The sequence below is a fragment of the Lissotriton helveticus genome, chromosome 7 (assembly GCF_964261635.1).
Source record: "Lissotriton helveticus chromosome 7, aLisHel1.1, whole genome shotgun sequence".
Lineage (NCBI taxonomy): Eukaryota > Metazoa > Chordata > Amphibia > Caudata > Salamandridae > Lissotriton > Lissotriton helveticus.
The window spans coordinates 467,282,831-467,354,919 of record NC_136068.1 but is presented as its reverse complement, the minus strand read 5'-3'; the positions used below and the strand labels follow the sequence as shown (position 1 = coordinate 467,354,919).

The following is a 72,089-nucleotide window of genomic DNA, read 5'->3' as shown; positions in this document are numbered from 1 at the left end:
ACAAATGCAGGGGGAAGCTAGACAGGAGCATAAACAGGCCCATCTTGCAACAAAGAAACTTCAAGATGCCATTAGGAAAGTGAACAAATCATGTGCTGACATTGCAGAGAGAACTACGGCTCTTGAAGAATGGCTGGTAGCATTAGAGGCTGTAACAGAGAACTCAGCTCGACAAGCCACATGAAATGAAGCGCGGATGATGGACGTGATGTGGAAGCTAGAAGCTTTTGAACATCGCCAACGGTGCAACAATTTAAGACTCTTTGGTATCCCGGATAATGCAGAGTGAGAGGATTTGTGTTGCACTTGCTGAAGAGTGGTTTTCCCAAACTCGCACAGTGGGACTGGGATACTGAGGTGCAGCGCATACATCGCTTTCCACTTATGCTTTAGAAAAAGCAGGGGCAGAATGAGGTGAATGAAAAACCCAGAGCTATACAAATTATTTTCAGGAATTTCCTCCTCCGGCAAGCAGTGTTTGACAAGGCTTGACCTGAATCAAGACGCTCGGCTGAAGGCCATACCTTCTTTGTCAGGCCAGATTTTGATCACATTACAGTGGAAAGAAGGTGGAGGATCCGCCAGCTAATTTTGCCATTTCAAAATATAGGATGCGAGGCCTATTTACTCAGCCCGGCAAGACATAAAATCACATACAAGGGAACTACTAGAGTATTCTCTTTGGAGATACAGGCTCAAGACTTTTTGCTGGAAATCTCTGAGACTAGGAGCATGAAGGGACCTGAGGGGTAACTGGAGGATAATCGAAGGTTAACTGGGATGAATTTGGCTAAAGTTTGTTTTTTCTCTATTTCCTGTAATCACTTGTTTTTTTTTTCAGGGCTGTTTCTTTTGGGGTGGAGCGGGATAAGTGGTGGCAGGGAGCAGCTTTATGCAGGAGGCATCACAAGGGTCCATGGACCTTTTTTGCCTAGGGAAAGAGGATATGGGGGTGGGTTGATGGGGGACTGGGGTGGATGGGGAAGGGGTGGGTTCAGGGGCGGTGCTGATCCAGCCGGTTAAACGTAATGAGTTAGTATCAGTAGGAAGCAGGAGCAGGTTGGACCTGATTTGCACTATAAATGGTACTGGGTAAATTGAGTATTGCCTCAGTTAACATATGTGGCCTGAATAATCCAGTGAAGAAATGTAGGATTAACAAGGTTATGCATTATTTAAAGGCAGACATAGTCTGTCTCCAAGAGACTCATATCGAAGCCAGCAGACAAAGGGCAGCTGAGCTAGCAGGATATCAATTGATCTCTGCCACAACCCAGGGAACACACACAAGAGGGGTTGCGGTTTTGGCTCGCAAAAAAGGTTCTATGGTCCCACGCTCAAAATCAGACCAATTTGGTAAATGGGTTGTAACTCAATGCTGGACCAATGATTACTCTTTTACATTGTGCTCTGTCTATGGATCATTGTTTGATGAGGCTGCCTTATTTGACTGGCTGAATGTGGAGCTGGTTGGCTGGACGCTGCCTTTGATCATATGTGGGGATTTTAATGTAAATTTAAATCATGAGAATATGAAATTAGGTGAGCGGTCATATCATGGTCGTAAGCCTAAAGTTCCGATGGCATTAATTAGTTTATGTTATACGCATGGACTTTTTGATGCAGGGGCTACAATAGAACCTCAAGATATACATTTTTTTCAGCCCCCCCACCAAACCCATGCTACGTTGGATTCTTTTTTTGTGTCCCAGGCGGTGTTAACAAGGTCCAGCATAGTTAAATTCACCCAGGTGAATCAGCTAGTATTAGAAATCTCACTTCATACATTAAAACCTTCCATATCTCATTGGACCCTCAAGAGCGCACTTCTATATGAGGAAGATTATATCCAACACATGAGGAAGTGGATTGCGAATTTTATAGAGAATAGGGGAAGCGCGCAGCTGGAGACAATATGGGATGCACTCAAAGCTGGGATAAGAGGAGAAACCCTGAGGTATGGGTGGGCTTCACAGAGAAAAGGTATCTCCAGGAACAATATCGGAATTTGAGTGAAGCAGAAACCCCATTAGTACAGGCACTTACAAATAAGGGAGAGGTAGAGCAGGCATTAATTAAGGTGGCTTTAGTTAATTCTACAATTATGGACCTCTCAGCTAATAACGCTGCAGGGAAATACTGTGCTTGGAGATCCAAAATGTACGAATGTAATCAGAGAGTGGGTCATCTTTTGGCTGTCTGGACTAGACAGCGGATAATGCATGGGGGGATACTTGGAATAGATGATCCCGGATTAGGGTTAGTTACTTAGCCTCCAGAAATAGGTACCGCCTTTCAATGGTTTTATCAGAAGCTTTATATGGATGACATTAGTAATGAGGAGGAAGCAATACAGAACTATTTAGCGGAAATTTCTTGTGATAGATTGTAAACGGAAGAGAGGGAGTTTTAGAAGCACCTATAACAGCAGACGAAATTCAGGGCGCTATTAGTTCACTGGCAAAAGGAAAGGCGGTGGGAACAGATGCATTCCTGGTGAATTCTATGAAATCTTTGCCCCTTCCTACAGGAGCTAATGAAGGATGTGTTTTTGGAAGCTCAGGCTGGGCGAGGAGCTCCTGGGTCTTGGGGATCAGGTAATATTGTTATATTGCCTAAAAAAGGTAAACCGGTAAGAGAGATGGGATCTTACCATCCTATCACTCTAATAAATAGCGACGTCAAAGTGTATGCCAAAATTCTGTCTAAACGATTGACGACTATTATTAAGAAATTGGTTTCTCCAACCCAGCATGGATGTGTACCGGGACACAGTCCAATAGATCATATTCAGATGGTTATTGCTTGATGAGGCAGGAATTACCGGGGACCCTGTTGGGCTTATCCTGATTGATGCGGAGAAGCCCTTAAATAGGGTCTCCTGGTCGTTTTTGTGGGCAACTTTAAAGAGCAGAGGGTTGGGGGAAGGCTTTATCACCGCTATTGAAATAATGTATTAAGACCCTGTGGCAAGAATATCAATAATTGGAGAGATGTCGAACCCTGTTTTGATGAGCAGGGGGACCCTTCAGGGATGCCCATACTCCCACTTATTGTTTGCACTATATATTGATCTGTTCGTCAGAAAGACTGAATATAACAACAGAATTTCAGGAGTGCAGAGCAATGGGGGGAGTACCAAGATATTGGCATATACCAACGATCTCACGATTTTCACCTCGAATCCCATGAATGCACTAAGGGAAATTGAAAATGAAGCTGATATTTTTGGGAAGCTTTCCGGCTACTGCCTAAATCCAAACAAGACTCAAGTTCTGGTTGGCAAAGGACTCCAGATGAATGATTCTCGTGTGGTACGGAGGGCAGTATATTTGGGAGTTGAAGTTACGGCAGATGTTTAAAAAATTACAGAAAATAATCTGAATCCTTTACTATCCAAATGTAAAATTGAATTCAATCAACTAGAGAACCCTAAACGTACGATGGTAAGGAGATGTAATGCTATCAAACTGCTCTTTTTACCAAAGATTCTATATTTTTTTAAGGCTATTCATTTGAGCAGTTGCAGCTCGCGGTTTACCGCTATGAATCATTTATTTTCCAGGTGCATTTGGTCTAACTGCTGCCCTCGGAGAGCGCTTACATTTTTAACATTGCCAAGAGAGAGAGGTGGGTGGACAGTACACAATCTTCAGTTTTATCATTGGGCCTCAGTTTACATAAAGCGGGGATATTACTTAATGAAAAGGAGGAGACAATGTTGATAGGGTCTTCAGCATCTATTTTTGAGCTGATACTGGGTGATGAGGCTAGGGGCTGTCTTTACACTACGTAGAATGTAATTACTATAAAAGGGTAACGTTTAAAACCCTAATCTTTGCATTTAAGGTTTGAGCTTCGGTCCAGAAAAACTAGGCCTCGGACGTATTAATGCCTATACCCCAATATTTAACAACAGTTCTCTCCCAAATATTTTTAATGATGGGCATATGAGGTATTGATATGATAAGGGAGTTCGGATAGTGGGCGATGTCACAAATGTGACTAAGGTTCACATGTTCGCTGACTGCCCCGTGTTAGATACTATGAAGCAGGATGTGAGCAATGCTTTGGCAACCATGCTGGGCAGGGAAATTGTTCTATCATCTCAGTTGATTGTATTGGGAGTGGGATGTCCTATATCTTCAAATCAGAGTCAGACCTATCGATTCATTGCCATTACAGTTTTTAGACTATGTTTGGCCACTCATTGGCTTGATCCCATTCCACCATCTGGCCAACAGTGGCTATAAAGAGTTCTAGCGGTATGTAGGCTGGAGAGAGCTGTTTACTCTAGAAGAGGTTGTAGGGTGAAAACTAAAGGGTTCACAATTTGACTCCCTCGTGAATTGGCCCCATGTAAATAATGAATAGGAATATTGATTGGAGGTATTTCGAGGTAGGATTCAAATTATCTTTTATATAATGTATTGGGTCATGGCTAAGGTGTTCACTTTTTTCCTGTTGAGTAATCTATGTTAAATGAATGTATATGCTACTAGAGCTGGATCAGCAGAAGGGAGGGTCGGGGATGGGGGAGGTGCTGTGCAGGAACCGTATAGACTAAGGGGTCCATTAGGATGTCGGGCGGTGGCATCACCGCGGTGCTGGCGGGGCGGAAAAACGCCTTTTTCCGCCCGCGAACAGCAGAACTCATGTCCACCATATTAGTATAGTAAAACATAGCTCATTTCCCGTCCAACACGGAGCGACGCGCACCGCCATCAAAGTGCGCCCGCCACCACGGCGGTGGGAGCCAATTGAGACTCACTGCCATGCGGAATGACGTCCGTACCGCTCCACAAATTAGGATGGCCCAAACAGGCAGACGCACCGCAGCGGAGACACCGCATAACCAGAGCTGGCGGAAAGGCGATAGCGGAGTGAGATAGCCGAGACCCGGCCATGAACGCTATGGACCCAGCCCTCCACATGCATCCGGTCATGTACCTGCTACTGCACTACCATCAACAGGGCCGCCGCGGACGACGACGCAGGTACGCAAATACACCAATACAACACACAACACACGGCCCGACACAGGGTCCAAGTCCACCACAGACACCCTGCTGGGGGTCACAACACATCCACAAGGGCACCCCTATATTACTCACCTGCCAACAAGTCACCCCTCTGCATCCGGGACACACATCAACCGCGAACTAGCAGCAACGTCCCGCTCCCGGTCACGTCACCACCGCGGTCAACACATGCGCACAATGCAGAAGGCAGGGCCAGTCCAAGGCATGGGCAGGGCACTGACACCACAGGGACACACCACCCCCAACTACACATCAACACACACCATCAAGTCACATGCCATGTGCCCATCCTGTACACCCCCATGCACATCAACAAGCAAGCACAATACAGACCATGCACCACACAACAGACAACCAGGGAGACAGCCACTGCAGGAGTAGCTGACAAGGAACACACTACACCAGTGCCACACACACTCAAGGCTGACAATACTTGCCAGCACATACACACAACCTGGGTGTAACCACAAACAGAACACACACACAGGGTAGCCTGAACAGATGTCTCCACAAAACTACACAAACACCACAGGACATCAGGGGATGCACATCAGGCAATGCCAAGCATTGCCTGATACACAAATAGTGTGAATGCAGACCCACAATGTCTACGCACAAGTAGCACACATAGGGGATGGCATCACACCACACACCATGCCTTACAGGAGGAGAAAAGGCACCATGTGCCTGCAGTGCTAAAGAAAGTCACACACAATGCCAGTGATGACCAGCAGGGTCACACAGTCCACACAAACACACACAACACACATTGATAATCAAACAAACACAACATTGATGTGCAAGTCACACCCTTTGCACACACATAAGTGACAAATATAACAAGGAGGAGTCACACAGATCTGCATGGACACACCAACACATTGCACAGTGCACAACAGACAACTCACACAAAAGCATCAAATCATTTACACAGGGCAGGACAATCAAAACCCCAAGGCACACACCTCCTGGCTGACACATGTGTGTCTATCACAGTCCAGGGGCACACACACATTCACAACAAGTACAAAATCACACCCTTCACACTGCACACTTCCTCACCACCCAAGAGCACACATCACATGTATACCAGGGGACCAGGACTACGGGCCAACACAGGATGTCCATACACATACACAGCTGGGCATATATACAGGAATAACACATATACATCATGGCAGTGTGCAGCCAGCATGCTAACCTGTGCACAGCATCACACCCTGTGCTGGCAGTGTACCCCAAACTGACATGGCAACCACGTAGCCAACAACAGAAAACCACATAAAACATAACAGCATGACAGCTAAAAGAGCCAACACAGGTAACATAAGTAAGTATCAGTGTCAGAATGGACTGAAGCCCCTGTCACCCCTGTCTATAAATGTAATGCGGACAAAGAGCTTTGCAATGTCGAAGTGATACATAGATCATTGTGCCCAGTCAACTAAATGCACACACAAAAAGAACTAATCAGCAAGGACACCGACAAAAGACACAACAGGAGTCACTGTATTTATTCACATATTGCAAAGATGTGAAAGTATAACAACTGTACACAACATCAAGGTACAAAAAGCAGATCAAAAGCAAGATATCCTGCACAGGCAAAGTACAACCAGGAAGGCCAGTGCCCATGGCACAGGTGAGAGCACAACACATCAGAGCAACAGGGCCAGTGTCCAGGGCAGGTGGCCCAGCAAGTGCATGAGAGGCTGCACAGGGGAGACTCCACACAGCAGAGCAAAAGGGTCAGTGTCCATGGCACAGGTGAGAGTACAACACAGCAGAGCAACAGGGCCAGTGTCCAGGGCAGAGGGCAGAGTACAACACAGCAGAGCAACAGGGTCGGTGTCCAGGGCAGGTGGCCCATCAAGTACATGAGAGGCTGCACAGGGGAGACTCCAACACAGCAGAGCAACAGGATCAGTGTCCATGGCACAGGTGAGAGTACAACACAGCAGAGCAACAGGGTCAGTGTCCATGGCAGGTGGCCCAGCAAGTACATGAGAGGCTGCACAGGGGAGACTCCAACACAGCACAGCAACAGGGTCAGTGTCCATGGCACAGGTGAGAGCACAACACAGCAGAGCAACAGGATCAGTGTCCATTGGCACAGGTGAGAGTACAACACAGCAGAGCAACAGGGTCAGTGTCCACGGCAGGTGGCCCAGCAAGTACATGAGAGGCTGCACAGGGGGGACTCCAACACAGCAGAGCAACAGGGTCAGTGTCCATGGCACAGGTGAGAGTACAACACAGCAGAGCAACAGGGCCAGTGTCAAGGGCAGGTGGCCCAGCAAGTACATGAGAGGCTGCACAGGGGAGACTCCAACACAGCAGAGCAACAGGGTCAGTGTCCATGGCACAGGTGAGACTACAACACACCAGAGCAACAGGGCCAGTGTCCAGGGCAGGTGGCCCAGCAAGTACATGAGAGGCTGCACAGGCAAGGCCAGAACAGCAGTGAACGACAAGGCCAGTGGGCAGGGACAAGTGCAGAGTCAGGGCATGAGAAGCTACACAGTGAGTGTGTATGACTGTACCCTTTCATGGCCAGCAACACAACCAGGTGGCAAAGGATGGTCAGAACTAGCATACCTTTATGAGAGACAGGTGTATGAGGGGGACTAACACTCACATCTGGCTGTCAGGTTGACTTGGAGCTGGCTGTGTATCGGGCTCAGCAGGAACACCTGACTGGGGAGACAGAGAAACAGGTGATGTAGGGCTATCAAACATCTGGCAAGCTGGAGGTCTGTTTGGACCAGGTGGTATAGTGGCACGTGGAGGTGGAGTCATGAAGACCTGGGACACAGTGTGGGTAGGAGAGTTTGGAGGGCTGCCCTTCTACTTTTTGGGAATATGAAATGGCTTCCCTGTCTTGGGGTTAATGGGAACAGTTGATGACACAACAGGTACACACACCGACAGGCCCAAAGCTGGTTCCGACACTGGCACTCCCTCTGGTGATGTGCTGGATCCTGCAGGACGCTTTGTCTGGCTACGCCTCTGGACCACCTTACCCTGCTTTCCAGGTGTTCCACTTACAGTGTCCTCCTTTGCTTGTCTGCTAGGTGTCCCACTTACAGTGCTCTCCTTTGCTTGTCTGCTAGATGTCCCACTTACAGTGCCCTCCTTTGCTTGTCTGCTAGGTGTCCCACTTACAGTGCCCTCCTTTGCTTGCCTCCTTTGCTTGTCTGCTAGGTGTCCCACTTACTGTGCCCTCCTTTGCTTGTCTGCTAGGTGTACCACTTACAGTACCCTCCTTTGCTTGTCTGCTAGGTGTCCCACTTACAGTGCCCTCTTTTGCCTCTTTGCTTGGGGTGGCACCTACAGTGCCCTCCTCCACCTGCTTCACTGGGCTTGTAATTGGAGTTGTTGTTGTCGGGGTAACTGGGATTGTGCCCTTCCTAGGTGTACCCTTGCTATGCAACACCTCCTCAGTGGACACAGACACTGCACGCCTTGCTCTACGTGAAGTTTTAGGGAAAGGAGAGTCCTTTGCTGGAGATGCTTCAGAGGTTGGTGAGGCTCATGTCTGCCTCATTGCTTTTTCAGCCTTGCTCTTCCCTCACGGGCTCTTGTCTATGCATTCTGGGCTTGCTCTGCTCTTCTGGGGGGATGGTGTCTGTGGGTGGGACCACTTGGCTTGCGTCTGCTTTTTGCTCCTTGTGCTGTATCGTCTCTGTGATGCATGTGAACCGTGGTCACTGTCCTCTGATGTGGCCACTGACTGGGGGGTGGACAAAGGCACCTGAACAGGAATGTGAGGATGTGCCTGTTGAAGGGCAGACATCACTGCGGCTGACAAACCCTGGACTGTACGGTGGAGCCTACCCACGTCAGAGTGTATGCCCTCCATGTAGGCAAACACCTGCCCCAATTTTTTGTCATGGTCGCTGAAGGCATTGAGCAGGGCGGTCTGGCCCACACAAAGCTGGCGCAGGAGCTCTACACACTCAGCATTGATGGCAGCAGGGGGGACAGGTGTAGGCCCAGCGGTGCCAGGTGTGAATGTAACACGTCCCCTCTTATGGACACGGGCAGCACCAGAGGAAGTGGATGGGAGGCTGGGCACTGGCCGTTGAGTGGCAGATGATGTAGCAGACTCCCCATCCCCTGTGCCTGACAACATGGATGCATCACCACTCGCATCAGATGATGAAGTACTCTGTGTCTCTGCCACGGATTCCTCCTGCATACTCCTGTCCCCTTCAGATGCACTGGTGAGCTCTGTGTCACTGGCCTCCAGTGCAGCTGTAGTGCTACTCTCCCCTCCACTGGTTTCCGTCTCCGGTTCCTCCGTGCACACTGGCGAATCTGCATGTGAGACAGATGCAGGGTTGTATAAATGACATCATCAGGACCAAGCTAATTAAAGCATGCATACAAGGGATGCACAAATCAACATGCTGACCACCACACCCTGCATCTGCAGCAACACACTACATACACTACAACAGTGTCTGCAACACTGACTACCTGCCATGACTGAGCCATGTTCAGGCCACACAGCACAACACCTTGCCAGTGGATGAAGTGTACCACACACAACTTCGCATGCCCACAACTATCATCCTCCAAAACTCAGTGACATTGACATGCCTCAAGGGAACCGGATGGGAGAACAAACACACCTATTAGGACATAACAGTCCACAATGCCAAGTAGGCCATACTAAGCAACATGTGCTACTCAGGGGCACCTTGTAGTCAGACGTGTGACCCTCAACAATCATGGTGCATGTAAAGTAGGAATACATGAACTCACACTCAGATAGTGGACCCTTCTGTTTACCCCCTAATACATTTCCCACACCATCACAATGCAGAATGACCATGTGTATCTCAACACACCTGGCTATGATAAAGCACAGCATGGATGATCAACCTTTTCATGAGCTGTTAGGCACAATGCCTGACACTAGCACACATCCCTGCAGCCAGTCACATGACACATCACTGCTCCACACCGCAACATTAAATGGCTCACCACTGCAACTGGCTCTGTAGACATGCATTAGCTCCCAGGCAAAAGTCACCCTCTCCAACTCCAGATTAATCACTGCCAATATGCGGTACATCAGTGGTGTTAAGTTTCGCCGTGCCAAACGCCCAGTGTGTGGTAGCAGCCCCAAGGTTATCTCGGCCACGTTTTTTGCCAGCCGGCTGATGCCGTCCCACCTCTTGTGGCAGTGGGTGCGTCGTCTGTTGGATACCCCCAGGGCCCGTACCTTAGCAGCAATGGCCCTCCACACGGCCTTACGCTGGTGTACCTTGAGCTGCAGGTATTGGAGAAAAGTAGGGTAAGTTACCAGTTGCACTGTGTCATGTTCCCACATCTATCACTACAGTAGCATTATGCAGAGTCTCGACCTATTGGAATCCCACAAATACTCAAACTGGGGGACACCGCACAAGGGCACTCTGCATGGGCCAAATAGTCATCATAGCATGCAAACATGAGGGTGTACAGGCTACATGCCAAACACACACACATGCAGGATGACTGCAATGAAAGCCCACTGTGTGTCGCACACATCACCAGTCCCATGCATGTATGACCCCCCTGCCCAACAGCACACTTAATGATAACTTACCACTACATTGGGGCCACAATACAGCCTTGGGTACTGTCCCAGCACCTCGTCCACTAGCACCTCCAGCTCCTCGCTTGTGAATGGGCTGGCACGGATCTCCTCTGTTCTTGCCATCCCTCTGGACATGTGACACTTGTGGTTGAAGTAAGTGTTGATGAGTCCCAGGCGGCAAGCACTTCAGGCAGCAGCAGGAGAGGGTACCAGGCAGCAGGCACTTCAGGCAGCAGCAGGAGAGGGTCCCAGGCAGCAGCAGGAGAGGGTCCCAGGCAGCAGGCACTTCAGGCAGCAGCAGGTGAGGGTCCCAGGCAGCAGCAGGAGAGGGTCAGAGGCAGCAGCAGGAGTGGGTCCTAGGCAGCAGGCACTTCAGGTAGCAGCAGGAGAGGGTCCCAGGCAGCAGCAGGAGAGTGTCCCAGGTAGCAGCAGGAGAGGGTCCCAGGCAGCAGCGGGAGAGGGTCCCAGGCAGCAGCGGGAGAGGGTCCCAGGCAGCAGGCACTTCAGGCAGCAGCAGGAGAGGGTCCCAGGCAGCAGCAGGAAAGGGTCTCAGGCAGCAGCAGGAGAGGTTCCCAGGCAGCATCAGGAGAGGGTACCAGGCAGCAGGCACTTCAGGTAGCAGCAGGAGAGGGTCCCAGGAAGCAGCAGGAGAGGGTCCCAGGCAGCAGCAGGAGAGGGTCCCAGGCAGAAGGCTCTGTGAGCAGTGGAAATGTTGGGCTCACTCCCACAGATTTATAGCCCCATGGTGTGAGGTGCCAAGCTGCAATTATTGGTTGTCCAGGTCTGCCTCATTCAAAAGCATCCAATGACTGGCTCCGCCGTGGCGGAGCACGCCTTCCGCGATTTTTAAACCTGCATCATGCCACCACAATCGTCGCTCCCATTGGTTGTAGGCTATGCCCCATGGAGTGTGGGACAGGGGGCATGCTGGGAGTGGTAGTGATACTGTCCTCCCACCCCCAAGCAATCCTCTAATACAAGATGGCTACCTACCTGTTAGGTAAGGGTGGACAGTGCAATGGCTGACACATGCTCCAGGGTGGGGGAGGCCTCCATACTGCTGGATTGTGGGACAGGGGGCATGCTGGGAGTAGTGATACTGTCCTCCCACCCCCAAGTAGTCCTTCAATACAAGATGGCTACCTACCTGTTAGGTGAGGAGGGTGGACAGTGCAATGGCTTACACGTGCCCCAGGGTGGGGGAGGCCTCCATGAAGCTGGAGTGTGGGACAGGGGGAATGCTGGGAGTGATAGTGATACTGTCCTCCCACCCCCAAGCAGTCCTCCAATACAATATGGCTAGCTACCTGTGAGTCTGTTTGATGAACAGTGTAATGGTTGACACATGCTCCAGGGTGGGAGACACCTCCACGCTGCTGGAGTGTGAATAAGGGGCATGCTGGGAGTGGTAGTGCAGGCCTCCCTCCCCTAAACAGGCCTCACAGTGAAGATGGCTGGCTACCTGTTAGGTGAGGGTGTACAGTGCAATGGTTTTGGGTTGTGAAAGGAAGTACTTATCAGTGTGTTGGTTGGCATTTGTTTGTACTTACCAGCCTCCGTTCCCCTGCATACTCTTGTGAGACTCTCAGGATGCAGTATGGCAAGCACCTTCTCCTCCCATGGTGTGAATGTTTTCTGTGGGATGGGAGGGCCACTGCCAGTCACGTTCGCCAGCTCCCAGTTCTTGCTCCTCTTCTCCTTGACAACCCTCTTGAGATCATGCCACCGCTTCATGATCTCCTTCATGGATCGCGGGGTGGTCCCTACTGCATTGACCCTTTGGACTATCCTTTCCCACATTTGTGTCCTTGTGGCTAATGGTGTCTGTTGGACCAGGCTACCAAACAGTTGTGGTTCCACTCGTACTATGTCTGGAAACAAGGAGCTAAGAGGGAATTAGGGTCATAGGTCGCCCTCCACTCAACAACTTTTTCAAAAAAAGAACCTATACCCAAGGCACTCATTACATTTATAACTTAATGGTGTATCCTATGTCTCAAAACATTGAAACTATCCTCCCCTCTTTCAATTAATGGGGTAGGAGATACATCCACATTGTGCCGTAATTAAAATTTGCCCAGACCCTATTCATAAAATGACAGCTGTGAGACAACAAACAACACACATCAAAGTGTCACGTTTAGACAAGAAAGAGAAAAAAAAAGTGTGTGTGAGCGAGATGGCACCTCACGGGCGAACCACCAACGGGAACCTGGCAGGTACTCACCAGGATTGCCCTGCTCTCATCATTGGTGCCATCAAGCCAGGGCGGTGTCTCCGCTATGCTTGCGGCGGGGTGTAGCTTTTCCGCTGCTTTTCCGACCACAGCGGTCGGTTTTTAGGCGTCACCGCACGCGTCAGACGGTTTTTGTTAGCCCGCTACCGCCGCGGTCGGTCTTTTTTGGCGGTTGATCCTAAGTTGACCGCCGGTTTATCCGCGGTCCTGGCGGGCGGTTGTTTTCCGCCTCCATGGCGGTCGGTGTTATTTTCTGCCCGCTATCCTAATGGGCCCATATATGTTTGGTTTTCCTTGCTTTGTTGTACGAAAGAAAATTTGAATAAAGACCTATTAAAAAAAAATATATATATATATATATATATATATATATATATATATATATATATAAAACTATATATATATATATTACCTACTGGCGGTCGCCAGTAGGTAGTTATAGTTAGGATCGTTTTCCATAGGAAATCCGCAACATTCTATTGGGAATAACTTTGGCGCTGAATGAGGGATCTGCCTGTAATTTTCCTTAAATTTGCCTCGCTGCGCTCCACTCCTTCCCTGAAAGTGTCGGGGGGATCCGTCAAGTGGGGGCCCAGATAAAAGGGGGTCCCAAAACGTGTTTTCCCCATGTTAATTTCCATAGGGCGGTTGGACTCACTTTTAGCCCGAACGGCTGAATGGATTTCCACCAAACTTGGCAAAATTGTAGGGACTGGTACCCCGATGTGCCTTTGCTATGTCTCAAGATATATGCTCCAGTGGTTTTTACGAAAATTAACTTTGAATAAATATATATTGGGCTACATTGGGCTATATATATGTTAGAGCCCAAATGTAGCCCAATGTAGCCCAATGTAGCCCAATGTAGCCCAAAGATGGCCACCAGAGACAAAAAAAACAAATGTAGCCCAAATATCAGCCAGATGTAGCCCAACTAAACCCCAATGACAGAATGTCCCAGAGTGTTCTAAAGAACAACTAGAGCGCTAACAGTCTTACTTATGACAAAAGTATGGCACACCTGAAGTCATCTTGATTGGAATAAAGTGTTAACACTTAAAAGATTTAATTTGCAAAGGAACAAAATGAGAGGGTTCATTTTGCCATAGAAATTATGATTAGTGCTGAAGAAAGAAAAATTAGGGCACACTTTGAGTGACTTCTCAAATCCTCTTATATTTCATTAAAAAAATTCTGATATGCAGTCTCCCAAGATGGCCACCAGAGACAAAAGAGCCCAAATGTAGCCCAAATATCAGCCAGATGTAGCCCAACTATAGCCCAATGACAGAATGTCCCAGAGTGTTCTAAAGAACAACTAGAACACTAACAGTCTTACTTATGACAAAAGTATGGCACACCTGAAGTCATCTTGATTGGAATAAAGTGGTAACACTTAATACATTTAATTTGAAAAGGAACAAAATGAGGGGTTTCATTTTGCCATAGGAATTTTATATATATATATATATATATATATATATATATATATATATATATACATTCACGGGAAAAAACATAGTTTTCACACCAGTTATAGTTAGGAATTAGCATTTAAAAAACCTATTAGATTCACTGAAAAAACCATAGGTTTCACACCAGTTATAGTTAGGTGGAAATTTTACTCGCATAAAACCATTGAAATTCCCACGTTATAGTTAGTTGGACTCACTATAACGTGCGCGTGCAATGCACTGCTGATGACGTCACATATTACATCACTCATGACATGGTCAGTGACATCACTCATGACATCACTGATGACATCTCAAATGACATCACTGATGACATCATCCAGTGAATGTGTATCTTTCTGAAAAATAAATCTTTTTTATATATGTATATCTAAAGGTTGATGGAAGAATAAATGGGTAAATAAATGTCTAAATGGATGGTTTTTTTTGTGTAAAATTGATTGGTTAACTGACTTATTAAATGTATCTTAGTGAATACATATATTAGCGAGTAATGTTTAAATATTCACTTTGTGTATAAGTGGCTGCATGGGTTGGTGAGTAGCTACATGAGTGTGTATATGGGTTATTAGTTGTTTTTTTGAGTATCAGTATCAGTGTCTGTATGGTTCGGTGGGGGATATTAATTAGAGCACAGATGCATGAATGAGTGACTCACTATTTGTATGTATTTTGAAGACAGCATGTGTGCAAGACTGTATGGGTGGATGATTGTGTGTATGGGTGGGTTAGTGAGTATGTGTTTTTATAATTGATTGTTTAAGAGAGTAAATATGTTTCCGTGTCTGTAGAAGTATGTGTAGTGGTGTATATATAGCAGTATAATCAAGTAAATGTTTTTTTGATAGTTTATTTGCATGTGTGAATTTGTGTGTGAGTAACTATATGGATGAGTATTAGTGTGTAACAGGATGTATAGGTGTATGAATACATATGATGAGTAAGTACATGCATGAGTGACTATATAGAACTGTTGGTGAATGAGTGGATGTGTATGTAGATGTTGGAATTACCTAATAAGTTGTTGTAATTGGTATTGGTTTCTCCTTTTTTAAGAAAATGTTAGTTTCTATTTTTTAATGTGTGTGTCAAAGGTTATTTTATGCTGATAGGAGGTCAGCCACTTTGTCACAAGGATGTTGTCATCAGTGATGTCATTTGAGATGTCATCAGTAATGTCATGAGTGATGTCACTGACCATGTCATGAGTGATGTAATATGTGACGTCATCAGCAGTGCATTCCACGCGCAAGTTATAGTGAGTCCAACTAACTATAATGTGGGAATTTCAATGGTTTTATGCGAGTAAAATTTCCACCTAACTATAACTGGTGTGAAACCTATGTTTTTTTCAGTGAATATATATATATATATATATATATATATATATATATATATATATATATATATATATATAATATATATATATATATATATCCTCTCTTTTGCAGCTCAATGACATCGGGGCTTTGGAGCATCTTTCTGCGGTGCAGATCCCTTGGCGGAGCCAAGCCGTATAATATCCTTCCACCCTCTTTTGCGAAAAGAAACGGATCGCACACATGAGCACTTTTCAAAGTATTCTCTTTTTAATTTTCAAATATCTCAGGTCATCGCTCAACCAACGCGTTTCAATGTCCTCACGGTTGATGTTATAAGCTATGTTTGTGACACATATACACTTTTCAAACAAATATCACCTGACTTTCTGTTACCTCACAGGAGGAATTGTGGGACATGTAGTTTTCTTACAATAATTCACCATTTTACTGTTTCCACACACAACAATTATTAGCGTATTCTGACCCCTATTTTCCATATTATTTTTTTATATTGAGTCCGGTTTTGAAATTATTGCCAGTTCCATATCCTTATTCATATTAACTTTAACTTCGTTTCCTGCCCTCCAGTGGGCATAGCTTGTTTCGTGGTATATTAATGTATGAACTATGGCTATCAACAAGTATGTTGTAATCTTTAACACACTTGTATATCAATTCTATACTTCTTAATAGGATGTCAACCCAGTATCATAGCTGAATACTGTTTTTATACAAAACATATGGTTTATCTACCCATAAGCAAACCAATTAATCTTTAAAATCCATTTTTTTTTTTAAACGGGGGAAAGAAGGGGAGGAAAGAAAAAGGCGTGTTAGTTTAATAAACAAAAAATGGAAGGGGGAAGGGAGGACAGAAATTTAATTAAATAGTACACTCTTCTCCTCTAGTGAACCCCTGTCACCTATGGATTTGCACATTATGTCATGCGTTGCTTTAGCTTCATTTACAATATCCATGGCTTTTGAGGAAGTCACTTGTATTTTTACTCCAGGTTAAAAAGATTTTTTGAAGGCTACTTTCATGAGTTCAGTTTAATCTAGATGTACTTACATCTCCTCTTCCTGATTCAGTGTGGGGCGTATGTTCTTAATGACAAAATCCAACGTGACTCACACTGTCGCAATCTTTTTTCTCGGTTGCCTCCTCGTATATGTTTTTCCACACTCTCCACACCGTAGAACTTTAAAGATTTCCAATTACTTTCATGTTTTTTCTCCATGTGTTTGATAACCGCGTTGCTTCTATCTTTATTCACGGTTGCCCGAACATGTTCCAGAATTCGTTTTTTTACCTCGCAGATTGTGCAGCATAATTTGCACAGTTATTTTATATCTGTTTTCATTTTAGCAGATGCAATGTTGATATTTCTTAGCATAATTAACTTTTGTTAGAGCTTAGACCTGTTGGTAATTCCTGTACAGAGCATTTATCTTTTACTATTAACAGTCGTGCCAAAGTCTGTTGTCAAGCTCTATTTTTATTCAGCCTTGTATCTAAGGTTTGTGTGCACTTTATTCACAGCTTTTCACTTTAAATTACGTCGCAAAAGATGAACGCATCATGTGACCAAGCTCCCACGAGGAACGAAACGCGTCATGAAGGGCACTAGTCCTAGTGATTTTATGCAGAATAAAACAATAAATCTTTATACTGCTTGCCACGACTACTGGTGTGGTGGTCATTGATTCTGTGGAAGAGCTAGCAGGAGGTCCGTGCCTGTTTGTTGCCGTTCCAGGGATTGGGGCGGACAGGACCCTTTTGTTATTTACTATTACTGGAGCAGACTGTTTCCGGTCTCTTGGACCCTCTGGTTGACTGAGGCACAGTTTGAGTACAGCTGTCTGCGCTACGGCGTATTTGAATTTTCATCTCTCTCTCTCTCTCTCTCTCTATATATATATATATATATATATATATATATATATATATATATATATATATATGTATATATATATATAATATAGCAAGGCACCTGAGTGCCGAAACGTTATGAGGAAGCCGGCATGCGATTAAAGAAATTTTGAGCACCGCAGAATCTGGTCCGTGCATTGTGTTCCTTGTGGGAGCTGTGACGAGCTGTTGCTGCGCAGGGATAACTTTGGACTCATTATATATATATATATATATATATATATATATATATATATATATATATATATATATATATATATATATATATGTATATATATATATCCAAATAACCCTCCTCCAAAAAAAAAGGCAGAGGCCTCAGTAGGGGAACAAAGTGAAGCTTCTTTATTGCAGATCTAAGGCAGATAGGCGGGCATATGCATTTCGACCGTGTGGCCTCTTCAGCGCCCAGCGTGTAACGGGGGGTGAGTTCAAGTGCTGCCAAAGGTTACTGCCCCAGTTAAAACAGTTCTATTAAGCTCCACCCTTGAGCAGAGATCAGTATCACCTGCTGTGGCTGTAGGATGGTGGAGCAAACTGCAAGTCCCAACATGCAATAGTTCGGCATAGTCGGCCGCAAAGTTGCGGAAACTGCAGATCCTTTGAGCGGCTCTCTCCCAATGACCCGCACTGCCCTCTACAACAGCGAAGCTCCGCGTGTCCCCAAACTACAAAACCACCGCATTCAGGTGTAATGTCCACGGGGGCAAGTGCAGCAGTGTGCCGAGCCCAATGCGGAGTTCTGTGACTCCGACACCGCTTCTCTTCTTCCTGCATGGAGTGGTGGGCCTGGTCCTTCCGTTACCACGTAACAAAGGAAAGCTTCTGCCGAGGCAGAAACGGCGCCAACGATGACCAGGCCAGCTTGAGTGTAGGGGCCTCTGTAAGCACGCTGCTGGCTCGCGGTGCAAAATGTGTCCAAATAACTCTCCTCCAAAGAAAAAGGCAGAGGCCTCAGTAGGGGAACAAAGTGAAGCTTCTTTATTGCAGATCTAAGGCAGATAGGCGGGCGTATGCATTTCGGCCGTGTGGCCTCTTCAGCGCCCAGCGTGTAACGGGGGGTGAGTTCAAGTGCTGCCAAAGGTTACTGCCCCAGTTAAAACAGTTCTATTAAGCTCCACCCTTGAGCAGAGATCAGTATCACCTGCTGTGGCTGTAGGATGGTGGAGCAAACTGCAAGTCCCAACATGCAATAGTTCGGCATAGTCGGCCGCAAAGTTGCGGAAACTGCAGATCCTTTGAGCGGCTCTCTCCCAATGACCTGCACTGCCCTCTACAACAGCGAAGCTCCTCGTGTCCCCAAACTACACAACCACCGCATTCAGGTGTAATGTCCACGGGGGCAAGTGCAACAGTGTGCCGAGCCCAATGCGGAGTTCTGTGACTCCGACACCGCTTCTCTTCTTCCTGCATGGAGTGGTGGGCCTGGTCCTTCCGTTACCACGGAACAAAGGAAAGCTTTTGCCGAGGCAGAAACGGCACCAACGATGACCAGGCCAGCTTGAGTGTAGGGGCCTCTGTAAGCACGCTGCTAGCTCGCAGTGCAAAATGTGTACAAATAACCCTCCTCCAAAGAAAAAGGCAGAGGCCTCAGTAGAGAGAGAGAGAGATGAAAATTCAAATATGCCGTAGCGCAGACAGCTGTACTCAAACTGTGCCTCAGTCAACAGGAGATTTAAAAGTGCATGTGCTTAAAATTAATTTACTTCCCACCCGATAGCCCTACAAAACCCACAACCCATATCTAAAATAAAATAAAACTTATTTGCACAATTTACATAATTAATTATGAATTAAACAAATATTAATAATTAGAAACCAAATTATAAATTATTAACCCTAATTAACTTCCCATCCTCTACCCCTATCATCCCCACAACCCGCACCCAAAATGAAACTTAAACTAAAATTAAGTACACAATTAAAATTAATTTTCAATTACATAACTAATAGTATTTAACAACTGATTATAAATTGATTAAAATAATTTACTCCCCACCCTATACCCCTACAAACCCAAAACCAACACCGAAAAAAATGTAATAAACAATGAACATAATTAATTATCAATTAATTAATTGATATGAATTATGAACTAATTAATAATTAACTAAAAATAAATACTTCCCACCCTTTACCCATATAACTCCATAACTCACACCTAAAAACAATTATGCAAATAACATAATTAATGATCAATTACTTAGTTAACATTATTTAACAACTAATAATTAATTAAAAATTACTTCCTACCCTGTAACCCTATAAACCCCCAATCAACGCATAAAAATGTACCCCAAAAAAATAAAAGCACAATAACACAATTAAATATCAATTAAATAAATATTATTCAATAAAAAATAATTATTAATTTATTATAACTAAATTACTTCTTACCCTATTCCCCTATAAACCCACAACCAACTACAGAACTAAAAAAAACTACATTTAATTAAGTTTCATTTACTAACTACAAAAAATGTAACACACATATTAAAAAACATAAACAACACTTGTACCAAAAAATGACATCACATACATTTAAAATGTATACTAGAATACATAACAATAATTAAGCAACATTTTTTTTGTAAATTATATTAACGACTTCTATATTTTAAAAATGTATATTGCTTACCTTAAAATCGATATTCTTGACATCGATATTCTTGCTGACGATATTTTCATATCACGATATTTTAGACTCAATATTTTGGCTTGGGGATATTTTTTTCGATATTATATCTCAATACCCCTTTGTACTGTCATAGAGTCTAATGAGGTGGAGTAGAGTGGATTGACGTTGCATATAGTGGAGTAAAGTGTTATATAGAGGGAGTGGCATGGTGTGTCTTATAGTGAAGTAGAGTACGGCAGAATGTAGTAGCGTAGTGTGCAGTGCAGTGACATGTTGTAGAGTACATCTGAGTGTCCTACAGTGGAGTATCGTAAACGGCAGTGTCATGGAGTTGAGCGTAGTAGAGTTGAGTGCAATGTTGTCGACTGGCATGGATTTGAGTAGCGTGTTGTAGAATGGCATAGAGTGGAGTAGAGTGATGTACGGTGCAGTGTAGAGGCACAAAGTGTAGAATGGTGTCATACACTGGCATACAGTGCAGTAGAGCGGTGTAGAGTGCTGTTTTATATAATACAGTAGAGTGTTGTAGAGTAGAGCAGGGTACATTGGGAAGTTGTACAGTGGTGTGCAGTGGGCTAAACTGTCATATAGTTTAACCGAGTGAAGTAGCATAGCGTAGAGTGTACTAAAGTGGAGCCTCGTAGAGTTGAGTACAGAGTAGTACACTGAAGTGCCACAGCATACAGTGGAGTAAAGTGTTGTAGAGTGGAGTGGAATTTCTAACACTGGAGTGTTATGCCATGTTGTAGAGTGTGTGAAACTGTTGTAGAGAGGAGTATAGTGCAGTGGCATAGAATGAAGTACTGCGCATATATTGTTGTCGAGTGTAGTGCCACAGAGTACCATTGAGAAGAGCGGCGTATATTGGAGTGGAATAGTGTAGAGTGGACTGTCGTAGAGTGTAGTGGTGTCCAATGGAGTAGCGTACAGGGGAGTGCTGTACAATGGAGTGATGCACACTGATGTGGTGTAGGGTGGTGTGGGATATAGTGGAGTTGCGCATAGAGAAGTGTTAGTGTCTGTATTGGTGCACACTGGAGTGGGGTAGAGTGGAATAGTATATAGTTGAATGGGGTACTGTGCACTGCTGTAGAGTGGAAAAGCATACTGTGGAGTAGCATACAACCGAGTTGCATACACTGTAGTGGCATATATTGGCGTGGCATTCAGTAGAGCAAGTTAGAGTGAAATTGCACAGAGTGGAGTGGCATAGATTGGAGATTTATACAGTGGAACAGCGTAGGGTAGACTGGCATACAGTGAAGTAGTGTTCAGTGGAGTGTCCTAGACTGGAGTGACAAATAGTGTATTAGCATAGAGTGGAGTGGCGTAGAGTTGTGAGGTATTCAGTGGAATAGCATAAAGTGGGATGGCGTACAGGGGATTGGAGTAGAGTGGAGTGGCATAGAGTGGAGTGGAGTGTGGTAGAGTGGAGTGGCGTACATTGGAATAGAGTATACTGAGTAGCGTTCATGGGAGGTGCATAGACTTGATTGCACACAGTATACTAACATACATTGAAATAGCATACAGTGGAGTAGAGTACAGTGGAGTAGCATTCAGTGGAATGGTGTAAATTGTAGTTTCGGATATTAGAGTGGGATACATTGAAATAGCATACAGTGAAGTGGTATACAGTGAACTATCATAGAGTAGAGTGCCGTACAGTGAAGTGAGGTAGAATGGAGTATCATACAGTTGAATACGATATAGTGAAGTGGGGTGTTGTGGAGTGGGGTGCAGTGGCGTGGCGTAGAGTTGATTGGCGAGCATTGGAGTAGAGTGGAGTAGAATGGCATATAGCGGAGTGCTGAAGAATGGAGTGGCGTAGAACGAAGTATGGTTGAGTGCATAGGAATCTAAAAAAAGAGCCTTTGATATAAAACTGCCAAAGAAGACACTGATATCATGGCAGGCAGTTTTGGACTCAGTTACACGACTGAGGATATAGATGAAATTTTGGCAAGACCACCTCTACTCATGGAAGGTGACCTCAACCAGACTCAGTCTTCCACGGCAGAATGGGACGAGTTAAGTGAAGTGAAGAAAGAACAAGTACGCACGGCTGTACACGGGATAATAATGACCGAGTATCTCCGGGTCAATGCCGCCCCAAAAGGCTTGTGGGTGACAAATGCACCACGCATCTTCCTAAAGGATCTAGCGTTTCGCAAAGATTGGTCCTCAATATCTTGGAAATGCACGAGAGACTACTTAGTGCTAATAATTAAGACTGCAACTAGACTAACGGATGAACTCGCTGTCAAGATTGAGATCTTGGAAACAAAATTGAACAACACAGTTAACATAACCATCTACAAAACCCGTCTAGACGAAATCAACAAAGAAATGAAAGACAGCCAAGAATACTTAACCCAAACAAAATTGCAGAAACTTGCGAAAGAATTGAAAAGATTCTCTTTGAAACGTATCCATCCTTACAGTAGCAAAGACTACAAACCCAATGACAACTCTGATTCCAACAGCAGGTCATCAGACAATAGCTCAGACCAGAGCGGAGATGACACCAACACCCGCGGTCGAGGAAACTTTAGAAATAGGAGAGGACAGCGGAGAGGCCGAAACAACCACTGGCGCCCTCCATATTTTCAAGATAATGGACAAGGAATGTTATTCCATCCATTTAACCCTCAGTTCCAAGGGTGGCCCAACCCCTATTTTCCAGTACCTATGAACCACCAAATGCAACCGCAAGGTGCCCAGAACTACCAACAAGGCCGTCCTTTTTTAGGGAATGGCCAGAACAACCGCAGGTCCAGGCAAAAAGGAGTAACCTGGTCCGACCAGACACAACAGGTCCAAACCAGAAGCGTCACCAAGGCCAACACAGGACAAGGTCCAACAACCTCATTGTGAATCTGACTGAACTAACACTAACAGAAGATCAAGAGAGTGTCCTGAATAAAGGATTAGGCTATGTACCAACTCCAAAAACAGACGTCTTCAAGACGAAATGTGAACTTGCAGACTTCTGCCGTACCTTGAAATTGAAAGCATTTTTCAAGGATGAACAACGACCGCCCCAAGAAGGAGATACCACCCTGAGAAACAAATCCAACTTCTGCCCACTGAACTCGCAAATACCCATTGAAATCAGCACGTTCGAACAAGCCATAATGAAAGAAGTGGACGAATTGAATCAGCAACTTCCTAAACCCTTCCAGAACCTAACTAAAGCTGAAAATCTTGCTTTGACAGAACTGAAGAACAACAAAGACATAGTCATAAAGCCAGCGGACAAGGGTGGAGGTATAGTCCTTTTAACAACAGAAGGATATGACAGACAGTCCATGGACTTACTGGCAGACACCAAATTCTACCAAGTAATGACGATTGACCCAACAGCACGTTTACAGAGAACGATAGCCCTGATGATTGAAGAGGCAGAAGCCAACAACTGGCTATCCAAAAAGGAGGCGGATTACTTGATGACAAAATCACCAGTCACACCGTACTTTTACTCTCTGCCCAAAACACATAAAGGAAGAATGCCCCCACCAGGAAGGCCCATTGTCTCTGGAATCAATTCCATCCTAGAGCCACTATCGGAATTTGCGGACCAGTATTTGAGACCATTGGTCCAAAAAACGCCTACCTACTTAAAAGACACACGTGATTTGATCAACATGCTACTCAATTTTGAGTACTCAGAGAACACTATGCTCGTGGTAGGATTAGACGTCGAGAGTCTCTATACCAGTCTGCCACAACAGAAGACTTTAGAGACTCTTGAAACAATACTTTTTAACACCGACTGGCCCTATAAAACTCCAAGACATTTTGTACTGGAATGTTGCAGACTGGCCCTTACGGAGATTTTCTTCCAGTATAAGGATGCCCTCTACCTCCAGCAACACGGCACGTCAATGGGCAGCACCTTTGCGCCAAGCGTGGCCGGTTTGTATGTGAGTACTTTTGAGCAGACCTACATACATAATGAAAACAACCCCTTCGTTCGTCATATACTCTTTTGGAAGAGATGTATCGACGATATCCTGCTAATCTGGCAAGGAGACACAACATCTTTAAAAGATTTCCATAGGTGGTTGAACAATCAAGATGAATGCTTGAAATTCACGTATACAGCCAATGCGCTAAGTCTTGATTTTTTGGACATCACCATTTTCTCGGAAGGAAACACCCTACTAACGAAAACATTTTTCAAGCCGACGGCGAAAAATAGTCTGCTATCTTTCAATAGTTTTCATCCTCGACCGTTGAGAGAAAACCTCCCCTACAGCCAGTTCCTACGATTAAGGAGAAACTGCAGCTCCTTGGCAGATTACAAAACTCAAGCTACTGATCTATGTGAAAGACTCACAGTTAGAGATTGCCCCAGGAAAGTAATTAACTCCTGCAAAAAACGTGCCAGAAACCAACCAAGAGAGTCTCTACTTGAAAGTCACCCAAAACAGATCGACAACAGGACCACCTGTGTCACCACTTACAGTCCGATCACAAACCAGGTAAAGAAGATAATCAACCGCAATTGGAAAATTATAACATCCAGTACCCTGACCTGGTCAAAACCTAGATTTGCCAACAAAAGGAGCAGAAACATTAAAGATCTACTGGTCCACACTAGACCACCACCGAAGAAAAAGAAACAACAACCAGGATTATGGAATAACCCCCCAATAACTGGACATTATCCATGTGGCACGTGTGTAGCTTGCGCAACTACAGAACCAACAAAAGAACTGCAGCTACTTCTGAATTTCCTATGGAAATTAAGAAAGCACACTAACTGCAACACAAGTCATGTCGTCTACATGATCACTTGTCCGTGTGGCATGAGGTACATAGGGATGACATGCCGCAAGGCAAAACAACGACTCTGTGAACATCGGAGCAACGTTAACTGCAAGAAAACCACAACTAAAATGTCATCCCACTACAAGGAATAAAATCACACAGTAGACGACCTACACTGGTTAATTTTAGAAACTCTAGAAACAGTAGACAGAAATGCAGCAAAAATCCTATTCGAGAAGGAACAACGTTGGGTCCATAGACTCAAAACAGATACCCTGGGTCTCAACGATTCCATTCCTTGGTTATCCCTCAATAGATGATTCAATCATGAGAGTCCACTTCCCCAAAAGTTACATGTGCCCTAACCACAGTGGTCTATAAACACGACCCCTTTGTTCCCCCTGAGGATTAGCATCGTCAAAATGGTCAACATGACTAATACAAGAATCAATAAGTCTCCTATCCAAGTTCGATACAGATTTCCTAAAGAAGCTCCAGGGACCTCACAGATTTGCACCAAAACGGTCTCCCCCCTCCCCCCTCGCCGCCTTTGTTCACACGTACCCAATGATGTGAATTAAATCCACAACCCTAAAATAAAGGGCATCCTTAATGACAATTGACCCATCCAGGGCTAACACAAGAACCAAAAATTAGTAGTTCCTCGAATTAAATTAAATTCCCCTTTTTATTTATTTATATATATTTTTCATCTTTATGCGGAACTTCCTTTTTAGTAATATTCCAAACACACTTCCCATAAAAATAGCATTACCAACAAATTATGCCCTGTAGTATTTAGTTCATTACTAACGCCATGAAGTACAAATTCACCCGGAAACGTACACATTCGTATTCCGGGTGATGAAAGGCAGAGTCAGCACAAGCTGCCAGGACAGAGCAGAAGGAACTAAGGTAACCGAAGAGACCGCGCTCTCTCAAGAAACTAGAACCGCAAGTATTAAACCCTCTGCCTTAACCCCCTTTTCCTCTTCACAACCTTGCAGTGAGACCTCTCTCGTCCAGCCTAACTCCCGAAGAAGCAATTTCTTGATTTAAATAAGGTACGCAGTTAGACCGGGCAAACCATGCTACCACGAGCACCTAGAGCGAGCGCATTACTATTTGAGCTACGCGTTATAGTATAACAAAATAGATGAAATAGGAATTTATCTGTTTTATTTATGAAACCATTTGTAAAACAAGATTGAAAGGAGCATATGTACGTTACCATTTTGCAAAATCACTACACGCACGAATAGTGAACCATCCATCTAAGCACTGAATGTATGTAGCGTTATAAACGCAATTCACGAGGCGGTTCATGTTATAGCCATCTCACCATAGACCACGCACAAGACCAAGTAAAATCTTAGAATTATGGGCACCCCACTACAGTATAAATTGAATCACTAACGCCCGCCGAAGTATGACAATGGAAGAGTCGACGCCAGAAATGAGTGTGGTTCATTGTAAAGTATTGCCATTTTTTAGTTCTTTGCCGAAATCAATTGATTTCACAAAAGTACCCTTGTACATAACTATATGTCTCCCACACCCTATCTCCTTGTCCGTTGTGTGTATGTTTGTCTATTTCCTTTACAGGTACAATGAAGCCTTAACCTCATGAAGAATCAGGTCAATAAACCTTTTATTCTTCACACTTTTTTCACTATTTCACTCCTATTGGTCCTGACGAAAGCCTATTGATCTTCTGACACCGAAGGCTGAAACATGTTGACCTCTTTTTAAATGTCTATATGAAGTGCACTTGAATTCCTTATAAATTCGCAGGTTGCACATACAATTTTATACAAAGTCCGAATCCAGATTCATTAAAAATTCTCTCTCTGGCTGTCCGGACTTTTTAAGAACCACCCACCTCCTCACTGTTCCACGATCACTACTGCCTTAAACCTAAGGTACAAACCTCCTGGTGGAGGGTGCACACACAAAAAATGACCCAATGATTACGCACGCACGTGTAAAGAAAAGCGGGGACACAGTATATACCGCTCAGAGAAGTTTCCAACATACACGTGTATGAGGGTTATATTTTGGGAGATACCAACTTCCGACCTGCAAAACCATGGTTTAAGCAGGACCAGTGATCCTTTCCCCTTCCTGATTAAGTGAGTGCAATAGCATGCAGTGGTGTACCATAGAGTGCAGTGGTGTAGAGTAGAGCGGCACACAGTGGAGTGAGATATAGTGTATTACATTACAGTAGAATACTGTAGAGAGTAGTGGCGTAGACTGCAGGCACATACAGTGGATTAGTGTACAGTGGAGTGGCAGCTAGTGAAATAGTGTATAGTGGAGTACATTAGAGTGGAGCAGCATACAGTGGAGTGGCATACACTGTAGTGGTATACACTGTAGTGACATAGATTGGAATAGTGTACAGTGGAATAAGCGCAGAGTGCAGTGGCTTACAGTGGAGTGGAGTGGAGATCCATACAGTGAAATAGCATACATTGGATTGGTGTACAGTTTAGTGGGGTGGAGTGGAGTGGCATGAAGTTGTGTCACAAAATGGAGCAGGATAGATTGGCGTGGCGTAGAGTGGAGTGGCATACAGTGCAGTGGTGAAGAATAGCCTACAGTGGAGTTTTGTTGAGTGTAGCGGCATTATGTAAAGTGGTGCACAGTAGAATAGCAGACAAAGGAGTGGTGAAGAGTGGAGTGGCATATAATGGAGTGTTGTGCAGTTTAATAGCAAACAGTGGAGTGGCATAGAATGCAGTGGTATAGAGTGGTCCGGTGTGCAGTGGAGTAAGATGTATTATAGTGGCATACAGTAGAATAGCATAGAGTGGAGTGTCGTAGAGTGGAATAACTTACGTGGCTAGGCTTAGAGTTGATAGCATAGTGGAGTGCCTAGAGTGGATTTGGGCACAATGGTATAGTGTAGAGTGGAGTTGCATAGGGTGTAGTAGCGTACAATGGAGTGACGCTGACTGGAGTGTCATAGAGTACAGTGGCATAGAGTAGGTGGCACAGAGTGGAGGGGCATAGAGTGGAGTAGAGGAGAGTAGAGTGGCGTAGAGTGGAGTGGCATACAATGGAGTGGCATGCCAAGGAATAGAGTATAGTAATGTGATATACAGTGTTGTGGTATAGAGTGGAGTGGCATAGAGTGGGGTAGCACATGTCATATAGTGGAGTTGTGTAGAGTGTAATAGTGTACAGTAGATTGGTGTACAGTATAGTGGTGTACAGTGTAGTGGCGTAGACTTGAGTGTCGTACAGTAGAGTAGCATTCAGTGGAATACCGTTCAGTGGACTGGTGTACAGTGCAGTGAAGTACAGTGGAGTGTTGTAGAATGGATTGGTATACAGTAGAATAACATAGAGTTGACTGATATGCAGTGTAGTGATCTAGAGTGGAGTGGCATATAGTGGAATAGCATAGAATAGAGTGATATAGAGTGGAGTGTCGTACACTGGAATAACGAAGAGTGTTGTAGCATGGAGTGTAGTGATGTAGAGTGGAGAGGTGTAGAATGGAGTAGTCTACAGTGGTGTAAACTGTAATGTGACAGAATCGATGCCATAAAGTGGAATAGAGTTCGGTAGACTGGGGTAGAGTGGACTGGAAAAGAGTGGAGTGGCATACAGTAGATTATTGTAGAGTGGTGTAGGGAATAGTAGAATGACATAGAGTGGAGTAGCACAGAATGGAGTAGTGTACAATATAATGACGTACAATGGAATTTTAGAGTGTAGTGGCATAGAGTGCAGTAGCGTACTGTGGAACAGCGTATACTGATTGGTACACAGTGTAGTGGCATACAGTGGATAGCATAGAGTACAATAGCGTTGAAAGTAGTGTTGTAAAGTGGAGTAGTGTACAGGCAAATAGTGTACAGTGGAATAAAGTAGAGTGGAGGGGCTAACAGTGGAGTGGTGTAGACTGGAATGTGATAAAATGGATGCCTTAAAGTGGAAAAGCGCGCTGTAGTTGTAGAGTGGAGTGGTGTAAAGTGGATTGGAGTAAAGTAGAGTGGCATAGAGTAGATTATTGTAGAGTGGTGTGGAGCATAGTAGAGTGACATAGAGTGGCATAGAATGGAGTAGTGTAGAGTGGAGTGGCATAGAGTGGAGTGGAGTGGAGCAGAGTGAAGTGTGGTAATTGAAACAGATGTAGTGTGAAAGTGTGTAAACAGATGTAGATGTAATGTGTCTGGGATACATATTGTGAGGTGTAAATGTTAATTTGTGGTAGTATGTGTGAATAATATAAGTAGTGTTAAAGTTATAAGTTTAAAAATATTTCATAATATACCCTACGCTATTCCACTCTATGCCAGTCCACTGTACTGTATTCCACTCTATGCCACACCACTGTACGCCAATCCACTGTATGCAATTCCACTTTAATCCACTCCACTCTTCACCACTCTCCTTTATGCTATTCTACTGTGTGCCATTTTACACTCCACGAACTCCACTGTACGCTATTCCACTCTACACCATTGCACTGTACACCAGTCTACCTTACACCACTCCACTGTACACTTCACTCTACTCCAATCCAGTATACACTATTCCACTGTACAAAAATACACTCTATGCTATTTGACTCTATGCCACTCCACTCCACCCCACTACACTGTATGCCACTCCACTGCATGCTACTCCACCGTACCTTGCTCAACTTTACCCCATTCTACTGTACGCCACTCTACTGTACACTACTGCACTGTACACTAATACACTGTACCCTATTCTAGTCTATGCTTTACTAGTGTATGCCACTACAGTGCACTCCACTCTACACTATGCCACTGTATGCTATTTCTCTGGATGCTACTCCACTGTAAGCTATTCCACTGAATGTCACTGCAGTCTAAGCCATTCCACTGTATGCTATTCCACTCTACGGCACTACACTCTCGCTATTCTACTGTATGCTGCTACACTGAACCACACTCCACTGTACGCCACTCCACTTTATGTCAGTGCACTCTACTGTAATCCACTGTATGCTATTATACTCTTCCACACTCCATTTTATGCCACTCCACTCTTTGTGACTCAGCTGTACACTATTCAACGGTGCACCACTCAACACTACACCACTACACTCTATAACACTCTACTACACGCTCTTCCACTCTTCACCACTATACTGTGTGCTAATTGACTCTCCTCCATTCCACTGTACCCTACTCCACTGTATGCTACCCCAATATACAGTATTCCAGTGTACACCACTACACTCTGCACCACTGAAATCTACACAATTCAATTGTATGCCACTCCACTCTACACCACTCCACTCTGTGTCATTCCACTCTACTCTTACATTGTACACTACCCCACTGTACCCCAATACCCTCTACGCTACTCCACTCTTTAACAGTTCACTTACACCACTCAACTATTCAAATCACACCACTCTAGTGTATACAACAGTCTAGAGTATGCCACTCCACTGTACACTACTCCACTGTATGCTATTTCAGTGTATGGTGGTGCATTGTACCTATTCCACTATGTGCTACTACATTCTACACAACTCTATGCAACTGTATGCTATTCATTGTACCCCACTCCACTGTACCACACTTCACACTATGCCCCTCCACTCTATGCCACCCCACTCTATGCCACTCCACTCTACACCACTCCCTTGTACACCACTCCATTTCTGTGAATGCAATGTATGCCGCTCCACTCTATGCTAATTCACTATACACCACTCCAGTCTGCAACACTCCACTATACACTACTCCACTATAAGCAAATGTACTTTCCTGTAGTCCACTGTATTAAAATCCACTGTATGCCACTGCAGTGCATGCTACTACAGTGTACACCTCTCGACTGTATGCACACACGTAAAAAGTGTTCGCTATTCCACTCTACAGCAGTGCACTGTACACCACTCAAATCCATGCTATTCCACTGTATGCCACTCCATTCTATGCCCCTCCACTATCCACTATTCCACTACATGGCACTCCAGTGTATGCTACTCCTCTGTACCCCACTCCACTGTATTCTATTCCACTCTATCCCACACCACTGTATGCCAACATAGTCAATGACTCTCCTCTATATGCAACACCAAGTATGCTACTCCCCTCTACGCCACTCCACTGTATGCTATTCCATTGGACGCCACTCTACTCTATCACACTTCACTCTACACTATTCCACTCTAGGCCATTCCACTGTAACCCGTTTTACTCAACAGCACTCTGTGCCTTTTCCCACTCCACTGCAGCACACTGTACCACTCTCTAGTATATTCTACCTCACTCCACTGAACTACCATGTACCCCACTCTATGCCACTTCACTATATTCCACTCTACAACAGTTTTCCCACACTATACAACATGGCAGCCAACTCTATATGCCACTCCACTGCAGCACACTGTGCCACTCCACTGCAGCACACTGTACCACTCTCTAGTATACTCTACCTCACTCCACTGAACTACCATGTACACCACTCTATGCCACTTCACTATATTCCACTCTACAACAGTTTCCCACACTCTACAACATGGCAGAACCATTCACTGTATGAGATTTTACTCCACAACATAACACTTTATTCCACTATATGCAATACCACTACAGTGTACTACAGTACACTGCACTCTACTATGTGAGACGCCACTTTACTATGGAACACTTTAGTCAACTCTACGTTATGCCACTCCACTCAACTACACTATACAACAGTTTAGTCCACTGTACAACTCACCAATGCAATGTACCCCACTACACTCTATAACACTCTACTATACTCTGTAAAACAGCACTCTACTGCAATCTATGCCAGTGAACGAAACCGTACTACACTGTCTGCTACTACACTGCACTGTACCACACTCTGCTCCATCTATGCCATTCTACGACATTCTACTCAACTCTATGTCACTCGACGACACTGTACTCCATGACATGACTCCACAACACCATAGTCGACAATACTCCACTGTACGACACTCAATTATACTGTGCGATACGCCAATTCACAGTCCAACTTGCCACTCCACTCTACAGTACTCCACTCCACTATACGACACACCATGCCACTTCACTATATAACACTTTACTATGGACAAGCATCTCCACTTTACTCCATTCCACTGTATACTTCACAAATTAGACTCTAGGAGTGTTCACTGTCCTTTACTATACTCTACGACACTGCACTTAACAGCACTCAACACTATGATTTGAAACAGATTTTTATAAAAAAATAAGAACCATTCAAATTTAATGAAAAAACCAAGGTTAAAAGTAAGGTATGGTTGGAAAAATTATATTTATTCTATATATACAAACCAAACTTAAACTTACAAACAGGAGAAATAAATTGTTATAGCTATAAATTAAATTTCAAAGTTATGCACCACTAAATAGATCTTACATTTACAATTTACATCCCACCTTCAATTTACTATAATTCCGCCATGGGCGGTCCCAAGCCCAGCTGCAAGAGAAGAAGGGTTCAGCATGACGCTAACTACCCCATCATGTGAAAAAACCCTAGCTACAGAAATGTCAAGCAAAAGAAATCCCAGTCTTGGGGAGAGGGAGACTCTTCTTCACGGAGCATTATGACACCATGTGGTGAAACCCAGTGATTCATTAACGCCACAAAACTGATCTACCTGCTTTTGACCAAGACCATCACCATCGGGACATGGAACTTGAGGACCATGTACGAGACAGGCAAGACTGCCCAAGTGGCAGTGGAGATGAAAAATACAACCTTGCCCTGCTTAGCATCAGTGAAACTACATGAACACAGTCCGGACAGAAAAGATTGGCTCCAGGAGGAGTGCTACTGTAGTCTGGACATGAGGAAGAGAATGCTACTCAGAGAATAGAGCTGATGTGAACACCATAAGCCAACAGAGCTCAGATTGGATTGGAAGCCCACAGTTCCATAATTATCACAGTGACCTTCTGCATAAAAAAGAGGATCAACATGAATGTCATCCAGTTCTCTGCACCTACAAATCACAGCAAAGAAGAGAAAAAAGGACAGTTTTACAACAGACTCCAGTCCTTCCTGGAGAAATGCCTTAAGGGAGATATCAACACACTGATAGAGACCTCAAAGACTTGCATATCTTTGTGCCTTGAACAGTCTGGTGATAGGCAGTAGTGTATTCCCACACAAAAGAATACATGAAGCAACGTGGGTGTCACCATGTGTGCATTGCCAAGCAGTTCTGGAGGATGCAAGAGTGATGAGAGGAGTGAATGTGGGTTCAGACGGCCACTTTGTCATGGCCAGGCCAAAGCTATAGCTGATGAAAGTATGGATGGAACCGACAAATCAACACCAGCAAGATAATACTACACTCCTCAAAGATGCACAGAAACAGAGTAAATACTCACTCACCCTCAGTAACATGTTTCAAGTCCTGCAAGAACTAGAGGACAACAGAGGCCCAGTAGAAAGCCAATGGGTGAAGATCATATAAACAGTGACATCAACCAGCCTAGAGGTACGGTGTCCCAAGAAACACCTGCATAAAGAATGTATCTCTACAAAATCCAAAATTCAAGCAGGAAGGGAAAAGAAAGCTGCAGTCAACAGCAGCCGAACCAGAGCAGAAAAAGAAAAAGCTCAAGGCAAATACACGAGAACCAACAAGGAAGCAAAGAGAAGCTTAAGAGCAGACAAGCAAAGGTCCATTGATGATCTTGCCACAGAAGCCCAGGCAGCAGCAAGCCATGGAAACTTGAAAGAACTCTATAACAAAACAAGAAAGCTCTACAACAGATACAGCAAGCCAGAAAGACCTGTTAACAACAGAGCTGGAAAAACAATCATGGATAATGAAGGCTAACCATAAAGAAGGGTGGAGCACTACTAAAGCAGCCTGTGTCACTCTCTCCACCAGACATACAGCTAGCTGACAAGGACTTGCCCAAAACCTTCAGCTGACCAACCAAGGAAGAAAGATGGCAAGCAATCAAACTTCTGAGAAATGGGAAGGCAGCAGGATCTGACAACATTTCTGCAGAGGCACTGAATGCAGACATTGAAACATCAGTAGACATGCTCTACTCCATATTTGGAAGGATCTGGGAAGAGGAAAGGTGCCATCAAACTGGAAGGTGGGATAGCTGATCAAGATCTCCAAGAAAGGTGACCTGAGTAAATTACAGATCGATAACTCTTCTATCAAACCCAGGCAAAGTGTTCAACAGATTCTTCCTGCACAGAATGAAGAAACAAGTCAATGCTCAGTTGCAAGACCAGCAACCAAGCTTCCACAAAGATAGATACTGCACAGACCAGATGGCAACACTGCACATCATCATTGAGCAGTCAATGGAATGGAACTCCCCCCTCTATGTCAACTTCATTGACTATGAGAAGGTATTCAACAGCATGGGAACAGAAACCCTTTGGAAACTGCTCTGCCACTATGGTGTCCCAGATAAACTTGTAAGAATCACCAGGAACTCTTACGAGGGAATGACCCGCAAGATAGTCCATAGAGGATAACTCATGGAAGCCTTCGAAGTGAGGACCAGCGTCCGCCAGGGTTTTTTGCTCTTGCATCTTCTCCTTCTGCTGGCCATTTACTGGATCATGAAGACATCCACAGCAAGGAGAAGAAATGGGATCCAGTGGATACATTGGACACTGCTCAACGACCTGGACTTTGCAGTTGACCTGGCCCTACTCACCCTTACCTATCTGCAGATGCAAGGGAAGACCAACAAAGTGGCAGCCACATCAACACAACTTGGCCTCAACATCCACAGGGGAAAGACCAAGATCCTGAAGGCTAACACAGCCAGCACAACTGCAGTCACTCTTGCAGGTGATGCACTGGAAGTGGTTGAGACATTCATCAACTTGGGCAGTGTCATAGACAACCAGGGCCACACAGATGCCGAAGACAAGGCAATAATCAGCAAACCAAGGGCTGACTTAATTCAGCTAAAGAAGATCTTGAGCTGCAAGGACCTAATTCTGCAAAGCAAGATCAGACTTTTTAACACCAACATAAAATTGGTCCTTCTGTATGGAGCAGAAACTTGAAGTACAACAGTGACCATCACCAGCAAAGTCCAGACCATCACCACCTCCAAATCTGCTGGTCAAACACCATCAGTAACAACGACCTATAGCAGCAGACTTTCCAACTCCCTGCTTATGGAGAAATCATGAAAAGATGCTGGGGCTGGATAGGTCACCCCCTCCTCAAGCCCACATCAATCACCATCAGGCAATTCCTCACCTGGAACCCTCAAGGTAAATAAAAGAGGTAGGCCAAGAAACACCTGGCATCTAGGACTTGAGTTGACAGTGAGAAGATGGGTTATACTTGGAGTAAGACTGAAAGAGAAGTCCAGGACAGCGATGTCTGGAGAGTACTGGTTGATAACCTAAACCCCAAGAGGGGTAGTAGGCATAAGTAAGGAAGGAAGGGCCTGATTTAGATCTCGGTTGACGGGTTCCTCTCTCACAATTGGGAGAAAATGTGGCACAGCGGCAAGAGCAGCTGCCTCTGAAGCTGGGGATCTGGGTTCGAGCATCGGCTCAACATCCTGTGATTCTGAGAAATCACTGCATCTTCCTGTGCTCATGGACAGCACCTGGATACCCTCAAGGGTGAGAAGCCACACTATATAAATCTACAAATACAAATATAATGGTAACAGATATCATGTCTGCCAAAATATTAATCCCATAGGATATAATGAAATTTATATTTCGGCGGGTGGGATATCCTTCACCGTTGTGAAAGAGTAACCCATCCGCCGAGATTTAAATCAGGCCCTAAATTCAGTTTACTATACGTTTAACACCTCCATAATTCTACATAACCTAGAACTTGCCATTGTCATTTTAGATGCCATGAGTATTATCATAACTGCTATGATTTCACATGCTTTAAGTTATATATTATGCAAGGGTATAACCCGTGCATGGAGAAATGGCAAGTTATAGTTAATGTAGTGTGGCAATTGATGCTGGGAGAATGTGTACGGGGTGCACGACATATAGAATATAGAAGGTGGTGTATAAATTCTAAATGCAAGTTTTATCTAATGGTGTATAAATTAGAAATGTAAGTTATAACTTTAATTTTTTCTTTCTCCTGTTAGTATAGTTTGAGTTGGTTGTGTATATGAAGAATAAATAAACGTCTCCTAACTATAGCTTAGCTTTAGCCTTTATTTTTTTCATTATGTGTGTATGTATATATATATATATATATTGGTTGTTTAGTGCACAATAAAAACCTTTTTTGTGCTGGACTTACCTGGTGTGCCGTCTTTTCTGGGAACCGAATCACGGAGGTGAACGGAAACAGTGAAAATATACATAGCATGGTGACTGCTACCATCGACGGCGTCAGCGCTGTTGGCTGAGGATCGCGTAAGCAGTGTTTTTGGATATATATATATATATATATATATATATATATATATATATATATATATATATATATATATATACTATTTGTGTGTGTGTATATAATAATCATCATTAAAGTTATTACTATGCAGTCAAAACGAGCCACTATATAATGCCTCCAGCATAGAAAACATAAATAAAACAACATTAAACAATGTTAAACGTCTCTTATGTGTCAGTTCCGCCACCTCAGTCCAACACATGTCCAGCAGGCCCTGTTCACGGGCGATCACGTCAGCTGAATGGAATATTACCTGCCGTTGGGTGTGTGCAACCCCAGTGAGGTAGCACCGTTTATGCTGCTCTGGTCCCCACCCCCCACCTGTCCTTCCTTTCCTCGGAGGTGTAGCCCTTTCCAGAACTGGCTCCTTCCGCTGACACGAGGGAGAGTGTGAACCTTTACTAAAACACGTGTTGCCACCTCCTCCTCAGACAAAATATGGCGCAGAGTGAGCCCCTTACACCTAGTTCTTCTTTAGTGGGCCCCCTGTGGCACTGGTACATTTACTGGGTCTGCCATAGCTGTGGGGCCCGGGGTTACTAAAAAATAAGCAAAACAGACAGGCGGGATAGAAATATTTTAATTAAAGGCACTAGGTTGTGGGAAGTTTACAAACACGTGAAAAGTAAATTGAAAAAATGGGAAAGTTGGCCATTACTGGGATGGATGGGATTGAATTAGAGAACACAGCTGGAAAGAACTGGCAGCAAGCGAGAGTCATTGGCACTTCTTGTTCAAAATGGCCTCGTTCCGAATGTAATGACGTTGTGTGTTATTTTTTTAACACAAAATGTATGCTTGAGTAATTTTTTGGTGAAAGACCGATGAGCTCCGGAAAATCTAACGTAATTTTGCTGAAGTAAATTACACAACTTTCGCACGCCGATACTCACTTCCTTAGCTATTAGAGATGAATTAAAATGTCATTAATTAAATCCTAGGTCTACAAACACTGGTGGCAGACCAGACCACATTTCCACTACAAACGGGTGTCTCAAGATATTGAAAGCAAATCATACCCCATTCACGTGAAATTTGAGGACCCACAAATACAAGTGGCTTCGTTTGTGCTAATGATTGCAGGTGTTGGGTGAATGAGGCTGACCCATTTCCCCATGCTGTATGCAGTGGTGGATGGAAGCAAACTGTGAATGGCACTAGCTCAACCAACGTACTAAGAGGGCTGCTGCAAACCGTGCCTAGATATGTACGTAATTTTACTATGATTTTTTGTCAAAAGTTGAGACTGGTGTGACAGCTGAAGTTGTCTTCATTCCAGACCTTAAAACTCGGGTTCGAAACACCATTAGCAAGCCAATGCCCAATTGCTATCTAAACTGAGGACCACAGACACTGACAGCAACAAAAGCCCCCTGTTTCATTGAAACTGCACCTCCAGGATGGGTAGCTGGCTACAAACACACAGCCAACCTTTACGATAGTGTGGCTAGGACTAAGATAATTATCATACCGTTTAAAATTCGATCTGCAAACATAAAAAGTCTCTGTGAGGCTGAACAAAAGTGAACCTGACAGACACTCTTCATGTTCAAGTAAGGCATCCAGGCACTGTCTATGTGCTAAATGCTCAGGCGCCTGGATGCATACGCTGCACTTTCCAGGCTAAGGATTTCACCGCCCTATGGGCGTGACCTCCTCCGCCTGGTATAGCCCTTGGAGGTCCACCCCCTCATGACGAGTGGGCATGTCACTCAGTTGTGGTCGGTGGTGGGAGTAGCTGCCGGGCGGTGCCGTGGGGAGGGGGAGGGGCAGGGTGGGGGGTAGTAATCTATGGATTACGGAGGATTACAGGTAAGTAAACATAAAAATACATAAAATGAATTTCGCCGCATGTACTGCATCCCAAATGCAATGCAGTGCACGCAACGAAATTCGTATTATTTATTTATATGTTTACTTACCTGTAATCCTCCGTAATCCATAGATTACTACCCCCCACCCTGCCCCTCCCACTCCCCACATCACCGCCCGACAGCTACTCCCACCACCGACCGCTACTGATGTCACTGATAGACTCTGACTTGGGCACTTTCGCTTTAAACCCTAAAGTGCCAGGGCCGAGTATCCATCAGTGACACCTCATCACAGAGTGGGTGTGGTCAGCATCTCTCCCTGACTCCATCCCACTCTGTGATGAGTAAGGGACTGCCGCCTCCTCTCACTGGCTGACCCTAGGTAAGCCAATGAGAGGAGGTGGCAGTCGCAACCCTCCAGGAATTTATTTATTTTAAAGGTTTTATAAAGCGCTGGCTAGACCCGAAGGTTTCAGAGCGCTTTACAAGAGCAGCAGATCATAGTTACAGGTTACATTGTTACAAAGGTTACACAGTTATTAGAGCATGGCAACATAGTTACTTGTAAGGTCAAGATAAACAATAAGCACAAATACGTACGGGGAAAAGCAGGCAAGGGGAAGATTCAGGGGAGGGGGGGAAGGAGCTGGGAAAGTAGATAGGTAATGAAGGCAGGAAAGAGGAGGGGAGAGTGAAGGACACCGCATGGAAAGAGGAGGGGAAGGGCGACGGGGACACAAACCGGTAGACGAGTCAAAGCAACGTCCAAAGTCCAGTAAGCTGTGATCCCAGGGGAAGTGATATCGCTTCCCTATCTCTGTTGCGGGAGGCTCCCTTAACGCAGTGGACTCTCTCAGAGGGGTCTCTGAGACTCCAAGATCGACATACTGCATCCTTCCCCAAAAAGGGGAGAGGGAGTGCTTTGGGAAGGGGTGCCATACCATACCTCAGCAGTGAGTGGCTCCCTAGGCGCAGTGGACTCTCTCAGAGACTTTCCTCCCGCCACCTGAGATCACCTTTGCAGACCAGTACGTTTAAAAAAAATTGTTTGGTGCATGTGTGCATGTGTTTGTGTGTGAACGTATGTGAATTAGTGCGTACTGTGAATAGGAGTGTTCGTGTGTATGTGCTTGAGAATGATGGGTGTATTTGTGCATGCTCACATTGCTCAGGAATGTACGGGTGGTGTTCTTTGAGATTGGTGAGTGTGAGTATGTATGTTTGTTTGTGTGTGTGTGTGTGTGTGTGTGTGTGTGTGTGTGTGTGCCTGGTCCACCCCCACATCTGCTCCAATCACCTGTCCTCACTGGGGATCAGAATTTAAAAGTTGTGATGATTTTTTAAATTGGACCCTTTTAAATGGGGCATGACATGCAGATGTTGTTGCTTTGCCCACCGAAATCCGCATATAGTGAGGTTTTCCTTTCGAAAATTGTGAGGGTCTGATAAATACCATAAAACTTAGTGCAAACAGTCATTTGTGCAGGTATAAAAAAATGGGTCATTCGTAATGAGAGCCACTATAATAAAAGTGACTCTCTGACAGTGCTTTTAAAGGTTCTTTATCAATGAAAGACAGTACTGAGTGAACTGTTATGTGATATACAGGACTGAAATTAAACTGCTTTTGTCTGAAGACAATTGCATCTCAGATGCACCTATATTAGGCTATTAATTCTTTAAAAAAACAATGGTTGACGAAAAAGCAATCAAAGAACAATTACAGTTTATTACAACAAAAACACTTCGGGATGAATACATTAAACAAAATTCCCTTTCAAATTCCGAACACACATTAAAATCAGAAATGCATATGCATAAATCAATCATGCATAACAGAATATTACACCTGCTGCTCAAAGGATAACAGATGTACCAATAAAGAAAATGAACCCAAAGAAGCACTAAAAACTAATCAAAACTAATATTTTGACAGTTGCCTCTTTATAATTAAGCACAATTTAGCTGTAGAATGCCTAACCACACAACTGAAATTGTTATGATTTTGTCTGTAACTCAGACTGAAAATAAAAAAAGGAAAAACAGAGCAACTAAACAAAATAAAACATTGTGGCTAGTGTAAACGATTATAATATTAGTGTGTAGGGGCTAAGGTGTAAAAGTCTACCTCAGTTAAAGATATAAAAGAAAACAAAATAGGACATATTTAGTTCACACAATGGCGGTGCATTGGTCGCCCCATTTAGGGCGAATTGTCTGCTGTTATGTTTGGTGATTTTGCCACTCTAGTGTACACTGCTTCACTGAACGGCACTCTATGGCACTACACTCGACAACACTATTTGCCACTAGACTGCACACTGTACCACACTCTAGTGTACTCTACCTCACTCAACTGTACAACACTGCTATAACAAAAGAACGGTGGTCTGTCATAAAAATGTGGCATGTCCTTAAACGTTGTAGGTGTATGACACCCACCATGTTAGGAAGGCATGTCACAGCGGTACTATGTAAACCCACTTTGCTAATACCTTTTTAGTGTGCATATAAACTGAAAAAATCCACACTCTGTTATAAGCATGGGATAAATTCATTTCTGCTTGATCTTTTCTTTTCTCCTCTGCAGTGGCACCTCCCTCGGGGTAGACCTTCTCTTCACAGGTCCTGCCATAAAGGCAGAAAACTTTGTGCGCGGTAAACTTCCATTCATTAATGATGGCACCACTGCCTCCCTGGCACAAGTGGCATCCATAGGCCAAAATCATAATCAGGCCATAAATGAAAAATGAGCTTAGTTAAGTGAAACGTGTGAGAGCGATTGTGTGTTTGTCAATCTTACCAGGATGTTTGAGTCGAAAAACCTTTCAGATCAAAGCATCCCTGCAGAATGTATCCACATTTCATGGTTTATTGACAGAATAACGGAATCAAAAATAAGGTGTGGACAGAATATCGTGTCAAAATATCGAGAACCAAAAAAAGAGAAGTTATGGGCAAATAGTTAAGTGTATATTTACTATTCTTAGCTTACTATTCTTAGCTTCATATCTACATGCCTTGAAGAAATATATATATAAGGGGACAGCCTATGACAGGATACAAATTTATGATGACAAACCAAATTGGACAATTTTTAACAAACTGCATTATGCAAGAATTTAAAAATCAATTTTACTTGGAATATAATAATGTTTTACACTTTGTTAAAACATATTAATTGTTTTAGCAATTTTAAAATTTTTTATGGACCATGGTTTACAAATGCTAATCATTGATTCATATTTCATATTTCCATGTATGCATTGCTGCTAAGGTATTTAATATGTATATATTTATTAACAAATATTTATTTGTATTTATGGAATTGTTAGATACAAATGGACTAAGTGCCTTTTGATCATATATAAGCAGACAGAGAACGCCAAAATAGCTCAAACGTGTTATAAAGAAATGTGTTAAAATGTACAATAAGATGGTTTGCCACCAATAGTATGTTTTCACTGTCTATAAGGCGGTAACCACGATTTTCACCAACTTGCACTGTCACTTTAAAAGGGGTAAAAAAGCTGATGAGCGTTGTCATGTGATCAAGGTCCAGGAGGACCGAAACGCGCCATGGCCGTCAAAAAATAAACAAAAGATTTAGCACTGAAACGTGGTCCGTGCCTGCCTACTTTATCTGGAATGGTGAACGGCGTTAAGCAGAATTTTTGAATATATATATATATATATATATATATATATATATATATATATATATATATATATATATATATATATATATATATATATATATATATATATATATATATAGTCAGCACTCTCCCCAGCAGCTCCTCCTCACCAGGACTTCCCCCAGCTGCTCTGCCGCCAGGACTGAGATCTACGCTGTGAAGGGTTCAAGTCAGCTTCCCGCCTCCCTGCCTCTGCTCTCACCCCCCTCCCCTTCATATGTGCGGTCGCGCAGCGGACCCGTGCAGCGGGCACGCCACTGGGGTGCCAAAGGCAAGCCCGTCTGCACCCATTCGCGCCTGGACCGCGCCTAGCACCAGAACCCCTGGCTCCTGAGAACACCACGACGCCTGACACTGCTACGTCGCCAGCACCATCCTCGCACTCAACACCGGAAGATCACACGCCTGCTTCCTGGCCGCCCGAAGCGCACCCAAGGACCCTTCTCATGCCAGAACTGCAGCTTTACCAGCATCCGATCCACCAAGCTACCCACCGTGAAAGAACTCAACCACCTCAGATGCATTCTTCTTAACACCCGCTCTGCCCGCAGACAGGCCATTGAACTCTGGGACCTACTGGACTCAACCTCCCCAGACGTCGCCTTCCTGACGGAGACCTAGCTGAACCTCTCCTCATCACCCGACATCGCCATAGCCATCCGGATAGCTACAAAATCACCCGCAGGGACAGAACCAATGGATGAAGGAGGAATCGCCATCGTCCACAGGAACACTCTCAGAGTCTCGACCAACAACGACGACACCCTCAGCGCCGCCAAACACCTGCACTTCCAGATCCACACAGATCCCAACACCACCCTCAGAGGAACCCTCGTCTACAGACCCCCTGGACCCCGACTACAGTTCAGCCAGGGCCGGCTCTAGGTTCACGGAGGCCCTGAGCAGGGGGTGTAGGTAGGGGGCCCGAGGCCGCCAAATCCCTGCCAGGGGCCGCCACGCAAATATGTATCTAAGGATATATATTGGCGTGGCGGCCGCTGGGGTTTGGCGGCCCTGTGCAGGTGCACAGCTTGCACATGCCTTCGGCCGGCCCTGGTTCAGCGACTCCATCACCGACCTTGTCAGTACACACGCCCTCGCCTCCACAGACTACATACTGCTCGGAGACCTAAACTTCCACCTCGAGATCAACAACGACTGCAACGCCACCACCCTGATCGACAACCTCGAACTCAGACAACTCATCACCTCACCCACCCGTTATGCTGACCACACGCTTGACCCCATCTTCTCGCAAGCTCCCACATCTCCTTCAACCACATCACCGAACTCCGCTGGACTGACCATCGCTGCATCCACTTCAACTTCCGGAAACCCACCACGCACCACCGCACCCAACAGATCCCCCACCGCTGCTGGAGCAAAGTCACCGAAGGCCAGCTAACCACCACCCTCGTCCAGGGATCACCCGCCGATCCCACCGACCCCGACACCGCTGCCCGCAACCTCAGACAATGGATAGACGACTGCACCAACACCCTCACCCTCGCCCGATCAAGAAACCGTCCAACAGAAACACCAGCAAGAAAGCCACCTGGTTCACTGAAGATCTCCAGGCCTCCAAGCAAAAACCTGCCGCAAGCTAGAGAAGAAATGGCACCGCGAACAGACACCGGACAAACCTCTGGGATGCCTTGTCCAACTAGAACTGGTTATTCAAATCTAGTATTTTCCATAGAAAATTGCTCCTTTACCCTGCATATGTACCATGTGACATCATCAAAACTGTATATTTCTTTCTGCCCATCATTCTTAAGTTGGCAGAAGAATTCAAAGCCGTACAGAAGGCAGCCCCATTGTAAAGAACTGTTGTTTCCTTTACACAGTGTTAAAGTCTACAGAAAACAGTTTTCTACTATGCATCGAGTAAATTTATCAATAATCTCTTGCTTTACTATTTTTAATTAACTACTGACGCACGTGCAACATATTGCAGATTTTTGAAAATCCTCAAAAGCAGAGCATAGTAGAGCCTTTTAAAGCACATTTTAAAGCATAAATGATGTACGCTTAATACCTACTAACATAATTCCCTAATCAAATCTTCGGAACAAGAAACAATTTTGAGTTTTAAGATTCTGTCTTCACTGCAGAGCATTTTTGTCCTCAGGCATACTAATGAAGGCGACCTAAAGGGTTATTATGGGGGCAAACCTATTCCTTTAAAGTGACTGTAGGTTTCAAGGCATTGCAATTGTTCAATTGAAAGACCATTACCGAAATAAATGTAGTTGTCTTTCCTAAGCCCTTGACACTGTTTTGCCCCGCCATCAGCATTTTCTTCCAAGTATTCTTAGGACTACTTTTGCAGGATGTGAGGGAGCCATAATAATTAAGTTATTCCTTTAAAACAGTTCAGAGTCACAGCTGCGTATTACACAAACCAACATAACACAGGATTTAAGGCCTATAAAACCACAGACATAATGCTATTTTTTGGGTGAACACTCCTTTTAATATCAACCAATGAAAGCACAGGTGACATTACCCAGCCATCATATCATGGTTTGGACGGACCATAGAGCCTTTATGTTTAAATTACCCAGTCCACTTCAGAAATCTGTTATCTCGAAGTTACAGCAGCACTTCTGGATACAATTTGCAACGCTAAATTTAACAATCTGTTGCGTGAATCTGAACCTTCAATTAATGAGGAGGGGGAGTTGATGAGGCAGACAAGAGGCTGTCATTTATGTGTGGGTTGGTGCAGCATCCTCCCAATAAGAACCTTTGAAAATAAGGTCAAACCATCAGCGCCATGGTATTCTCAATAGCTCAGTAAATGTAAAAGGAACTGCAGGCACCATTTAAAATATAAAAATACGATAAAAAACTATAAAATACAGATAGAGGCAACTAAACCTACACTTTTTATCGGTAAGATTAGTGCAACGGAGAACTCCACTTAGGAGCAATCTAAAACGGTTAAAAATGTAGTTACCCCCAAACAAAAGCCATGTGATAAAACAGATCATTTCTGTTTTTACCAAGGTAAATAAAATATTCCTGGATTTTAAGACATCACCAAATAATACAATTTCTCTCGTAAGGACAGTAACAGCAGAGGGACACACTATCTGATTTTCCTCAAGTACTGAGCACATTTACTCCACTCATTGAAGAGAAGGTAGCTACTCTCATTAAAACTACTATATTGTGAGCTCCTATGGACTCTTGCCCACCCCATGTATTGCATCAGGTTTCAGAAACCATCTCTACCCCTTTAATTTTGTTGTTAAACAAGATTCTTGAATCTGGCTGTTTCCTTGAGGCCTGGAAGAAGGTATCCATACTGCCACTTATAAAGAAACCCTCCCTTGACCCCTTACAGGTAAAGAAATATAGGCCTATATTGTGCTTTCCTCTTCCTGCTAAACTCTTAGAAATGGCCATAAATCAGGACATTACTACCTTCTTCAAAACCTCCAATTGGCTTGACCCTGCACAGCATGTGTTTAGACTTAAACATTGTACTGAATTTGCCATATTGGCGGCCACTAAAGAGATCCGTCATTATCGATAGAGGTGAAAATGCGGCCCTGATCCTGCTGGATCTGTCGGCGGCAATTGACACAGGTCTTGGACATCTGTCTTGAAAGGATAGTTATTAAAAGCACAGCTCTCAAACTGATTAGGTTGTTCTTTTCTAGCAGAGAGCAAGTAGTGGCTTTGGAAAAATATACCTCTACCTCCCTTAATGCTTACCTTCAGTGTCCTGTAGGGATCATCATTAAGTCCAACATTGTTTAATGCCTACATTACCCCACTTGTAGGTTCTCGGTATTCTCGTATGCCGAACGATACCAACTAGTGGTATCTGTCTCGTCAAACCATGAAAAAGTGGCCTCACATTTCAATACTTGTTTGGGCTGCATAGCTAACTGGATGCAGAGTACTATTTGGTAATGATACCTCCTTTTGGAACAGCTCCTGGTGGCCCCCAATCTTGGCCTCCTTCCACTCCCAGTACAGAAGGTAAGAAACTTTGGGGTCATCTTTCATACTAAGTTAGCTTTCATAGAGCACTCAAAGCAGGTAACATCCTCCTGCTTTCTGATGTTAAGAATTGTAAAAAATATATTCTTCCCTTCATCCCTCATAGAGTTAAGAAAAACAGTAATTCTGGCATTGATTAGCTCTTAAAATAGACTACTGCAATGCATGATATGTAGGCTCTTACATTTGTCTTACAAATTGCAGATACTTCAAAATGCAGAAGGTAGACTATTGTTGAACAAAACATGCCAGTTCTCAAAATATACCCGGTCCAAAGCATTCAAGTAACAAAGTTACTTGTTGCTGGGAGTACTTCCGACAAGGGATGCTTTGGACCGGATACATTTTGAGAACTGGAACTGGCACATTTGTTACTATTATATCACTAAGAGCTGATGTGTAGACTGATGAAGGTTGCAGGATAAGACTGATGCCTAAAATTGCGATTGTCATACTGGCTTCTCTTGAACTCACTCTGCACAGTACACATGTGCAGCCCTGAGGAAGACCCCCTTCACCTTGGTCTCATTTGATTCACTCTTATATAGTCGAATCAGACACTAATCATGCCGCTGAGACCCTTTCTTTCTTAATATTCTATATCTCTATAACCTTTTTGGTTGTCTCATGTGATTTCCCCATTTATACCTTGAAGAATTCTTATTCTGTCCTTTCTGGCATGATTATTCTATATAGCTGCTCTCAATTGTCGAGCATGGAAATGTTAAACATTGTTTATTAACATTATTTTGGGACCACTTCAAGGATTTTGAACCTTGCATTGTTTTTACCCTATAGATATCACATGCTCACAATTCTGTCCTGATGAAGATCTCAAATTGTTGAGATCAAAACGCCATCGACCTTTCTACAACTAAACTCATTCATTTCTTGAATTAATTTTGTAAGGAGTTTTTGCTCTTGTTGTCAATGCGATGTATGCTTTTAAAATTGTCTTCTCTCACCACATCACATTCCTTTTCACTAAATTGTGAGCACTGGATCTATAATTCGTTTGTAATGATATTGTTACATTTTGTTAAATAAACAAACTTCCTTACACTGTTCACATGTGTCCCTTCCTATAAATTTTTTCCAAAAAAAAGTGCCTCATGCCATAGGATAACTGATTGATTCACTTCTCTGTAAATATCTATCTCTACCAGGACCGAGTGGCCTTATATAAACCATTGTCTTTTACAAAAAGGAGGATGTCGAAGGCATGTACACCGTATGACGAAACACGTGTTGGCTGTTCTGTTCTTGACCGCATTTTTCTTGTATCTAACGTCTGATGAACCACGGGATGAAAACAGAATAAAGAAAATTTGAATTTCTCATACTTCAGAAATCCAATGACTTATTTTTAAGTGCTCAGGACTCTTCTTTCGTGTATGATTACATTTACCCCAGTGTAGGGGTTATGTTTTGAGGTTACATAGTAGCCAACTTTTGTTCTAGAGCACCACAATATTATATTAGTAGCATATTACCTGTCCCGACAATCGGTGAGCGCCCCTCATTGCCTGACTAGCTGCTTTTCTCTGTTTGAGACTATTGTTACATTTTTCAAAATTTAGCCCAGAGGCTCAAGCCATCAGAGATTTTCATTGTCTTCCCATCAGGGCACAAATAAAGTTTAAGGCCTTGATTTGGGTCCATAAGGCCCTGCACCAAATTGGCCCTTGTTTCCTTCAAAATATCTTTAAATGGAACTCTCCATCCAGCAATGCCAGGAAAGTCCTTGTTCCCAGAATGAAAAAAGTTCATTGGGGTGGTAGAAGTTTTTCCTACTTTGCCTCCAAATGGTAGAACTCTTTGCCCAACCACCTAAGAACTCAGCCTAATCTCTTGAAGTTCAGGAAGGAACTGAAGACCTGTCTGTTTAGCCCTCTGACCTAAAAATATTCCTAATTTATTCAAACATTTCTCAGCCTCTGATTGAATGTATATCCTTGCCTTCACACTATCCTCTACAATGGTTCACTGACACTAGCGCCAAGATCCCTGTTAGTATTAGCACGCTCTAAATATCACTAACATTAACCTAACCCTGAGCAGGACCAAGCTAACACCCCATGTGCATTCATCGCTCTTGTGTGAGAGCAATTTCCAAATGTGGCACTTTCCTTCCCTTTCCACAAAGATGCACTTCATGTTATTGTATCTGCATATGAATAAAACCAAATTCACAATTTTGCAGTTTATACTGATCAACATTGAAATCCTATCACCACTCTGTGATTATCCATTGCACAGGCTTCAGACACTATCAGAAGCACTGAAGGTCAAAGTGGTCAAACCTAAAGGCCACAGACAATGACAAAGGGTCAGGACCGTTCTTTCATTACAGTCAAGGATCCAGCTACTGAGGTACTAGGCACTGACGGCAGGACAGATCACACTGTAATTAAAACTGAGGGCCAAGATGCTGGCAGAAGGCCCAACTACACTGCCATCGAAATTAAGGGACCAGACATTTGTAACTATACAGAACACCACCAGATCCTGTGTTAAGACATTTTTGGTGCATGCTGAACCGGAAAAAGTCAACCTAACAGCTTAAATCTCTGCCGTGTTAAACCCCATCTGCACCCATGATAACAAAGGCTCTGATACCCCCTGTAATTCAAATTGATGGCACAAGACCTGGGCATCAGGCAAGTCCCAAATTGTCACTGACATTGTGGGCCCCCTTCTCATTCAAATATTGGGCTCTGCAGGAGAGAACCACTCCCTCTCTGTGAAACCAAATATTATTTGTCAAGGTGGTTGCAGGCTAATAGCTAGACTGTATCCTAAATTAACATATCATGCAGGACGCCCCATCATTTCGCATAATACCACTACCTGGAGCAGCACACGATTGCATTATGGAGTAGGTGCCTGTAAGTTGCTGGACCATGCTGTTTGGCTTTGGCTGTCAGTCAACACTAACTGTCCCCTAATCTAGAGCAGGTTAATTGTAGGGTCTGGCTGCAGAAGTGTTTTATATCCTAAGATCATGCTCACAATTTGGGAGCTACAAATCCATTTTGAGCGAGGCACCTGATGTTTTGCATGGGTTCAGTAAAGAAGTAACAGCATAAACAAGTGATTCTTCACTCGTCAACATGTTCCACAGCGTAAATTCACTTTTCATATCATCAACAAAATTTGTTCATTCTGGCAAACAAAATTCACAAAAATAATGTTTTCATCAATCATACATTGTACATTATTTTAACATATGTGTTTTAATCATCATCAACATAAATTGACAACATTCTTTTGCATAAGTTTGCAACAAAAAGTCTGAAATGTAAATTAAATTAAATCCAAAGTTCTAGCTTCAATCTTAATAACGTCAATCAATCAATCAGAATACTTGTAAAGCGCTCTACTTACCCGTGAGGGTCTCAAGGCGCTGAGGGGAGGCAGGGGTGCCGCTACTGCTCGAAGAGCCAGGTCTTGAGGAGTCTTCTGAAGGCGAGTAGGTATCGGGTCTGACGTAGGTGGGTAGGGAGGGTATTCCAGGTCTTGGCGGCGAGGTAAGAGAATGATCTGCTGCCGGAGGTTGTTTGTTGGATGAGGGGGACATCGGCGAGGGCGAGGCAGGCGGAGCGGAGCTGGTGAGTCGGGGTGTAGAAGTTGAGTCTGCTGTTTAGGTAGGCTGGTCCGGTCTTGTGGAGTGCTTTGTGTGCATGGGTGAGTAGCTTGTAGGTGATCTTCTTGTCAACTGGGAGCCAGTGTAGGTCTCTCAGGTGGGGGGTGATGTGGCTGCGGCGGGGGACATTGACGATCAGTCGGGCGGAGGTGTTTTGGATGCATTGTAGTCATCGTAGGTGTTTGGCTGGGATAGAGTGCATTGCCACAGTCCAGTCTGCTGCTGACGAGGGCCTGTGTCACCGTTCTTCTTGTTTCGGTTGGAATCCACTTGTAAATCCTGCGGAGCATGCGGAGGGTATTGTAGCAGGAGGAGGGGACGGCGTTGACCTGTTTAGACATGGAGAGGGAGGAGTCGAGGATGAATCCTAGGTTGCGTGTGATGGAGCGAGGTGAAGAAACAAAATTTTGTATACCCCTCGTGAAGTCATTTCCTCATAACTGTAACCTTTATTAATTGTGTGGTTTGGTATACAAATCAACGTAGTAAAGAATGCACAAATAAATACAATTGGGAATATTAATCTGCTTGCGTGGAAAAATATAACTGACTAATTTAGTAATGTTGTCATGGTGTTTACTAATGCAAAGGCTTTAAATTAATTGAAAGCGGCATAAATGTGCTTTCTGTTTATGTATTTCGTGGCAAAAACATGAAGACAGGTAAGCATACCATGCATATGTGTTGCTTATTTGCCAGTTAACAACTAACAGGCAAAACCTTAGTATGGGGGGAGGTAAACAGAAGGGTTATATTTCAATAGTCAACATTTATTTGTGTTTGTTTCTATGATAGTTCCCGTTCTGGCCTGTGAGGCCTAAATTAAAATGGACGTTTTCTGTAAACTCCGAAAGAAAGATGTATTGCGCATGTGCAGCCGGAACCAAGATTGAATGTGAGCTCCCTGTGCCTGAACAGAGAGGTTCAAGGAAAACATGCCCCGAAAATTCAGATGACTGCCAACAAATATGGACGTCTCTATTGTAAATCGTGGGAAATGTACTCAATATTGCTAGTTGAGGACGTGACTAGGCCGCACATTCTTTAAACAAAGAACTCTTTAATTTCAGCTGATTCTACAGAAAATGAATATTAGAAAGATGAGGTGATGCTCATGCACCCCCAAATTGTCCAATCAGGACTTGAGTTTGCACTGACAGTTACTTTTGTAGATAGATAAAGTTAGTGAAATAGGGTATACAAAGACGTGACTTTTCTTAAGAAAAAACTCTCTTTCGATTTCCTCCTGAGATGCAGTTGGGATGCTGATTTTCCTGAGATGTAAGAGTTGGAATACATTTTCTATTTTTCTTTGAATGAGAACTGAGTTTTAGTTGAGGTTATTAGTTAGGGAAGTTAGGAGAAAATGAACTTTGGGAACTATTTGTCCTTTTCTAATACTCGTGTCTTATAACCTATAATTGATAATGTCTATTTCTGAATCTTTGAAATAAATGAATATAAGTGTTTGGGATAAAACTTTTACTCTTGGAAGGTTATTTTCGAATAAAGAAATAAATAAAGCAAATTAACTGTCAGACATGCTATACTCTGCTTTGAATAAAAATTGGATAAATGGAGAATTAAGCTGGTCTTGTATTTTCCTTGACCTAATTTTTACTAGCAGATCCATTGACCATAATGGTGGTGTGTCTGAATAAATATCTCATTGATAAACCATTTAGAAATTCATTAAACTGCAGGTGTAAATAGTATAGATATTTAGTTTTGATTTAGACACTCCGCTATGATCCAGCAGCTCTCCTTTGAGTCTCACCAATCCATGAAGTAGAATCAAAGTGTGCATGAGTGACTCGCAGTGTCATGGGCCCCACTGATGAGTAATGTATGAATTGGTACTTCAGGGAAAGGTGATATGGTTTTAGAAAACATTGCCGGAGTAGCGCTGCAACACGTGCATGGTCGGTGGGTGTCGGTGCTGTTCCCAGTGTGGTCGGCCACCAGGAGTCGTCCCAGGCTGAGGGGGTGGGTCTGAGGATGAGTACCTCCGTCTTGTACGAGTTCAGCTTCAGACGGCTGTTCTGCATCCAGTCGGCGACGGCCTTCATTCCCTCTTGGAGGTTGGTTTTGGCGGTGCGTGGGTCCTTGGTGAGGGAGAGGATGAGCTGGGTGTCGTCGGCATAGGAGATAATGTTGAGGTCATGTTGGCGGGCCACTTGTGCGAGGGGGGCCATGCAGACGTTGAACAGCGTCGGGCTGTGAGATGAGCCCTGGGGGATGCCGCAGATGATGTCGGTGGCCTTGGATCAGAAGGGCGGGAGGCAGACGCTCTGGGTTCTGCCGGAGAGGAAGGACGTGGTCCAGTCAAGGGCCTTTTTTTTTTTTTTTTTTCTTTTCAAATCTGACACTGTGGCGTCGTTACATCGACGACATCCTGATACTATGGAAAGGTGATCGGGATTCTTGCACTCAATTCTGTACATGGATCAATCAACAGAATCCATACCTCAAATTTACAGGCACTATGTCTGCGACGACCCTCCCTTTCCTAGACCTCACGATACGGCTAGACACAACCGGACTGAGCACTACCCTCTTCCGGAAGAACACTGACAGAAATAGCCTCCTCCTGTTTAATAGCCATCACCCAAGAGCGTTACGCGAGAATTTACCCTTCGGCCAATTCTTGCGGGTACGAAGAAATTGTACCTCTAGGGATGACTATAGACAAGAGGCTAACACCCTACAACACAAATTGATGGAGAGAGGGTACCCCAAGAAAATAATAAGGGACTCCAATAAGAGAGCACTCAACAACCATAGAGAGGCCCTTCTTGAAGTACACCAGAAAGAACGTGATGATTTGATTACCTGTGTCACCAGCTTTACCAGGAATTCCAACTTCATCAAAAAGACCGTTAACAAACACTGGGGCATCCTAAACGCAGGAGGCACCATACTACCCAAACCCAGGTTCGCCTTCAAACGTACAGCAAACCTCAAAGATTCTTTGATACACACACGCCCTAAGAAACAAAATATTAGTGGGCAACAAACATTATGGCACCTCCACCCAGTAGTCGGACACTACCCGTGCGGTGGCTGTGCAGTATGTCCCCAGTCCAGACAATGTAAAGAGATCAGACTTACGGACTCTTTCACTTGGAAACTCAATAAACACACTAACTGTCTTAGCACGAAATGCATTTACCTACTGATCTGCCCCTGTGATAAACTATATGTAGGTATGACCATGAGACAGGTGAAATTGAGAATAACGGAGCACAAGAGTAACATAAGGTGCTCCAGGGCCCACACGAGACTGTACGAACACTACCAACAACACAACCACTCTGCAGACAGTCTCCAGTGGTTAGTGCTTGAGTCCCAACCAGGTATGTCCAGACAGACATTATTTAAATTGGAACAGAGATGGGTGCATCGCCTACAGCTGGACACAGTAGGACTCAATGATTCAGTCCCCTGGGCCGCCGTGTCTAGATGAACCACTTTCTACCCCTGGCACACCCTGTATCGATGCCCTCCTCACGTGAGTAGACCTGAGGGAGGAGTGGCGACCTAATTCCCATTTCCTAGCTAATTTAACCTTGCACCCTGCCCCATTCCCCTTCCCCCTTCCCTTCCCCATCCCCCCATTTAACCTTGAGTAACGTGCTGCATCCTTACATATGTGGTTTCCTGGTTGGACCGTAAACCGACCACCTTAACTAATTAAATAGGAGCCATGAATTAATGCGCACTTAATAGACCACATAGCAGACTACTGAGTACGCTACTCTCTTGCCTAATACAGTCATTAGAGCAATACGCAATATTCAGTACAGTTAGCTAATCGATGGTAGTAGCTTTGCTCTCTCAATCATGGCCGCCGCAAAATCACCATTGCTCCACATTGAACCCCCTAGATCCGGTGTCATGAATGCGCATGCGCATAACGCACAACGCTGATCGCCTCACCACTCCATCATGGCCGCCACGTTTGTAACCTACTCCACAACCCGGAGTTCCAACCTGCCGACGCGCTTGGTAATGACGCGCGTTCCATCGAGACAGATGACACCACTGCCCTAGGGCTTTAAATGCCGTCCCACACTTAGACCCCCTACCAGCTGCTCCGCACCCTGACCAGGTGCCGTGAGCGTGAGGGGTAGGTCTCTCTGCGTCCCAGCGTTCGTACCAAGGTAAGCCTGCGAGGGCTCTCTGTGTGTTCTCTCTTCCCGCCTCACCTCCTCTCTCTCTCTCCCCCCGCCCCCTCCTTCTCACCCCTTGTCCCTCTAGTAAACCCGTTCTGTGTCCTGAAAGGTATACTACACCCTAGTACCCTTGCGTGTAGTTGAACGCGGACCATACCCCGCAACCCACGCAATCTCTCCCTCTCCCTGTCAGTTCTAGGCACAGTCATCTTTTGACTGTCTTTACATCTCTGCTGGGCGATTCACCGTCCGCCACTCTATACCATAGATAGTGCCGCTGAGTGCAGTGAGCTCGCTTCTGACACCATTCCGACCTAGTTCTGACTGTGGGAGCCTTGCCACCTCTATTGCCTCACCAGATTACTAGGACATTATCATACAGCCATGATCAATGGTAGAGTCAATTGACATTTGCTCTGTACAATGAAATACGTGCCCGCCCCCATATTTTGACCGTGCCTGGGCTCAATCCACCTATCTCTGTGAGGGAGCCCTTACTCACAGGCACCCTTGTCCTATCACACACCCTTGACATTTCAACCACATTCCCTGCTCCTTTACATCCTACAGGCACAATCGCCAGACAGCGCTGGCCTCACGGGAGCAGACTGCGAGGCCCTTTTAATCGCCCTTAGGGTAAGAATCTGTTGGGTTGTTTCCCTTGGTGTTCCCCTGGATGGGGTGCTGGATGAATGGATTTGGCTACTTAGCTTTTTTATTTATAATATTCTCCATTGAGAGATTATAGTCGTATTTACAATGAACCGATTATGAATGAGTTGTTTTAATGCACCTCCTGCACGTTTTTGCACCCTGTATCCTACAATGTGGAGAGTAATATATCTCAGAGTGACCGAACACTTTATCAAAGTATTAATCATTATTGTGAGATTTGTTTGAACCTGTTGTTGTTCTTCTGTTTTCCTTTTATTCCACAGGTCGCATAACTAGAGCAGGACCTTAGGCCCTCTATTCAACCGACCCAGTGAGGTTGTATTCGTGTTTGTTTTTCCTCTTGTGTTTGAACCCCCCTTTTTCACGTGTAGTACTCTGTTCTGGTCCTGACGAATCGCCGGACGGCGAGAAACATGTTGACCACATCAGGGGGTAGAGTTAGGTTCTGATACTCCCTACAGTCTCTAGCTCCCCTCTCACCCCCTTTTAATCAGGGAAGCAGCCACGCCAATAAATCCTATTGTGGACTGGCTACCCTTTTTAATATTCACAATTTCCACACCGACTACACCATCTTCCCTCTGACTCACACACACCATCGGCAAGGAATAAAAGACCTCCGTTAAAAGGGTGCCTCCGAGCACCCCGTCAGACATTGCAGCGCCGGTCTGACGAGGAGCAGTGAGCCAATGATGACACTGGACACCCTACGGTCAGGGTGTGTTCCACATCTAAACGCCCTGGGTGTGTGAGGCTCTCTAATTCCGACAATGGAACCTCTCAGTTCCTTGATTGAACACTCTGTATGAGATTCTCTCTCCACTTAAGTACAACCTTTTTAAAAAAAAAACCATCTCCCCGGGGAACTTTGTATCCTTCTGTGCGCTCTAGTCCTAGACACGTACACTGGACCCCATCTAAATATCGTCCGTTCACGAGTTCCTCTCGTTGTTGAAAATCTTCGCGTGGGTTCCCCCACGGAACTATCTAGGCTACCTCCAGCGATAATAGCTGTGAGGCCCATCAGGTACCCTGAATTACTGACTTGCATTCCTGTGTACCTCGCTCCTGTATTCTCACCCCACCATCAACCCCTCGCAAATCTAATTTTCCCTGGCGGACGGACCCACAATGGAGGATGTCCCAGGTATTAGTTTTGACGAGGAAGCTATAGCCGAAGCCTTGAGATCAGCACCCGCACTCCTCGGAGCACCAGAGGCAGCCACCACAGGCTCCTTAAATGATGATTGGACGACACTCACCATCCTGAAAAAGGAATGGCTTAGAATAACCACCCATGGTGTAATTATGACTGAATACTTGAGAGTTAACATCGCCCCTCAGGGTCTCATAGTTAACATTTTTCCTAGACTTTTGCTTGAGGACACTCAGTTCAAGGGGGACTGGTGTCAGGTCTCCTGGAAATGTACGAAAGACCTCCTTTTCCTGATAGTTAAGACAGCCAAGAGACTGGCTGATGCCCTGCTGGACAAAATCACAGCGATAGAAACAACAATGAAGGCAGGAGTCAGTAAAACCGCCAAGGCAGGCTTCACTTCAAAGCTTGCAGAAATCAACCAGGAGATTGCTGATAACCAGGAATATCTCCAGAAAAGAAACTGGTTAAACTTCAAAAGGACCTAGACAAGTTTGAGAAAGAAAAAGTGTATCCCTACCTTAAAGAAGGGTACTCCAACAAGAAATCTGGATACTCCTCAGATGAGAACTCTGGCACTGACAACCGTAGAGGGTCGGCCAGCAGTGACTCCAGTGGGAGCACTACTTCTAATAACAACCGACAACAACAACGTCGCCCAAACCAGAACAGAGGGTACCATCAAGGACCCATGTTCCAAAGACTACCCCAAATGCCACCCCAAATGCTGCCCCCGTGGCAGTACCCCTTTTATCCACAAGGACCTCCACAATTTTACCCCTCAAACCCCCCACCTTTTCACGACAGAGGTTGGGGCAGAGGAAAAGGGCGCAAGCGGGGCGGTGGAAGAGGGGTTCAGTGGCAAGACCAGCCGTCGACATCCGTCCCGATGGAAACCAGGAGTGTAACCAGGGGAAGGAGAGTTTAATAGTTAATCTCTCCAAAAGAGTACTCAATCCCATTGAAATGGGCATCCTTGAGAAGGGATTGGGCTTCGTTCCGACCCCCATCCCAGACAACTTCACGGAAATCTGTGAGATCAAACAACTTTTCCGCAAAGTACGTCTTAGAGCCTTTTTCCAAGACCGACCAGCAACTGATAAAAACGACACAGGGTTACGGAACCCCTCCACGTTCACCCCTACGGACGGGATGATCCCTCCTGAGGTGTTAACATTTGAGAGGGCAGTAATGAGGTCCTTGGAGAATAAACCACAGACCAGCAGCCATAACAACCTGAGTAAAGCTGAAAGAAATGCAGTTTTAGCCCTGGGGAGTGACACCTCCATTGTCATTAAACAAGCCGACAAAGGGGGCGCGACGGTAATACAAGATGCCACTGAATATGACACAGAGTGCAAACGTCAGTTGGCTAATACCACCCACTATAGACCACTTCCGGCTGATCCCACCAGTAGGCTGACTACAGACATCTCTAGCCTGATTATTGAAGGTGAGACCAACGGTTGGATCTCTAAAAATGAAGCAGACTTCCTCCTAACGACGGACCCAGTGGTCCCTTACTTCTACACCCTACCCAAGATCCATAAGGGCATTAGCCCAGTCCCAGGGAGACCCATAGTCTCCGGCATTGGCTCACTATTAGAACCACTGTCGAAGTTTTGCGACGTATTTCTCCAGCCTATAGTTAAGAAAATACCTTCTTACTTACAGGACACGAGAGACGTCCTTCGCCTGATTGACTCTATCGATGGCAGGGAAGACGTGGACCTCCTCCTCACACTCGATGTGGAGGCATTGTATACGAATATCCCCCAAGCAGCCACATTAGAAGCAGTAGAATCTGCTTTAATGCAGGATGAATGGTCCTCTCCCACTCCAATATCGTTCATCATGGCATGCGCCAGCATTGCCCTGAAAGAAAATTTCTTTCAATATGGTTCCCAACTGTATCATCAAGTAAGGGGCACGTCAATGGGTTCTACTTTTGCTCCAAGCATTGCCTGCATCTATATGGCGGCCTTTGAAAACCTGGTCATTTACCCGGAATCCAACCCTTTCAGAGCAAATCTGACACTGTGGCGTCGTTACATCGACGACATCCTGATACTATGGAAAGGTGATCGGGATTCTTGCACTCAATTCTGTACATGGATCAATCAACAGAATCCATACCTCAAATTTACAGGCACCATGTCTGCGACGACCCTCCCTTTCCTAGACCTCACGATACGGCTAGACACAACCGGACTGAGCACTACCCTCTTCCGGAAGAACACTGACAGAAATAGCCTCCTCCTGTTTAATAGCCATCACCCAAGAGCGTTACGCGAGAATTTACCCTTCGGCCAATTCTTGCGGGTACGAAGAAATTGTACCTCTAAGGATGACTATAGACAAGAGGCTAACACCCTACAACACAAATTGATGGAGAGAGGGTACCCCAAGAAAATAATAAGGGACTCCAATAAGAGAGCACTCAACAACCATAGAGAGGCCCTTCTTGAAGTACACCAGAAAGAACGTGCTTGATTTGATTACCTGTGTCACCAGCTTTACCAGGAATTCCAACTTCATCAAAAAGACCGTTAACAAACACTGGGGCATCCTAAACGCAGGAGGCACCATACTACCCAAACCCAGGTTCGCCTTCAAACGTACAGCAAACCTCAAAGATTCTTTGATACACACACGCCCTAAGAAACAAAATATTAGTGGGCAACAAACATTATGGCACCTCCCCCCAGTAGTCGGACGCTACCCGTGCGGTGGCTGTGCAGTATGTCCCCAGTCCAGACAATGTAAAGAGATCAGACTTACGGACTCTTTCACTTGGAAACTCAATAAACACACTAACTGTCTTAGCACGAAATGCATTTACCTACTGATCTGCCCCTGTGATAAACTATATGTAGGTATGACCATGAGACAGGCGAAATTGAGAATAACGGAGCACAAGAGTAACATAAGGTGCTCCAGGGCCCACACGAGACTGTACGAACACTACCAACAACACAACCACTCTGCAGACAGTCTCCAGTGGTTAGTGCTTGAGTCCCAACCAGGTATGTCCAGACAGACATTATTTAAATTGGAACAGAGATGGGTGCATCGCCTACAGCTGGACACAGTAGGACTCAATGATTCAGTCCCCTGGGCCGCCGTGTCTAGATGAACCACTTTCTACCCCTGGCACACCCTGTATCGATGCCCTCCTCACGTGAGTAGACCTGAGGGAGGAGTGGCGACCTAATTCCCATTTCCTAGCTAATTTAACCTTGCACCCTGCCCCATTCCCCTTCCCCCTTCCCTTCCCATCACCATCCCCCCCATTTAACCCTGAGTAACGTGCTGCATCCTTACATATGTGGTTTCCTGGTTGGACCGTAAACCGACCACCTTAACTAATTAAATAGGAGCCATGAATTAATGCGCACTTAATAGACCACATAGCAGACTACTGAGTACGCTACTCTCTTGCCTAATACAGTCATTAGAGCAATACGCAATATTCAGTACAGTTAGCTAATCAATGGTAGTAGCTTTGCTCTCTCAATCATGGCCGCCGCAAAATCACCATTGCTCCACATTGAACCCCCTAGATCCGGTGTCATGAATGCGCATGCGCATAACGCACAACGCTGATCGCCTCACCACTCCATCATGGCCGCCACGTTTGTAACCTACTCCACAACCCGGAGTTCCAACCTGCCGACGCGCTTGGTAATGACGCGCGTTCCATCGAGACAGATGACACCACTGCCCTAGGGCTTTAAATGCCGTCCCACACTTAGACCCCCTACCAGCTGCTCCGCACCCTGACCAGGTGCCGTGAGCGTGAGGGGTAGGTCTCTCTGCGTCCCAGCGCTCGTACCAAGGTAAGCCTGCGAGGGCTCTCTGTGTGTTCTCTCTTCCCGCCTCACCTCCTCTCTCTCTCTCCCCCCGCCCCCTCCTTCTCACCCCTTGTCCCTCTAGTAAACCCGTTCTGTGTCCTGAAAGGTATACTACACCCTAGTACCCTTGCGTGTAGTTGAACGCGGACCATACCCCGCAACCCACGCAATCTCTCCCTCTCCCTGTCAGTTCTAGGCACAGTCATCTTTTGACTGTCTTTACATCTCTGCTGGGCGATTCACCGTCCGCCACTCTATACCATAGATAGTGCCGCTGAGTGCAGTGAGCTCGCTTCTGACACCATTCCGACCTAGTTCTGACTGTGGGAGCCTTGCCACCTCTATTGCCTCACCAGATTACTAGGACATTATCATACAGCCATGATCAATGGTAGAGTCAATTGACATTTGCTCTGTACAATGAAATACGTGCCCGCCCCCATATTTTGACCGTGCCTGGGCTCAATCCACCTATCTCTGTGAGGGAGCCCTTACTCACAGGCACCCTTGTCCTATCACACACCCTTGACATTTCAACCACATTCCCTGCTCCTTTACATCCTACAGGCACAATCGCCAGACAGCGCTGGCCTCACGGGAGCAGACTGCGAGGCCCTTTTAATCGCCCTTAGGGTAAGAATCTGTTGGGTTGTTTCCCTTGGTGTTCCCCTGGATGGGGTGCTGGATGAATGGATTTGGCTACTTAGCTTTTTTATTTATAATATTCTCCATTGAGAGATTATAGTCGTATTTACAATGAACCGATTATGAATGAGTTGTTTTAATGCACCTCCTGCACGTTTTTGCACCCTGTATCCTACAATGTGGAGAGTAATATATCTCAGAGTGACCGAACACTTTATCAAAGTATTAATCATTATTGTGAGATTTGTTTGAACCTGTTGTTGTTCTTCTGTTTTCCTTTTATTCCACAGGTCGCATAACTAGAGCAGGACCTTAGGCCCTCTATTCAACCGACCCAGTGAGGTTGTATTCGTGTTTGTTTTTCCTCTTGTGTTTGAACCCCCCTTTTTCACGTGTAGTACTCTGTTCTGGTCCTGACGAATCGCCGGACGGCGAGAAACATGTTGACCACATCAGGGGGTAGAGTTAGGTTCTGATACTCCCTACAGTCTCTAGCTCCCCTCTCACCCCCTTTTAATCAGGGAAGCAGCCACGCCAATAAATCCTATTGTGGACTGGCTACCCTTTTTAATATTCACAATTTCCACACCGACTACACCATCTTCCCTCTGACTCACACACACCATCGGCAAGGAATAAAAGACCTCCGTTAAAAGGGTGCCTCCGAGCACCCCGTCAGACATTGCAGCGCCGGTCTGACGAGGAGCAGTGAGCCAATGATGACACTGGACACCCTACGGTCAGGGTGTGTTCCACATCTAAACGCCCTGGGTGTGTGAGGCTCTCTAATTCCGACAATGGAACCTCTCAGTTCCTTGATTGAACACTCTGTATGAGATTCTCTCTCCACTTAAGTACAACCTTTTAAAAAAAAAAACATCTCCCCGAGGAACTTTGTATCCTTCTGTGCGCTCCAGTCAAGGGCCTTCTCTTGGATTCTGGCTTCTAGAAGGAGTGTCTATAGAGTGCGATGGCAGACCGTGTCGAAGGCGGCTGACAGGTCCAGGAGCATGAGGGCTGATGTTTCGCCGTTGTCTAGTTGGTGCCTGATGTCGTCAGTGGCGGCGATGAGGGCTGTCTTGGTGCTGTGGTTTCGTCTGAACCCGGACTGGGACAGGTCCAAGATGTTGTTGTCTTCCAGGTGGCGGGCCAGTTGCATGTTGACGATTTTCTCGATGACCTTCGCCGAGAACGGGAGCAGGGAGATGGGCCGGAAGATCTTGAGGTCCTTGGGGTCCGCCTTGGGCTTCTTGAGGAGGGCGTTGATTTCGGCGTGTTTCTAGCTTCCCGGGAATGTTGCTGTTTCAAAGGAGATGTTGATGACCTTCCGTAGTTGGGGTGCGATGGCAGCGTCTGCTTTGTTGAATACGTGGTGTGGGCACGGGTCTGACTGAGATCCTGAGTGGATGGAGTTCATGACCTTGCGTGTCTCGTCGTCGTAGACGTTGGACCAGGAGGTCAGGCGGTCGGCGCTGGTGGTGTTCACAGAGGGGGCGGGGTCTGGCATAGTCGGGCGGTCATGGTGTTGAAGCTGTCATGGATGTCAGCGATCTTGCAGTAATAGCCCCGCCCAATGCATTTCGGGATTACAAAAAAACCCTTCTTCAGGGCACTTCAGGGCAGATAACCATGAAACTACACTGGCCGTGTACCTCATTCATAAGGAGCCGGAGCTTATCTTTTAACTCAATAAACTGCACCACTTGCAGCTTCTTCCAAACTCCGAAATGCCTCTTTGACCGTGCCCCACCATGGCTGCGTAATAATTCTTTAAGCGCCACCGTGATCTATAGTGAATTTAGGGTGTGCAACCTGTTGTCGAGTGAAGCATCACTCATTTATGCTGTTATTGTACCTGGGGGAGGCTACCTCTGTCAAGGTTGCACACACATGAGTTTAATTTCTGAGGAATAGTTTAAGGGTGAAAAAGGTGTGCAAAACTACATCTAAACATTGAATATACTCAGTAAAGAAGTATATGTTTCTCTGTAAGATGCCTATAGAGCAAAGACAATTTTCACCTGGAAACTCTAAACTACAAAATGTGTCTTCTGTAATCTGTCACAGATGCTGCTATCAACATTTGGAAATCCCTGCTGTCCTTATAAAGACCCCAACCAAACCTTTGTCCTTTGTGAAAATGAGAAAAATGCATCTCTTCTGTCTCCATCTGAGGCTGGGCGGCTAGATGGTAAAAACACCAATCTTCCCACCCAGGAAGGCTGGAAGCCCACCAGACTACCAGGGACAAAATGATAAAAGAAATGGGGTAAATTGCTGGATCAAATAAGCATCAGTCCCCATGCTCTGGAACCAGACAATATACCTGCATCTGAGGGGTTACAGAATGGGGGCTTAGCCACAATTTCTGCTTCTCAGGGGGTCACAGAAGTGGAGCTTACCCTTCTTTGACATCCCATATATCAAAAATATGCCCAAGGGAATCTCAATTTCCTCTTACTTACCCTGATGAATGACTGCACTATTCAGGTTCTGGGTCATCAGCTGACAACCCTACCACCCATGGGCATTTCTGAAATCTAGAGACCCAAAAGAATCCAGGGTAATGTGCCTTGTTTGGATCCCAGCTTGTTTTTTACACAAAATGCCCTGCAAAGTCCAACGTTTGGGAAAACATGAAGCTATTTTTCCCATATTTAAGTGACAGAAAACTCAAGCACTTCCAGCTAATGGCCAAAGTCTTACCACTCTCTCTCCCACTTTTTCCCCAGCTGAAACACTTACTCTCATGTGCAGATGGTCCTAGCATATGTTATTGGAATGGGCCAAAACTAAAACCATTTGAAGGCCTCATTAATACCACATTGACTTCAAACTGTACAATTTTTGACTGGTTCCAATCGGAGGCGATAGGCCCCAATACACATGTGAGACTGTTTTTATCAGAAGTGTGGGAATGCTGGATGATACGAGTTTTGTAGATATCTGCAGACTCTGACACTTTCCCTTACTGAATTGCAAAAAAATGAATGAATTTTGACACACTCTGACAATGGAAGAGCATTATGGGTCAGAAAACATAGTGGGATCCGTGCAAGTCACACCCCCTGGACTCCCTAGTGTGTCTAGTTTTCAGACCGATCTGGATTTGGCAGGTTTCCATGGGTAGCGGTCGAGCCCAAGACAAAATATTGCAGCTACCCACATCGGCAGAATGGGTCAAATTACAGACAAAAAGTTGTGTTTTTTGTTTTTGTTTTGGTTATCCTCATTGGCCTTCTCGCCGCCCATTGCTCAAAGAAACCACCCATGGGCTTTATCTCATATACTGGCTGTATAGGAGAAAAAGGCTTGTGCAATCAATGCTATTTAGAGTTAAACACTTCTTCTGAGATGACCACCTTCTATAAGGAACAAAAAGAGTCTTCCTCCAGAGCATAGCCACCTTATCCTCCAATCTTCCCCCGCCTGGAGAGACTCTACCAGCGAGATAGGCGAAGGCTTAATCGTTGGATTTATGTTGTTTAGCTAATAAAAGTCTTACACAAAACCCTCACCCAAAGCATTACAAAAAAGGTGACCAAAATCTGTGCCTTTTTTTGGTCTGATCCGAAATATCTAATTTGGCAATAAATCTCATGGCTCGTAACCAATCCAGCTCTGTCGGAGATACCGGAGAAACCCATAATTTACATATCTCTCTCCGGGCCAGCAATATAGCATAAAAGATAAGTTTAGCGTTGTCATCTGTGCCCTTCCTTGCAGATCCAGTCTCCCGGATATGACTAGTTCAGGGCTTACCTCGATCTGCTGGCCTAAGGCTTTTGACAAACAGCTACTCACGGCCAGCCAAAATTCTCTTATCTTCGGGCAAAACAAAAACATGTGTAGGTCGTCTTCATTGGGGCTCTTGCACTTTGGACCGATCACGACACCACCAGTCTTGAATTTCGAGAGTCTGCGGGGAGACCAGTACGCCCTGTGAATCGTAAAAAAATGATTCCGCCTTAAATTTGCAGGTTTGACTATTTTATATAACATAGCCATTGTTACTTGCCATTGATCTTCTGTCGCGATCTCCGGCAAGCAGTCGCCCCACAAAGACTCAGGAAGCATAAAGGGGCCATCTTCCATCTCGAGTATCAGCCAATACCAGAGGGCAACTTCTTTTTTAAACAAACAGTCTGAAAAGAGCTTCTCCTCAAAATCGTTATAAACTCCAACTAAGTTCCCCATTTCGGTTGCCCAACTCTGGATCTGCAAATATTTAAACCTCGAAAAGCTCCGGCCCCATTCCTGCTCGCAATGTCCCCAGGAAATCAACTTGCCATCTGGAAATAGCTCATTCCATCGCTGAAGTCCAGCCTCTTTTAGTGGTGTAGCCAAGGCATCCTTTGACCAGAGAGGTGACCCTGGAGCATTCCAGATCAGAGCCATATGACTGTAGTATGGATTTTTTAAAAGCCTCCTAATTCTAAACCAGAGCTCTGCCAAGTCTCTTAGAACCTTTAACCTGACCTTTTTAAAAAAATTCGGATCCGCATTATAATTACTAATTCTAAGCATTGCACCAAATATTTCTCCAATTACTGCAGTTTTTTATTAGGAAGGCCCACGAATAGCTTTGAAAGTCAGGGGCCGCTAATCCACCCTTAACCAGTTTTCTTCTAAGCTTCTTCCAGGAGAGAAATATCGTTGACATTAATATCGTCGGGGGGAACATGGCGGCAGCCGGCTGAGCTGCGGCAGTGCTCTGCTTCCGGGTTCCTGTCCGTGAGCTGTCAGTGGAATAAGGCTCGTTTCATACTCGAATGCCTTGTGTGAAACAATATCGCGCAGATTCTTAAAAACTAAACGCCTTGTAATTATAGAGTTTTTCGGCATTTTCGGCCTTTTCTTTTTCCAGTTTAGACCCCATGTGTTTGGAAGGGGCGTCTCTTTCGGTGTGCTCCTAGCCGGTGTTCCTTGCTGCTGTGGGCGTTGTCCCGGCACCGCGGCAGAAGGGCCTCGGTCGGAGCCGGAGCTGGAGCTCACCTGTGTCCTCGACTCTACCGGGGTTTGGCCTGTCGGTTTGGAGTCTCGTCGCCCTGGAGCTGCGACGAGGCCGTAAGATCCGTTTTCTTCTCCCAGGACGACGTGGGGCCGCTGGAGGTCCCGCAGCCGAGGTGGACACAATAGCTGAGGTGTCAGAGGAAACACCGGAGGAGGGAGAATTGCCTGCTGATTCTGGAGAAGACGCCAAAGGTGGTGAGAGCTCAGTGCCGGTCGGGGGGCCATTACTCGAGGTGAGTCCATTGCCACATTGTCAGCTGGTGACTCAGCTGGTGTTTCATTCAGGCCGGATGCAGGGGGGTCACCCCACTTGAGAAAAGACAAACGAAAGGGGACAAAAAGAGATTCAAAAAAAGGGAAAAAAAACAACATGGGAATACAACCCCAAAATATTACAAATACTACAAATACTACACCTTCCCCGTCTAGTTGCTTTAACCCAACTCCTGTCTCAGGCTCAGAGGTGGTAAAGCTTGTAGTCTCTGCTGGGGTTGGCATTACAGATAACGCAAAAAAGAAACTTTCCTCCTATTTAACAGGGCAGGTTAAGGCTAGGCGTGCATATACGTGTAAAACAACTAAAGGGCCTAAAGAGTCGAGCTCTAAACCTAAATCCACTAGCCCCACTCGTGCAGAGTCTAGGATAACTTATTTATTTTTTATTTTTTTATTTTAGCAACTTATAAAGCGCCTGGTGACCCGAGGGCATCCCCGCGCTATAGAGATTAAATCCTGCTGAGGGGGATAAGGGAGAAGGGTTTATTTAGGAAACAGGAGGGTTTTAAGTTTTTTCCTGAACGTCAGGTAATTGGGCTCCAGTCTGAGGGAGCGTGGGAGGGAGTTCCAGCCAGTGGACGCTTTTACAGAGAAACGTCGGCCTCCGGTACGTGTCCTCTTGAATTTGGGAATATTGGCCAGGTGCTCGTTCTCAGACCGTAGAGCTCTCGGTGCTATGTAAGGGGTGACCAAGCCGCTGAGAATCGCAGTTCATCACTTAGGTCGTATTTCAAGGCAATTCCTCAAGTGCTATTTCTATCGGATAAACCTTCCTCCCAGCCCTGCCCAGTAAGGACTCTTTCAGAGGTTGTGGGTCCTGATGTGGCAGTGAATATTGGAGTAACGCGCAATAATAGCAACTCAATTGCCATGGCGACGGAAATTCTAGATGCTAACATGGAAGCTGAAGTTGAAGTAGACTTGAATAGAGGTAGAGGGGAGTAGAGTGTAGACACTCTTGCCCCCACTGAAGATCCTGAGAGTTTGGTCCCTGTGTTGAAAACTTTGGGTCCTTCTGGTACATCCGGTCATCCCCCACCCCTAGCCTTGGTTTTGGCTCCACCATTGGCCCCGCCACTTCTGTTGGCTCCTCCATTTTTGGTTGCAGGTCCCTCGGATGCTCCAACGCAAGGGTGTAGCACACAAGATAGCACACAAGGTAGTGCACTGGCTCCTTCTTCTAGTGTTAGTGCTTTATCAGCTAACTGTGATAATGCATCTATGACCACTTCCCTGCAGACTTCCATACAGGGCATGTTCGCTACTATATCTGCTGATATAAAAAAAAAGGGTTTGAGACCTCTGCAGCCAACCAGGCTGACATTAGATGTTTTTGTGAGTCTCTGGACAAGAAGCTAAGCGATCTTACCTTAAGAACAGAGTCAATAGAGGACAGGGTAACGGGTCTGTCCATACATTTAGATCAAGCAAAAGTGGACATAACAACGCTTAGGAAAGAAGATCAAACTATGGCAGAGAGGATGGAGATTCTCGAGAACAATGCCAGACGAAACAATCTTCGCATCTTAAATATTCCGGAGGACAAGGAAGGCTCAGATATTAAACAATTTGTCATCTCATTGTTGAAAGATGCGTTACGCTTGGATCAGTCTGTTGAAGAATTAGTTCTAGACATCCAACGCATCCATAGAGAGCCTTTCAAGAAGAACCCCCAAAGGACTAAACCGCGAAAAGTATTGGTCAATTTCCACATTTATTCACTTAAGGAGACCATTCTCAATCTGGCCCTAAAGCAGAAATCTGTGAGTGGTAAGGGATTTAATTTCCAGGATCGATCTGACCTGTCAAGGGTCACACTTGACAAGCAGTGGGAGTTTGGGAGGAGGCTTGAGGCCTTTAGAAACTACGGGGCAGTTGCTCAACTAATTTTCCCAGCGACACTGAGAGTAATGTATAAAAACAGCATGCATAATATAAGATCAGTTCAAGCTGCGGATGAGCTATTACTAACCATGGGCAAAGATAAAGGAGCATCAGGTTAAAGAGAGTCAGGTATTTAATATGGTATGTGAGTCCAGACAGAAAATCCTTTCTGTAATCTGATATGGTCCTGAAGATAATGCTAGTTTAAACTTGAAAAAAAACCACACACACATAAGCACATATACAAATACACACATACATTTTTTTTTTTTTAAAAAGAGAGTGGAACATAAACTATCATTTTCAGTATAGCTATAAGGCATAAAGTCTAGGTTTAATGTCTTGGCTTTACACGTTCACGTGTAGGGCGGGGACCCAGGGTGTGGCGCTATCTTCTGGTTGCTCCAGATAGATAGAGCAAGGGTTCCCCAGGGGGGGTCGAGGGGGGGGGGGGGGGTAGGGGTGTCAAGGAAATTTTTTTTTAAACTTCCTCATTTTCGCTCTAATCTTGTTTTGAGTTTGTGGGTGCTGTCTGAAGATTATACGATTGTTTTTGTTCTTACCTTGGTGGTATGTAACTGATGAACCCTGTTGTGTCGCTATAGATACTACTATGTTGCTCTTGATGGTAAAAGTCTTGGTGTGGTTTTCTCGTTATAATGAGTAAATAAACCATTCTTTCCTTGAACACTAATGGACTGCGTATTAATCCCAGAAAAGATAACATAATGCAGTACCTTCGAGACGCTGATGCACAGATTATAGTACTCCAGGAAACTCATCTTGATGAACCTGAAATGGATTTGTTGGCTAAAAAGAATAGGTGGATCGATCTATGTATAATGACGTAGCAATCTGTACATATTAGAGGTGTGGCAATAATTTTTAAAAAATCAATAAAAGCTAGGTTGGTTTCTAAACTGGTTGATCCTGGTGGAAGATGGGTAATTGCATCAGTGATCATAGCAGGGTCCCCAATCACTATTATAGGATACTATGGTCCAAATCAGGACGACCCGTCAGTTTTGAAGACCCTTTTTCCCACCTTTATTCATTCCCTGAGCCGGTTATTCTTGCAGGAGATTTTAACATAGTCTTAGATCTCCTATTGGATAAGTCCCCTTCTAACTGAGCCAGGCCTCTATCTAAAACCAGGTCTTTTCTGCAGGATAGTATGAAGCAACTAGGGTACAATGATATTTGGAGATCTCTGCATGGACAACAAAGAGGTGTTACTTTTCGCAATTATAGATACCACCACCAGTCAAGAATTGATTTTATTCTGATTAGTCAATCTTTGGTTAATTTGGTGACATCAGTCTCTCACCTCCCTTTCCAGTTATCAGATCATGCGGCCATCTATTTAGAACTGGAGGGGTTTCCTAAGAGTCGTTTGAAAAACTGGTATTTTGATCGTTCATTGCTCTCCTCGTTGGATGTTATCAATGCCCTCAATGTGGAGGTGCAGCATTACCTGGAGGACAATGTTGGAACAGTATGGGATTTGCTAAAGGCCTTTTTAAGGGGCCTTATCATAAATAAAGCTACACATAAGAATAAGACCCATAGAGAAGCAGTGACTTCCTTAGAAATGGAAATGGCCAGAGCGCAGACAGAAATAGCCATGCACCCGGATGCCCCTACGACCAAAGTACAGGAGTGGCAAAATAAAGTAGTTACTCTAAAAGGGGAATTGGGTTCAGTTCTGAACGCTCGGGTTCTAGAGAGATGGGAGGCAAGTAAATTGGCTCATTTTGAGTATGGTGAGGGGGCTGGAAAGTTACTGGCCTGGAAAACAAAGACTGAGCAGGTCAGAAATAATATCTATTCAAGTATCTCCAATGGTATAACATACTCTACTGATGAAGAAATCAGGAGGGTTCTCCAGGAATTTTTTAGTGAAATATACCGTGAGGACAAAAATATCGAAATCAAACAAGTTGAAGATTGGCTGACGGGAGTCTCTCTTCCTGCACTCTCATTAGAACAACGTGCTGTTTTGGATGATCCAATCTCCCAGGAAGAAGTTAGATTGGCAATTATTAATAGTAAAAAGGGAAGGGCATCCGGCCCAGACGGCTTGCCGTCAGAAATTTATAAGGTTTTGAATTCAACAATCCTCCCTTTCCTGACCGAGTATTTTAATGATATCCTCCAAGATGGAATGCTCCCTCCCATTTCTTGGAACAGTGCCTCAATAACATTGATACTGAAACCAGGAAAACCGGCAACTTGTAGTGGGTCATATAGACCACTCTCTATCTTGAACTCTGATTACAAAATCTTTGCGTCAGTGTTAGCAAATAGGTTGGGGGCAGTTGCTTCAGGTATCCTGCACTCAGATCAAAAGGGGTTTGTAAAGGGACGCCAGCTCTATGAGTTGACCTATGACCTCATAGGAGCAACTGATATGGCTTCTGTAAAATCTCTTCCACTGGCTGTTCTCACCCTAGACGCCACCAAGGCTTTCGATAGGGTCAACTGGATATACCTATCGGAAGTCTTTGAAAATTTAACATCAGCGAAATATTTAGGCGTGCAGTGAGACTTTTGTATCAAAATCCATCTGACTCTTTATTAGTCAATGGTGAATTAACTAACCCATTTAACATCACGCGGGGCACCCACCAGGGTTGCCCTCTCTCTCCCCTCCTATTCGACTTATATATTGAGCCATTCTCTCAGCGGCTACGTGACGACTGTAACATCAAGCCTTTTAAGTTCGAGGGATGGGAGAAGAAGGTATCCCTGTATGCGGATGATGTCCTTGTTTTCACCTCTGAACTCCGCTCGGCTTTTCCAGCTATATTTGCTTTGGCCCAGGATTATGGAAACGTGTCTGGGTATGAAATCAATGCCTCGAAGACTGACATCATGGTCTGGAACGACCCTGAGCCTGTGGCAGGGGCTCAGTTGAGTTCTGTTTTACGTTACCTGGGCCTAAATATATATAACGATATAAACGAAATAGTTCCATCAAATTTTTCGTTCATTGCTAAGGAGTGTCGTAGATTGATGAAATCATGGTCTTCGCTTCCTTTATCTTTATTGGGCAGAGCCAACTTAATTAAAATGTCTATTCTCCCTAAAGTTTCTTTTTTGTTTAATACCATCCCTCTTTTTTTTTTAACCCTCTATGATAGCCAAACTTCAAAGCGATATAAGTTCTTTTATTTGGAATTACCACATCCCTAGAATAGCTTGGAAGAAACTAAGGCGCCGTAGGGAAAAGGGTGGTTTGGCGGCCCCTGATATCCAGCTATATGCGTGGGCTTTTCAATTCTCTCATGCTAGGATGTTGCTAAAATCACCCATTAACTCTGCCTGTGGGTATATGTTTGCAGCACTGCTTAGTGGGGAAAAAATAGCAGAGCATGCATTTTTGTTTAAGTTTGGCGACCCCAAGTTTTTTAAGAAAATAAAATTGAAGGTATTGCGAGATATATCTAAAACATGGGTGAAACTTAGGCGCTCCATACAACTTGCTTATTTCTCTGGTAGATCTCCACTCTGGAACCTACCTGGGTCCCCGAGTTGGCTTCTGGATGGTCTCGCAGCACCTCTAAGAGAGGCAGGATTGGAGGAGTGGGGGGACCTCTTTGTGGAGGGTAGCTTACTCCCATGGGAGGTGTTATTCTCTAGGATAAGGGCCAGGGCTCTCCAGGTTTAAATACCTGCAAATACGAAGCTGGGCACACTCACAGGTTCCTGCTAAGGGCAGATTTTTGTTAGGGGGTAATAGCAACATGGTCTCCCTCTTAATCGACAAGCCTCCAACAAAAAAAGACGTTTCATTCTGGTACAACCTACTACTGGAGGAGGTTGATGGTGAGTTTCATCTGTCCGACACATTGTGGGCCGCACACATTACGAATCAAAATGTGGAGAATCTGTGGTTTGAGTCCTTTAAGATCTTGTGGAATATAGTGAAACCATTGTGGTTATGCCGAAACCACCTTTTTACCCTACATAGGGCATATTATTCGCCCGAGAGGCTCTCAAAGTTTCCAAACAACTCAGCAGTGGCATGCCCTAAATGTGATCTGGTGGCAGCTTCTGATATACACATGTTTTATGATTGCCCTTTGTTATTTTCTTTTTGGAATGCGGTCTGTCTTACACTCACTACCGCCTTAGGTTCCCAAGTCCGGCTATGTCCCACTCTTATAATCTTTGGGGTTGAACCAGAATTTCAGGGTTCAGCAAAGAATTTACTCTTTTTTGGAATCTTGTTAGCCAGAAGGGAAATTTGTAAGAAGTGGAAAGACCCGTTACCCCCCTCTCTGCAGGACTGGCGCATTTTAGTGCTACAAACATCAAAAATGGACCTACTAAGATCAGGCAATCCGGATAAGAGAAACTTTTGGTCTTTACTACACTGGCCATAGTTGAGTATGTAACCGGGTTTTTTTTTTTTTCCCCTGAAGTCCAATGATTACGCTGTTTGGCAATCTCTTTTTTTTACGTTTGTATACCCGATAGGGCGATTCAATACAGGATTGGGTATTTGACTGCAGCATACTACCCTGATGGTTATCTTGATGTGGTGCTGTGGGAGCATATCGAAGTACTGATGGGCGAACCACCTCGTAACATCCAATGCCTATACCAGTTTATCTGTGACACTACGCTTATCTCTACGCACTACTACTCAGATACCAAGGGCGTGAATGAGGAAAATTAAAAAAACAAAAAAAACAAAAAAACATATCCATTGTTACTTGCCATTGATCTTCTCTCGCGATCTCCGGCAAGCAGTCGCCCCACAAAGACTCAGGAAGCATAAAGGGGCCATCTTCCAT

General features: G+C 44.7%; 1 pseudogene; it reads left to right on the top strand.

The window, feature by feature from the left end:
• Positions 1-22,144: 22,144 nt before the first annotated feature.
• On the top strand, positions 22,145-54,748 carry LOC144769120 (uncharacterized; annotated as a pseudogene).
• The last annotated feature ends 17,341 nt before the right edge of the window (positions 54,749-72,089 follow it).